General features: G+C 42.0%; 1 protein-coding gene across 4 annotated transcripts; it reads left to right on the top strand.

The window, feature by feature from the left end:
* The first annotated feature begins 32,613 nt into the window (after positions 1-32,613).
* On the top strand, positions 32,614-70,357 carry HTR2A (5-hydroxytryptamine (serotonin) receptor 2A, G protein-coupled). Of its 4 annotated transcripts, none has more exons than XM_014966252.1 (4): positions 32,614-32,799; positions 32,881-34,278; positions 39,170-39,370; positions 65,338-70,357. In XM_014966252.1, exons 2-4 carry the CDS (start codon positions 33,864-33,866, stop codon positions 66,135-66,137), a joined length of 1,416 nt encoding a protein of 471 aa, XP_014821738.1. In that variant the 5' UTR covers positions 32,614-32,799; positions 32,881-33,863; the 3' UTR covers positions 66,138-70,357. The 4 variants fall into 4 exon arrangements, with proteins under 4 accessions (XP_014821738.1, XP_014821739.1, XP_014821737.1 ...); XM_014966253.1 differs by having other exon boundaries at positions 32,614-33,141; positions 33,624-34,278; XM_014966251.1 differs by having other exon boundaries at positions 32,614-33,141; positions 33,606-34,278.
* The last annotated feature ends 1,732 nt before the right edge of the window (positions 70,358-72,089 follow it).

Genomic DNA, 72,089 nt, shown 5'->3' with positions numbered 1-72,089 from the left:
AAAAATAGTTTCTTTTAAAAATTCATCCATCACATTTCTGGCTTATAATTCCCTGCATTTGTTACTAGGTATGTCTTTTAAAAACATCTTCACCAGCTTCACTGCTTATAATATTCAAATATTTGCAGGCAGTAAAGTTTTCAGTTAGTCAGCACATACATACACCAGTTGAAAACACTTAGCACCCCTAATATTTCCTCCCAAGTATCAGGCATTTTGACAGTGATGTTGCAGGGTCTCAGACACTGCTGAGTCCTAATGAACAATCAATCTGAGCTGTATAATTTGGCTTCAGAGCATACAAAAATCTGAATTCTTCTACAGCTGAGTATCACTGCAACCTGCTACAACTGTTAAAAATGTAAAGGCAGATAGAAGATCATTGCAGGCAATTGTAAGATAGTTAGTGAGCAGTTATTTTGAACGTTTTTTTTTTTTCCCTTTCCTTCCTTGTTTGAGTGAAAGGAAGATTGTGTCAATCATCAATGAAACCTGGCCAGAACAACATGGAGTCATGTAACTATTGATTAAATACTGGTTTCAGAATAGAATTCAGCATCATAAAATGTAGCTTTTTAATGAAAATAATCATAGAGCCTCCAAAATGGAAATCTGTGTTTTTCTAATACTGCTCTGAAATGCATACTTGAAATTAAAAAATCATGGATGAGACTTCATGTTTGAGAACCTTTAGAACATTGTATAGCATTTATATATATAACCTCCCTTTACTTGTAGCTCAGGTAGATTGCACACAAGTGAGAAACAAGTGAGGTCAATGAATGCTTATATAAAGTTCAACAGTTGCCCTACATAGATTCTAGTGTATTTTATTGCAAAGATTTCGTATGTAGTGTGTGTAAGGTAGAGCTCTGGACTTGGGAATAAGCCCTCTTACTTGTAGAAGCTAGAGGTCCTTGGCGGATGTCTTATCAGAAATCTCTGAATATTTCCATTCAACTTCTTCAGCTTATGAGGAGAGAACTCCCACCCCATTGGGCTCTGTACACTGAGTATCAGCCTGTCTTTGGCTGATGAGGGGCCTGGAAATAGAAAAAGGGTTAGGTTCCCTTCACTTCAACCTCAAAGCAAAGCATTTCAGTGAGAACTGGAATGGAAGATGTCACGAAGAAGAAAAAAGTTGGAAATGGCATCAGAATCTTGCTTGCAAATCAAGAAACCCAACAAAGAGTTGGGAAGAGCCAAGGGAAATGTTGCACTACAGGGACTTTGTACATCTGGGGTAGAACTATCTTATCATGAAGGTGGCTCTCATTCCCCCAAGCCACACTCCTGTCTGAGGGGAGGGTTGTGGACAGGATCTCAGACACCAGTTTACATCTACAGGGCACACTTAAAACCAAAGGATGTAACATTTCCTTACAAATTGTCTACAAAAATTATTCCACCCACCGTGGCAATGCAAAAGTAAAGAACTGCGGCTGGGATTATACTAAACAAGGAACATTTTCATATCTGAAGAGGACTTTATCCAAAATGTGTATCAGAACCAGAGCTAACTACTGGCTGTATCACAAAAAGTGTTTATTAGCCCAACACTTTGTGGGCTGAAGTGACTGATTATATCTAAGTGGGAATCTGCTTATTATTGATTTTGAAGTAGTTGATACATCTTCATGTGGCTGTTGATATAGCAAAGATCATGACAATAGCATCTTATCAACAAATCCAGACACAGTCCTTAATATGAAACAGAGGAATGAGTATTCCTGGAACGAGTACAGAAATGACTTTTCATGGTTCAGTAGAAAAAGCAATAATTCCCATAAGACTTACAGTACTTTACAGAGACACATATTCTCGATTGCTTGTAAGCATGTAAATGATAATAAGTCCTAACATGAGACAAAAAAACCTCTTTGAAATGTTTCTTCCTAAGAAAAGGAAATGGCCAGTACTCTAACATATATTACACACAATTTTTAAATGCAGACCACTCTGACAGAAATGAATAGTGTTATTCCAAGATTTCCAATAGCGGAAAGTTTTACCTTCTTAAGATGGCAGTTTATGCCTCTTTCACCTGGCAAATGATCTGACCACTAGGTATGTACACCTGCCCTCTTCTTGAAAGAAAGTCGGTCTGTGGGTTTGTGTCCAAAGAAACACCTGCTGGGCAGAGCAAGACAAGTGACCTGGATGTAGTTCAGCTGGGGAGTGTCATGATGCAGTGCCAGTATACTCCAAGAGGGTAGTTCTAGATGCAGATTCCACATCTTGAGAGCTGGTGAACTGAGCACAGAAGAGTTTCCCCTGCCTCAAAATGATCTGAAAATACTTATGCTGAAGTTCACAAGGTACTAAAAAAAATGAGGACAACATGAAAATCTTGTACGGGAAGAAGTAAATGGCATAGAACTGCTGTTGCTGTGGCTAGGACTTCAATTCATTGCCTCAATGCAACCATTTGTTGTTGCTTAAAATAGTCTGGTATATCCAAGGTATACATATAAGATTAGTTGATAGGACACTAGATCTGCAGCTGGAGATAAACCAAAATATCTTAGGGCATCCTTACTGGCAGTTGACCTATTTGAGGGCTGTTTCTTCAAGTCCCTGGTTGCTAAAGTCAATGGAGACTACAGGGAAATTCAGCTGACCAAACATAGGTGTCTGTTAGGGGGAGATGACTAGCTTTTCAGATCATATCAACTGCAATGATGGAACACAAAGGTAGCTTAGGACCAGCACATGTTAGACACCAAAATGTACGTACCTATGTTCTTGAACTGTGTGCCACACCAGGAGGTCCAGCCAAGAATTTCATTGCTAGTACAGCTGCTGTCATATTTGTTGGGCTCTGACAGATCTTGTGCTTGAGAAACCATGAGTTTTGCACCTCTTGACCACCTACCACTCACTCATGATCACACACAGCTTTAGCTGTACCTAGACTAGCTCTCCCAATTTTGAGGGGGTTATTTCAGTGAGCTAGTTTCTTTCTGGTTCTTAGATATCCATTTCATAAAGCTGTCTATCCTACTCTTTTTCATTATTACCATCAGTAACTCGTTCACTAAGATGCCAGTTTCTCAATTAGAAATATTGTCTCTAGAGTCAACAATTTTTTAAAGAAAACCTACATATTTATTTCTCTCTCAAACACATCTTCGTTAGCTTTTCATTGCATATGGGGAAAAGAGGAGCTTTTATGTTGACAGATTCCATACAAGGTACTGACAGTTAATGGAGTGTGAAATGCGCAGGCATAAAAGCAAGCTAATGTTAATTGAAAATGGCTCCTAAACATGTGTGCTTATTTTGCTAGCACATGGTTGGGAAAAATGTGCATTCATTTTAACTAGCTGTGCACAAAATCACCTGTTTCTGTACAACAATCTTTTAATCATTGTTTACAGCAATTGAGCTTTACATTTGTGTAATGGCCACACAGCTGCAGCAAGAAGAAGAGAAGGGAGCAACTTCTGTTGTAGGAAATGGAGTAAAAACAAAAAATAGGAGAATTTTCATTCTCTCCTCTCTCCCTCCCTTTCTTCCTCTCACGCATGTTAGCACACTCCTTGTATATAAATGTAAACATACATATATGTATTTCTTAGCAATAAAAATAAATAAAATAAAGGACCTGACCTTGGACTTCAAATTTTAGTTCCCCTGAAGGCGTTACCAAACGTCTTTCATCTAACAGCAGTGCTCCAGTGCTGACTGCTCAGGACAGAGTCCAGTGCTGTGTGTTTGGCCCTGGGAGCATTTCCAAAGTGAGGTTTTTCCAAAGGGAGGTTTTTCTCCCTGCCACTCTGCAAATGCCCCTGGATTCTAGCAAAAGTGGCAAGAAAAGCAGGCAGTACTCTGTAATCATCTTTTATGAGAGGCTTAACTTGATAACAGCTTCACGGCAGCAGGGTTTCCATCACACTTTGCCTTTTCTGGTACTTTCTGGTACTACTCTTTTTATTTGGGCTTTAGCTTGTGAGACCCCTGACAGCCACCACCATCATCATTCAAGTCCTTGACAGAGCAAGTTCCCCAAGAAGAATTCAAGTGTATGCATGGAGGAAAGTCATTGACAACTGAGATCTCAAAGCTCTCTTACTTCACATAAGCAATAAGGAATTTACTATTTGCAGTTGGGGGTTTTTTTCCCCACAGAAAAAGTAGAAGGAAAATGAGAAATTAATTGCTGAAAGCTGACAGTAAACATAACTTGGTACCTAGAAAGGCAGAGAGCAGATCTGTGACCACTTCAAATTAAGGCCAAATTCTGTTTAACACACGTTTTCTTGTGCAGCCATGTTTTGGAAAAAAAATACTGCCCAGGACTTGAGATATATGTTGTTTTTTTCTGCGCATGCTTACTCACATTCATTTGAACTTAAACAGTTGTTTCCTTTAAAAGATCCTAGGTAGTTATACCCCTTAATGATAGGTAAGACAAAGAGGACAACAGTCAGTCAAGAGGATAATAGGGTGGGCCAACAGCCTGCATCTGGTGTGAGAAATCTAGTTATTACCCAGCATCAACAGATATGTTACTGTTCTTCACCTCACCCTCAAAAGGAAAACAAAGAGAAGAGTACCTGCCACATCATGATTTACCATTCCCTAAACAAGACAGAAGAAGAGGAAAAATGTAATGTAAAAGTTGGTGGAGGAAAAGCAGCTGCTGAGGTAAACAGTACCAATCTTAGGGGGAGAACTGGAAAAATTATAAAATTATAAAAGTGGTCAGAATAAAGAAGCTGTGACACCTGGAACAAAGCACTGAATGCATGCACAGCCTGTGGCTTGGTACCCATCTATCTCTTGGCACCCTATGTACCCCAAGTACCCCCTGCTCCCTGGACAACAGCATGGTCAGGTGATTCTAAAAAGGACTACATATCACTGCTTACTTTCGTACAGTTTTGTTTGTTCCCAGGAAATTGGCCCATTAGACTTGTACCATCTTGACCTGTGCTGCCAGCTTGCTGTCTGGGTTTATCCCTTCAGCTACAGTGGTGGCAGTGAAGCAGGGGGATGAGGAGAAGAATTGTTTAGGTGATGGCAGGGTTTCTTTCTAAAAGGAAAAGTTGTAGGTGAGAAAATAGTAATAGTAGGACAGTGTTCAGTCAGTGGAGTGTAGTTTTAAGTGCAAATTAAAGCTCAAAGTGTAACTCTGAAAGTGGGCTTGATCCTAGGCTTGACGCCAATTAAATAGAAATGCAGCCTGAAAGTCTCCGCAGAAGAAACAACAGTTCCACAGCTCTGTCACAGAAGTCTGTTTCCTTCACTGGAAGATGCTTTTCTCATTTAAAAAAGCCACATTGTCTTGTTCTCTTCTCAAAATAACTCAAATTTTTCTTCCTTTGGTCATGACTGTTCAGTTCCTTGTCATGGCAGGAAACTGAGTTAAACTGATGAGTTGCAGTTGTAATTTTCTGGAGTCAGTTTGAGGTTCATGCAAGATCATCAGGGAGAAATACAGAGAGTTTCATATGGGAGACGGGGTATAAGCATTAACTCTATGTGATATCCCCTCTTTCCCACACCTATCCCAAAATAGCGCGGAAACAAGCTGAGAACACTGCCAGAACCTACTGCTATTGAACTGATGACTTTGATTTCTCAAGTAATTTACAGATGATTGAAATGCTGGTAACAGCTCCAAAATCCAGTCTCCAAAATAATCTCTGACACTTTTGACCATATGTGTCTGAAATACAACTTTTCTTCTTCTATGAGAAGTATGATTAGGAGGCTTGGTGAGACTTATATTTTTAAAATTGACTCCAGAATTATTTCCCTCTGCTACTTTGCAGCCTTTAGAGTTTCCTGTGGCATGAATCCCCATTCCCAGCCTAGGGACTTTATTATAGCTTTGCCTTTTGAGATCCTGGCTGGATGTTACACCAGGATATGTAGCCATGTAGACTAGGGAGCAGCCTGTAATCAGACCAGTTGTTGGTAACTCTGGGCTGTATCTCTGCTAGCTGTCACTGTCTCTGCTAACAAAGGAACAACATTACAGAAAGAGAAAAAACCAATTTCTGGAGTTTATAGTAGATAAGAAGCCGAATGTGAGTCAAGAACATGCTACTGCAAGAAATTTTAATGCAATTGTGGGATGTACAAACAGAGGTTTGGTGGCAAAGAATGTAATTTTTCTACCCTGCACAGCACCTTTGAGAACCTGTGTGGAGTACAAAAATATAAAAATAATGGGGAAATCCCAGAAGAGAATAACACTGTTTCTGAGAGCTTTAGAAAACAGACTGACGAGAAAAAGTTGTCAAGGATTTTGTTTCTTCCATCTAATAACAGAATAAAGAGACTTGAAGAAGGACAGAACCTTTCATTAATGAAAATACTACTAAAGGAGAAACAGAGGTCAAACGTTTTCCATATCCACCAGATGTCTTTCAATATAACCAGAGTTTTCATAAAGAGAACTGCAGTCAATGAGTTCACTTTGCACCAGGTGCGGAACAGAAAGTTCTTTGTCACAAGAGATAAATAATCCAAAAGAAAATGCCATAAGAAAAAAAGCCTTCTAAACGTAGTAATATGTGGAAACATGGATTTTAGAAATATTTCACACTTTAAGCATGGCTGAAAGCCATGCCAAGGGTATACACTTATCCTTCCACAGAGAGCTAAAAGGAATTCTTCAAGACTCTTTCAGGATTAATAATTTCTGTAATTCATAAACTCATAAATATGCAAAAATAAATCCTATACAATCTACTTTCAGAGTCTCCAACCAAGCTGCCCCAACATGGAAACATCATGCCAATGCAAAATAACCTTACTGTCATCACCAGAGGCTCCTAGGGAGATTTCATTCTTCAAATATCTCTTGGTATTAGCTACCAAGTAGAGAGCTGTCCTAGTGGTGAAGTCCTCCTCTTCAGGGTTCCTCTCCTTTTACTGGTAATGCTTCCTGCTAGTCTAGTACAGATTGTATATAATCACTCTTCTCTCTCCATTTCTGTTTATAGCAATTTGCTGTCTTCATGGAATTCAAGCACCTTTTGTTTTATTTTATGGGGTATGTAACACAAATATACGATCATGATAAGCCCTATGTGAAGCTGACTTACAATGGAACAGCTGTCTTGGATTTAGTGGGATGGCTCAAAGAGCTCTCGAGAGCACTTGCTCTAAAATCACCAGAGCCGGTTTGCATTCCTCTGACAGAGTCCCCAGTGAAGGTGCAGCAAGCACATGCCTGCTTACGATGTGATATGATCCAGGTGTTAAGAGGAAAGCAGGATGGACATCTGAATGGCGAGGTGCTGTTTCAGCAGCTGAGAGTTTAGTGAATAGAAATGCTTTTTAAGCAGGAGGTGTTGATTGCTGCTTCAGTCCCAGCCTAGATTTTTAACAAAAGGCAGGCCACAAAATTGTGTTACGTGCACTGTATTTCATCTGCCTTAGCCTTCTGGCTGAAAATAAGAAGAAATGGAAGAATATTGTGTAATGTACTGCTAATGATTTATCCTGTCAAACCGTGGTACCCAAGCTGAGCCGAGATCTATAGTCATCATCTTGAAACCCCTTATCACCTATAGTGTTCGCATACAAATTATATTCCCTCCATAGTCTCATAAATCCTAATTAGCTTTAACTCTGATGCCTTAGAGTCTCTGATTAAGGAGATCATAGTATCTCACTTTGCTGCAGGATACCTCAAGAAGTAAAGTACAGCATTTGAAAGATAGTCTGATACAAAGTTAATAACATACGAGCATCACGTTCAGACCTGATATCTTTAATTAATAAAATGCCAGTTGTTCCATTTGGAAATTTATAAGAAAGAATAGGACAGATAAAAGGACAACACTTACAAGAGGAGACTGGCAATTTAACAATGCAGTTATTGTGACTGACTCTAAGAAATATTAATATCGCAGATGTATTTTATACTGGTGTCATTTACTGGAGAACAATTTGGGAGCTTGCATCTGAATTACACCCTTACTGGTTTGTAACTGGAAGAGTGCTGAAGGGCTTATTGCATTGCTGGTATGAAATGTTGCCTGTAACCTAGGGAGCCTGTTTTCCCTTGCGTTATTGTTTAGTCTTCCTGTATCTAATGCTTCCTTAAAGGACACAAAAGCCAGTTGCTTCTCACACTCTGCAATTCTTTCCTTTAAAGATAATGGTCCTCTTCCCTTCTGTTCTAGGCTTGTCCTTTATACCCCCAGCCTTTACAGCATGGCTATCAATTTGCTTTTTATTTCCTGCCCACAAACCCACACTCCTCGATCCTTTTTTCACATATAGAGACTTACTATGTTCCTCAGATACGCTTTTTGAGTGCTACCTTGAAAATTTACAGCATGGCTATCAATTTGCTTTTTATTTCTTGCCCACAAACCCACACTCCTCGTTCCTTTTTTTCACATATAGAGACTTACTCTGTTCCTCAGATACATTTTTTGAGTGCTACCTTGGAAATTCGATTTGAGCTCCCCCGAGTTAACCTCAGTTTCACTTTGCTCGCTAACTGTATATTCCCAAATAGTTTTTGCAGTACTACAGTGCTCTGTCTATCTCCTTACCTCAAAGAGAGACCTATCTGGTGTCAGCAAGAGTAGCCTCCATCTCCGCTATCATATCTCAAAGCTAGATTTCTTGCCACATCTGCCTGCACTGAGGCAAACACTTCAGAATGATTCTGCCTTCTTGCAGACATGTAGAGTGCCGTATACACAAATAAGGATGGGTAACAAGCAAAGCTGGCTTTAAAAGTATTCTTCCTAAAGGAAATGTTGACCAAAAATTTAAGAGCAAATATAGTTGCCTCGTTAAAAGCAAAACCTGTAATGTTTGTATTCCTTGCCATCACCTTCCTTACCTGTTTTCCTTCCCTCCCTCTCTCTTTCCTTCTACTGGAAAGAAGTAGGGAAAAGAATGAATAGGAAGAATGGGAGAATTCCCCAAATTTTCCTCCTTCTAAAGAATCTCATTCTCTGTTTTATTCTTCTCCCTTTTTCTCTCTTGCACAAGCACACTTTTTAAATAGAAAGCAAGAAAGCAAAAGAAACTCTGAAAACTCCTGAAGCATTTCCTTTTCTTTTTAATCTTTCTCTCCCTTCCCACTACGAAGGGGAATAAACAACCAAGATGCACATATGAAATTAAGGGTTTTTCCACATCCTTCCCAAAGTAAAGCAGTTTATTCATTTCTAATCATGGATGTCTGCAAGGTGTGGCGGTGTGCTCTCCCTGGTTTGCCCCCCCCCCCCTCTCAGCTCCTGCCCGGCCTTGGCCACCACGGCCATCACAACAGCAGCTGTGATAACTTGCACCCGGTCTCTGGGGGATGGCTGGCAGCATAGTCAAAATACTGTCTGGAGTGGGGACCTAGAAATTTTGTTGCCATGAAAATATGACTCTAGGTCAATTATCTTACTGTATAAATAGTGGACAGCCCAAGAGCCCCTTTGAGCTCTCCTGTATGGCAGCGGGCTGCACGCCAGGATCTCCCCTTTGGTGAGGATGCTCACTGAAGGTTCTACTCCTCGAGGTTGAGAGATTTCTTGCCGCAACAAATTTCCGGTTCTACTCCTTGAGGTTGAGGGAATCCTTGCCGCAACAGAGTTTCGGTAAGTGACTAATAGCATGCTAAGCTTTGAAATTTTATCTAAGTAATGTAAAGGATTAATTGTGCATATATAATCCTTTAGACATAAACCGTTGACCAAGTCTGGGACTAGGATTGGATCCAGCCACACCTAGACTCCTCTCTGAGAAGGAGTTTAGAAAGCAAGGGGATCCTTTCTGAACCTCGTGACTCAACGGGAGGGTCTCCCTGACAGTTTGTCTGACCCTGTCCTCTGTGCAGTAAATAATAGAGTGTACCCTGACATCGAATCTTGTAAACACTATCGCATTTACCACTGGTTTTATCACACTACTGGTTTTGTTAAATCACTGTTTCACCTTAATAAATATTTCTCTGCTTCACTCTAACTAGTGAAGTTAATCACTCCGTCCGCGACACAAGGTGACAAGATAAAATTATTTTCTTTTAGGTCTCAGTGAGCAACATGAGATCTCAGGTTATACTTGAAGTTTTCCTTTGACTTTGCTGCTGGTTAAAGAGCCTTCCACTGCCAAAGGTGACAGAAAGACAGCAGCTGTGGGCAGTTTAATTACAGCTGAGTTTGCAGTAATGTCTTCTGCAGAAATCCCCCTGCCTTACATATTCATGCAGCTTTTACCCTCTGCCTGTCTCTTTTCTCAAATTCAATTTGCCCTCAGCTCTTTGCAGCACGACACATCTCTCCGAGGAGTTCGCCTCCGTATTTCAGAGGGATATTTGGCTTCCCTACATGCAGAGAAATTGCATCTGCTCTGCTAAATCAGAAGGTACTAACATCTTTGTGTGAGACTGGATTTTCTGTGCCTTCAGTGGATGCGCTATGGAAGCTTCCGATGGAAGCTTCACCATGGAAGAGGGAGGGTCAACAAAGAGTCCATCTTCAGGAGAGCAGGGCAAAAATTTAACCCCACTGATCTCAGGATGGTTGGCTAACACAGACACCTGCTTGTGGCCACATCATAAAGCAGGGAATGACCTGTCAAGAGGGCCACACACAGTCCCTGCCATCCTTTTCCCTGTGAAACCTGCATCTCTGCTGGCCACTCAGAATGCAGACAAGCGTATGATGAAGACAGGGAGCTCAAAACCCTAAAATGAACAAAATGAAATGAGCAAACCCAAAATGGAGTCTGGCTACTTAAGTTCCCCGTTAAAAGCAGCATCTTTGGCATTTGGTGGTGCAGTTGTTGGGCACAACACGTAGTGGGGTGGATGACAGAGGGAGGTTGGCGCTGCCAGGCTGACGGCAAAAGTACAGTTTGAGGTCATGTCTTCACTTTTCCCCCAGGCTTCTCGCAGGAAGACATCTGCCATCTCCCTGCCAAAACACGGGCATATGTTCTGTTAGCCAGTGTCAGCAAACTGCGTGGTGAGGGCTCCATTTCTCCTTACACAGGCAGAGGACTTTGTTGCAGTAAATGACTACAGTGCTAAATCTAAAAAGTGTCATGAATGGGTTCAACCCTTCTGAAGAATTAGATCTTAGTTTCTATTTGTCTTCTTGCTTGGGGAAAAAAAATATAAAACTGATATTATTTCTTTAGCTGTGATAGATAACAAAATCTAGAAAGTTTGTAAGCTGAGAGGTTTTCCTTTCTCATAACATTGCACCAAATCTTCTCAAACTAAAAATTTTACAGTGAAAATGTAAGGTACCTGTTTCTGCTTACCATGTAATAAAGAATAATAATTCCTCCCAGGAGAAGACAACAGCACTCCAAGAACTTTTGCTGCCCTAGATATAACAGGATTTCAGCTATCTATCCCCTGGTACCAGAGATATATGCAGAAATATATTCTTTCCTATATTCAGAAATCTTTGCTGGCAGGGAAAGAAAAGAGCAAACACCTACACCTCCCATGAGCTGCTGTTAGCACTTGCTGCGATGAGCTAATAAGAAGCGATTTGGTCCCACAGCTTCTATGCACCAGTCAAGTTCTCTGTGGTTTCCAAGAGCTGGTGGGACTGCACGTCTGCAGGGTCAGCTTTTGTTTCACTTTTATTTTCAACTCTATTAGTTTCTTAAATATTTTTCCAACAACCTGCCTTAGAATGCAGCAGGATTGTCTTCTTCCCAGTAAATATTGTTTGGTTCCAGATGCTAGGATACAAGATTACAGCCAGGATTTGGGGTCTAAGGATTAGCAGGTCAGATGGGAACACCCACCCACTGAGCTGGACACTACTGTTGCATTTCTTGGGAGCAGAGAAACATTAGCAGCAGGGAGAATTGAGGTCCTCTTGGACCTGGTGGCCGTCAATCTGAGAACTGGCTGCAATTAACAGCCAGCTCTTCCAAACTGCCTCTAGCACAGCTTTGATTCTCACCTGGACCTGTGACCTGGTGATGCAGTGAGTGGCTTTTCTTTACGGATCAGAACTGATCAACTGTCTTACAGAAGCAGGTACAGAAGGTGGCATAGTCATCTTTCAGCTGGGCTCTAAAGTAAAGACTTCAGTCATAGAAACAGGTCTTTCAAAACATCATTCTACATGTCCTGGTGTTGACCAATGTCTGTATACTGCATCTCTAGTAGTTTTCTTTTGTCTGCATGAATTCCTAAATTAAGTTTCTCATGGAATGTGCATTGGGGTCTTATATTTTTAGGGTAATATCTCTTAAGAGAGAAGACTACCTCAATTCCACAGAAAAGGGAAGAAATCCTTTACAAAGGTAAGGTAAAAACTCCCTAGAGCAAGTAATTCCAAAATTAACCACTCAGAAATATTTTTCATATATATACGAATCATGCACAAATATGCTATATATAATAGATATATAGTACTATACATAGGATGTAGTAACAATATATTAAAGTACTAATTTGATATGTAACTAGGAAATGTCAAATTAAATTTGAAATACTTCATAAAACTCAATGTTCGAAGAGATTTGACTTACTTATGAATTAAATTCTAGTCCAGTCTTTTTGTTAGACTTCATTATCTTTTCTTTTTCTCTTTAAGAAAAATGTACATAGTGATTAGGTAAGGAAGCATTTCTTTTGTTGCCACTCCAATTTCCCAGCTTTACAAAAGCCCACTGCTCTCACATACTATTCCCAGTCATATTCTATATATCAATGTAGGTTATTTTTAAAACTTATATGCAAGAAGGCTTTTTTTGGGAGAAAAATTAAAAACTAAATCCAAGCCAGCCCAGCCCCCCCTCTATTCTTTGATTTCACCAGTAAAACATCAGTACCTTTGTTATAACCTTTGCTCTGACTCTACTTCAGAGACTATCCATTACAGTCCAACTGTTAGAAGTTAATATTGCAGAAAGTATGGAAGGATTAGATACACAATAAGTGTGCTCTTAACTTCAAGGGGCATTGCAATTGCCTAGCATTATGTAAAGAGTGAATCAGCGTAAAGTAGGTAAGAATTATTTTTGTTTTCACCAACACTTGAAGCTCTAAATTGTGTTGAGTGCAGCTAATTATAGTATAGTTCTTTGAACAGGGAACAACATATCGGTGCACAGGAGTGCCTCTATTAATTATCAGCTCTTGACAGAGGTTTAAAAAGTCTGCTTATAAAATGTTCCCTAGTTTCTAATAGAAGAATATTAAAACTGTAAGAGAGTGTCTCTTTTATCCCAGTGTGAGATTCTTATCGTACCTTCCTGTTGGTAGCCTTCACAGGACACCTGGGAGGAGGGATAACCATCAGCAAATCCAGAACTCTTCATCATCTCTGAAGAGAAACAATTTACCTCAGTGAAGAGATATCTAGGATGTCTTGGTAAGAAGAGATAACTTGGGTGTCACCAATTTCATGAGACTGTGCATGGGGAAAGGGGTATCTTCTGTGAGAGAAGAAAATGTGATACCCAACCTAACTTGATGACCACATCAAGCTTGGAACACTTCCAATGAACTTTGCCCAAAGTGAAGTCAGAAATATTGGTAGAATAATTGGTGGAATTGCAGATTTTCACTGAGGTTTTGTAGAGAGTGCTATGCCCTGGCTTTGCTGGCAGGGGCTGTACAGTGGCCTCTGTGAAGAAAGGCCGGGGTTGCCCTGAGCCAGACGCAACCGGCTCACCACAGGGTATGGCTGAGCCCTTCAGGCAAGATGGTGGCACCTCTGGGAAAAAGTATTTAAGAAAGGCAAAAAATGCCAGACAGAGAGAGGTGGCAATTAAAAAAAAAAATTAAAAAAAAAGTGAGAAACAGCAGTGTGAACACTAAGGTCAGAAGAAAGTGGTCAACACACTGGAGTGAAAGGATGCCATCCAGAGGGACCTGGACAGGCTGGAGAGGTGGGCTGGTGCAGGCATCATGAAGTTCAACCAAGCCAACAGAAAGTCTGCTGGAAAGAGACTGTCTCCTCTCAGAAATGTGCAAGGTGATTATCAATGTACATCTGCTCAGAAGCAGTTAAACCCTGTAGGTGATGGCAAAGGTAATCATACAAGTACTTGCAAGTACAAAGCACTACATGGAAATAGTCAAATTTACCTTTTAATCTGAGCTGAGCGCTCAACTCCCCGCTTACCTCAAAGGCAGAAACTCTGTTTCAGTTCACCCTTTATCCAGTAAAAGTCATTTTGCTTTTCTGTTAAATGCAGCAAACTATTTAAGCTTCAACTTTAGTGGGAGGGCAATTTAATTAATTCACAGAGTTATTCTTTTAATTGGATTTGAGTGAATCAACTTCTGAAACTCAAGAAAGGGGGGTTATTGGCTGGGCTTCACAGATGCTATTCCTGCTTGCATTTCAGCTAGCACCAGAAACAAGTTGTTTCTCTCTGAAGATGTCAGTCTGAGACAGTGGCATCCACTGCATTTTTATTATTTTAGTAACATAAAAATGCAAGAAAATTGAATGTCAAAATCAAACTCTCCCATTCATCACACATTTTTAAATGATGGAAAAGTTTATTAGGCTTATACCAATTTGATAATCAACTGTCAAGAAAAAACATCAATGGAAGGGGAAAAGATTCACATTTTGGTGAGGATTTATTCTTCTCAGCTTCATAATGCAACTGTGCCACTTGATCCACAGGCTGGTAGATAAGATGGAAGTGACGTCCACAGAAGTGGTGTCACTTCCTTTGGCTGTGCTAAATAAAGGAAATTTAGTAAAACAGGAAAGAACAGCTAGACTAGTCTACACTAAAATAACAGGAGGCCTCTCCTGTGTTCTGGCAGGACAAGCTAGTTGAAGAGACATTATAAATTATAAAACTCTACGTTTTATAATTTATAAATTATATAAGTTACAACCTTTTAACCCCAAACCACCATGTCTTGAGACGGAATCAGCACTCTGTCAACAAGATATGTCAAGGGAAGGATTTTTCTTTCTCTTTTTTAGTTGCAGTGAATTCTTGGGTCACTAGGAAGCAGATAGAATAGAATCATAGAATGGTTTGGGTTGGAAGGGACCTTACAGATCATCTTGTCCCAAGCCCCCTGCCATAGCTATCATGATCTCAGCTCCAAACAGCAAGAGTTTCTACATGATGCCTTAATACAAAAAAAAAAAAACCTCCTGTTTCCTCTCCCTTTTCCTTCCCGATGCATGGGCAAACAGGAGTAGGCAGTGTGTATTGTTAGTGTTTGTGTTTATGTCCCATGTATAAGCCTCAGCTGAGTCTGAGCATGTGGTCCCCTGATGGCACCAGAGATGGTTTAAAAGCAGAATAGGATACGGATTTTGCCTCCAGAAGCTTCTAAATCCAATGAGACAAGAAATACTGGGAAAGGAAACAGCACACAAAGAGTTGAAATGATGTGGCCCAGGCTACCCTCTGCCAGAGCTGGGAACTGCCATCAACTGTCACATGCCTGAAATCCTGTCTTTGACACTGTGTGTCCCTTAAAACCATGCAAATTGGTTCTGCACCTTCTTCTATAGGATCAGCAGTAAACAGTGTCAGAGAAAGTCCCTCACTAGGGGGACACTCAGTGCTATCAAAGAGATTATGTATCTGAGCTAATTTAAACAACAACAACAACAAAAAGTCCCTCTAACAGCAATATATACAAAATTGGAGTTCAGGTAAGGCAATGAATTCACGTTCTATGGCTGCACTTGTAAACACTAAGGTAGATGTTGACATTTCATTTTCTCACATTTATATTCCTAAGAGGAATCATACATTCAGTTTACACAGATTTATTGCCTTAATTGCTTAGGAGCATTCAGTATAATATTTAAAAGGTCAAAAAAATGTTTTTAATACCCATTGTGAGGTCCTAAGCCCCTGTGGATTACAATTATAAAGCCTTCCCTCTAAAACAAAAAGCAGTCTAGATGTGAATGTGAATAAATGAAATGGCTTCAGAGGTGGGAAAAAGGAAAAAGAAAAAAGAGGTAGAGGCTGTTTTAAGCCACATGCACAAAAGCACATTTATGTGGTAGTGGGTGGAAATATGTGTGTGCTGTTGCACCTGAAGTCCTCAGCTGTGATCTTCTCATTGCCTGTTCCTTGAATAAAGACTCTGGAGAGAAGGAGCTCTTGGTTCTGCTTGTACAGAAGTCTGATAAGATCATCCACCTCCAAGCACTGGGACTCATAAAGTGTTTTACATTCACACTTTGTAGTAATGGGAAAATTAGGGGGTTTATTAAACAAAATCTTTCTGTGGAAAGTTCTGCTGTCTTTCAAACACTTTCAGATTCTGAGGAAAAAACTTTCTTTCTCTTAATCAAATACATATTCCTTTTTTCCAGCAAGATTTCAATATTTTTCTAAAGATGTTTTCTTTTTGAAACAGGTCTAGTAGGTATCTTATGTCATCAACTAATTATGAAATTGATTATCATTTAAGGTCAAGATACGACCTGCTGTAATTCAGGTTGTTTCTGCTGAAGTCCAAGGAGTTATGGCCAGTCAGCAAATTTTCCAAGAGACTGCAAAGTCTGTACCACTGCACCCCATCATCCCCTCTCTATCCATGCCACAAAGTGAACCTGCAATGATTAATGCATTGAGTCTTATACATCTCCTTCCCTCTTCAGATCAGGGCTGCATGCTCCAGTGATAAAGCCATTATATACTGGATGAGGGCATGGTCATCAGTATATTCCTTTTTTCAGTCCTAAATTCCTTTGCATGTTTGCCATGTGCAAAGCCCTGAACAGCTTGTGAGCTGCCCACTGTGCCTAAGTAGGAAATTGTTTCAATCAAACAATTTCCCACTCTGTGATGATGACACGTGCTGTAACCTCAGTGAGTAACTCCTACTGCTAATTTAGCTTAAGATGAACGAGTAACATCACAGAGTCATCTGGCAACAGCAGTGTTAGGATGCCAACCAGGGCTGTTGCTGTGAGATGGTTAGTTTAATCTTCTAAACCAGAGGGTGATATTTTAGCTGGAAACGCTGCAGAGTGTGAAGAACTTAATCTGAAAAGAAGGATATGGAATTGTACAAAACGCATCTTATTCAGGCATGTAGATTGCCAAACCAGTATGAAATTACACTGACCATGCTGTACTTTTTATAAATCATACCTTAATACTGTAATTGGTACATTTCTTTTGAATTCAGCATTTCATCTGATTCTTATGGAAGAAAAAATGGCAGAAATAGGAATTTTCGGTGCATCCTCAGACCAATATTGCTGTGAACAAGTTTCACTGTGACTGTACAAGAAAAGTTTACAGCAAGATCTAGGGTTTTGTTGCCATCTTCTAGACTGTCACAGTTAGAGCTGGATGCTAGAAATGAGGAAAAAAAACCTCTCCAGACATTGAGTTTAATTTAATGTAAAACATTTGCTGACATCTGTGTATTTTCTAAAATCCTCAGTCGCAAAGTTCCCTGTGGTGGATTTCTCCAGAAAGGCAAGAAGCTAAGATGGTGAAAGAAAAATTGTCTCTTGGCTTCAACCTGTTTCTGTTCCCCCGTTTTCCTTGCTTAGGATTTGCAACTTCCATATCTTCTGTGTTGAATTCTACAAATGCTTCCTGTCTCTATCATCCCTTCTTGTATGCCTCCACTAATAATCGACTAAATTGAATCTTTCCCGTTAAGACCCTGCACTCATTTGTTGCTCTTTTGGAGTCCTGAAATGTTGTGTTTTCATTATAAAGTAACACCAAAGTAGTATATGTCTGGAGAGGGATACCCCTTCTTCACTCTACACCACTTACCAGGTAGGAAGGAAACCAAACACAGAACCCCCACGTATTTCAAGCAAATCAGGGCGAAAAAAATCTACCAGCCCTTAAATCTGTGTATGACTCCCACCCTGATTTCATTTTAAGGAAGAAGAGGTTTTGGAGGACTTGCCTTTTACACAGTCCTGTCCTGTCTAGGCCTTTCATTCCTAACCACTTTATGCTGGATTTGCTTAGTGAAAAATGCCTTACTGTGCTTTTGCATCAAATATCCAGCACGGATAACCTAGTCAACACCACTTCTCTGACAGTAAGTCCTCCTCAGATTGCGTCCACTCAACCTGTCCTCTCTCAGGCCATGTTTGGTGTTTTCTCAGTGCCGTTTCTTAATGCCTTGTGTCCTCCTCGATGCTTCTTCAACAGCAGCACCTCATCCTTATATGGCATCCAGGGTGGGCTGCTGCTTGGTTAATACCACTATGGGGAAAGGACGACGTGGTACCTCTCTTTTGAAAAATGCTGCAGCCAAAACAGGTCAAAGCTGAAGGTCTTGCCTCTTCCTAGCCTGGCTTTTATCTGCTGATCTGCCATCCTTCAGATCAGGCTGTGCTAGAATGAAGAGACTAGGAATTTTATATCCTTAAGCAGACACGAGTTAAAGTGATTACCTCCCAAATAAAACTCTAGGCAGAAAAGTGTTCTCTGTTAATATCAGAACCCTTTAGCTATAACAGTTGCCACTGCAGACAGAAAATTTATTCCTTATCTTAAGTGGAAAAAAGAGAGTTTTTTTCAAACCAAAAGAGGATTTTTAAAATTTTATTTAGGACAAAGCTTGAACTATTAAGCTATTCCAGTGTGGTTTGTAAACTATATTTTAACAGATCAAACATAATATTCTGTAAAGAAATTTGGGAAGCAGAGATTTGGGACTCCTTGCAATTTCAGATCAGTTTTCAGAAGCAATTTCTCAAGACCCTTCTGTGGCAGGGAGTACATGCAGTCAGAAAACCAGCAGGGTGAGTGAATGAATGCAGTCAAAAGTTAGAGTGGACAAGTGCACAGACTTCTGCAAGAAAAACACATTCAGTAACTTATAAAACACATTGATAGGGCTGAGATTGGCAGGTGCATCAAATGTAGATAAGAACATGCCGCTGGCCAGGCACCCCTTCTGCAAAATCTGCCCTGTTAGCCTGCCCAAGCATAGGTTCATTTTTTTTCCCACAAGACAAGAAAAATTCAACATTTCTTGAGGAGCTTGGGTATAAAAAAGCTGTCAGAATAACATTCAGGGGCAGTCCTGCTTTGTTTTGCTCATTTATTTGTATGTGTAGGGCAGGGTAAGCACCTACAAATACTTTCCTGCCTGGAACAGGAAAGGGGGTATTTGCTGGTTCACAGCAAGAGATCACAGACCCTCAACTTTGACTGTTGAGTTGCTTCACATGGAGGAACTGCCCAACCCCTTGCTCCTGTGCCCAAGCAGGCGTGCAGTTAAGCCATATGAAAATGTCCATCCACGTATCCTGGAACCTCCAGCTGGACTGTGAACACAAAGCACTTTGCAAAATGAAATCGCTTGCACTGTCCGAAACCCTGTCCAAACACATGCAGCTGGAGCAAGGGATGGTCACACCCCTATGACTAATGAATGCAGGCCATTCAGTAATCAAAAAAGGAACTTCCTAACTCAAACTCACTTACTGTTTGGGAAAATCTATCATTATCCTTTGGGAAATTATATTCACTTTTTGCCCTGGATGCTTATGGGTGCGGCAGTTCCAAAGACTTAAAATAGGAAGGGTCAAGCTTGCTTAACACTTAAATACTTGTTTGCTGGAGACTGTTTCCAGCAGGAAAATGTGGATTGCATGTCTAAAGAAGAAAAAAGCAGAAATGTGGCTAAAATGCTACGAATAAGATGGCACCTGAAGAAATGTGTAAAAATTGCTCAGAAAAAAACTAAACCAAAACAATCGTCATTTTTACATACTGTTCTGTTCCAGCAGGCTTCTTGCAAACGCCAGTAGGTTGTTTGGTGCTGTCACCCCCTGGGAAATCCCTGTAACTCTTAAGCATCATGGAGATACAACTAAAACCAACTGATACTCAGGGCTTCCTTGTGCTAATTGCAACTGTGAACATTTTTCAGAATACCTGTCGGCTGGGAGGAACAGGCAGGATCCATGAAGATGAGGTTGTTTTCACAACTTTATGCAAATATTGTTGCTCCTACCACCTTAGATGTGCAACCCTGGGTTTCTCCTCTGGAGGGATGTTTCTGTAATAGCAGAATATTCCCCTTCTAGTGAGATAAATTAAAAGAGGAATCCTTGAATAGAGATTCCCCTTGGAGTTTTGGATCCTCTTGCTTCCCTGAGGGAATTTTTGTCATTAAAGCTTTTACCTCTGCCCATCTTCCTTCTTACAGTGCCCTGCTATGTCAAGCATATGTTGGTGGAAGAATTTTCTGTTTTAATGCCTGTTCACTCTGCTCCACCTTACCATCATTCTATATTGAGACCTACTCTCAGTTCAGAAAATTTTCCCAGAGCATTAGGTCTTTTTTGAGGTTACAAATCCAGCTTTCCCATATTCTTTGCTGCACCATGAAGCCTGCTTTTCTCACGCTACACATCCAGCAGGCGATAAATTTAGCTGACAGTGGTACTACACCACTTCCCTCTCCCCCACTATCCCTCTCTCCCATCAGCTGCCACTGCCATATCTCTTCCTCCTGCCACCTCCTGTCTACTTGTCCTCCCCGGTTCAGCCTCACAGTGTAATCTTCTCTATAACCTCTGCAGCCATCCTGCTCAGAAGTGCCTTTTTCCCACTGATGCTCACCAGTCCTCCAAAGAATTTTATCCTCTTTGCCTGTCACCAGCCTCCCCCCATGCCTGACTATTCCCAAACCCTTTTAGCACTGACAGGGTTAATGATGGAATGAAACAGCAAAAGCTCCTAATTCACTTCCTTTTTTTTTTTTTTTTTTCTTTTTTCATCCCTTTCTGGCCCCCTTTCCTCCCTGCAGCACCTCTAAGTGAGGCCCTTTCAGGATGCAGAGTTCAGGAAAGGATCTTTGAGAACTGTAAAAGCATGAAGCCTGCCCTGTAATCTCACGTTATCTTCACCATTGGTTTGTGTTAGCAGAAGGACCAAGCAGCACACCAGGCTCACAAGACTCGTCAAGCTAAAACCACAAGCATATGTTGGGAAAATTCAAGCCAAATGTGAAAGGTGCTCTACAAATTAACCAGATCTAAATCACCCCTCCTATTTTCTTTTCTTTTTTTTTTTTTTTTTTCCTTTTTCTCCTCCCTGTTTTCAAGGGGAAAAGCTGCACACACAATTTCAAGGACTGAATGTGGCTGAAATTGCACTGGAGGGGACAATCTGTTCCAGCCCAGGAGGCGGAGGGAAGAGAGCCCAAGCAAAAGCAAATTGTCCATCTCCAATTGTGAAATGGAAGAACAAGAGGATTAATTATCTTCCACTTTGGATGCATGGGTTTGGCAAACCTGTCCTGACTGCCCTATTACCATCAAAGATGAAAAGTTAAGATGTATGCACAGTGAAAAATTGTAAAAGCAGAGCAGCAAAAAGGATGTGGGGGCTGCAGGAAGAAAGGTTTAAAAGGCTAAATATGCATAGAATTTGGTTTAAACACATCTGCAGAAGAATAGGGACACAGCAATTTTCTTATCAATATTTGAAGTGTCTGAACACCAAGGGGAGTTACCTCCTTCAGCAGAAGGGATACAATTAGGAAGGGTGGATGAAATCACAAGGTGAATTTAAACTTCTCATTGCGGAGGGGAAAAACCAACAAGTCTTTACATAGGAAGATAACTCTAGCAAGTGGGCTGTCCATTGCTTGGGGTGTGGAGAACTGGACTGATTCAATAGAAGCACACTGCTTGCAGCAGTCCTGCACTGCCAGGGACATGCAACAGATGACCTAATGGGTTTTTCCATCTGTTGACTCCACATCCTGGATTACATGACCACAAACTCAAGATTTGTACGTGTTATTAAAACAGTTTAAGATTGCTCCTCTGCACTGTGTTCCACAGGCTGGCATCACTTTGCTTCCCTCTGTTGCCAGCACAAGTGCTGCTTCAATTATTAATGAAGGAGTGCTTTTTCAAAAGCTTTTCCTATCCCAGTATGGTAAATCTGTCTTGGAGTTGTATTACTGTGTAATTAAGTTTAACGCATTTGAGTTGGAGGCACAAATAAGGTGGATGCTGTAGTAGCAGTGTAATGATGGGATTTTTCTCAGGCTGATGATACACCCCGGAGCATTTCTGATTTTCAAATTTTCAATCTAATGGCTCATTCCTGTTCTTCACCGGGGAGCATGTGCAAGACAGAGACACGGGGTACATGCACCGAGCTCTTTATCTAGTAAAAGTCAGCAGCTACACAGTGTATGTGAACCCAGAGCAGCAGCTCATCCCAGAAGCTGTGGGGGGGATGAAGAAAGCAAGACTTCAGGCAGTAATTTACTAGTTGATTTGGACATTACAGAACTAACTGCTCTCACTTGCCAGCACACACGGATGCCAGGGACGTTATGGGAACTAGGAAGAACATATCTAAGCATCTAAACATCAGCAGCAGGATGGGGAAATGGGGAGCCCCATCCCAGACAATTCCAAGCAGGAGGGATGCACCATCTTCCAGCTTCACATTTGCTTTTTGTGGAGCTCAGGCCCTCCTGGCATGGCCTTCCTAAAGCACCAGACTTCTAGTTTCTGTGACTCTCAATAATAATTAATTTTCCATAGTCTGGACAGTGAGGTGGGTAGCACTCATTTGTTCCTTTTGCAGAACCACCTACAAGTCCCAGTAAGTCTTGTGTCCCCATGCCAGAGAGCACTTTGCAGAGTCCAGCCTGTAAAATAGCCCTGGATCACCTCGTTTTGGTACTTAGAGTCACTGAGATAGTTCATGTATTTTGATGCTGGAACTTCTGCCCCACACTCTCCAGCTTACATTTTCTGGGAGCCTGATTCTCCATTCCATTTACATCAGAGAGAACACTCTTAGTTTCAGAGAATTTACTGTTAGGAAGAAGAACTTCTTAGTTTTACAGAGTCTTCCTTTATTTGTCTTGGATCATGTTAGTTTCTTTGCTCACCTACCACCAGCACAGGACAATTCAAGCCGGATGCACCAGTTCAGCAGCCTGATATTTAAGCACATATTTACAGGAAAAAGGCATTGACTGAGCAGCCCTTGACTCAGGACTCGTGCTCTGCCAGGCTGGCAGGGCCCAGGGGTTTCAGCCATTAGAAAACAATACAAGGCTCATCCTGTCAGGCCGTTGGGTGGATGCCCAATTTGCTTTCAGAGGCAAACTTCTGGCTTGACTCTTGCATTTTAATGCCACGCGTTACATTAAACACTACACAAGGAACATCAAAGCAGCGATTCGGTGCACTGCTTGCAGCTCTCCTGTGTGATATTTTGATTCCACCTAGCATGTGAGGGCTATGCCTTGTAGCCTTGAAATTTTCCAGCACCACTGAACAGTTTGATTTCTGTTCCTCTCCCGGTGTGTTTTCTGGGGACAAGGTATAGGGCACGAGTGGCAGAAATGACCTTGTATCAGAAATGTGTCTCCGATGTCAACGTGCTGTAGGCACTTCTGTCCTTTGCACTTCCAAACTACACACAACTCCTGACTGCAATAAACAATACACTACTGGTAAATCAGTTGTGTTCATAATAAATCTTCCCACCAGGCAACCAGGAAAGGAGGTGCACTTTTCCTACTGCCTTTTGTCCTGTGGATTGTGCAATCCAAAAGCTGCCTATAAATAAAACCAGACACATATAAACATGCAGCCTCTGAACTCTGCGAAGCAGTCCATGGTGGGACTTAACAATAGCACCAGGAACCTGCTTCTGCAAACAAAAGATCACAAATCCCTATTCTGAAGTTGTGCCCCATTATAACCTATGCAATCAATTATGTCTTCTTGCCTACACAAAGCTTCTACTGAAAGTTCACGTCTGCTCCAAGCCTTCCTTTACAAAGGAAGGTTCTCTGAGCTTTTTGCTCAGGCTGTCCCTGGATTTCCAGTGTCAGAGGTATAAGAATTCAGTCTCAGACAGGAAAGGATACCGGCACAGCACCTTGGGAAATGGCAGTTAGTAGACCCCTATGGATCAGATTCTGCCCCACTGCAGAACCTGGCTCAGATAAGTTTTTTCCCTCCCACACCTGGAAACACGCTGGGGTGAAACCAGGAGATTTTTCCATTTGCATTGATTTACCAGCAGTTTGAAAGATGCTGTACTCCCCTGCCAAGCTCCCCGTTTCTTATTCCACAGACATGGGTCTAAGTTTGTTGGAGAAGTTTTTCTCTCTACAGCATGCCTGACAAACACAAGGAGATAAAGTAGTCTAAGAAATACTGAGGGATAAAAAGGTCATTAAAATAAGGACTTGACAGCGTATGAAAGCCAAGAAAGGCTTAAAAATTTAAAGAGAGCCCTCCAGGACCCTAAGACTCTTTTGGACAGAGATATAATCGAGGGGTTTTTTGCTTTGTGAGTTTTTGCGTTTGAAGTAACAAACTTCAATCCATGGATGTGGGAAAGGGTCATTCTGGGGCTTACAAAGGAATCTATCTGGCCACAGGCAATGGAAGGGAGTTTTTGTCAAAGACTCATCTGACTCTGCATACCTGATACCTGACTGTTGCAAATCTGCAAACTATAACTGATAGATAGATAGATAGATAGATAGATAGATAGATAGAGATAGATATTCCTTCCCTCCCCTTTCTTCCCTTCACCCATCAAACACCCATCCTCCTATACAGCCCTCACTTTCTGTTCTGCAAGTCCTGTCACTTTGCAGCATCCCCTGCACCAGGTAGTTCTCCTCCTGGTCACCCTGAACAGTCCAGTTAGTCACTGGACTGCTGGGGTTATCACCAGCCTGCATCTGCCACCACATCCCAGGGAGTGCTGTCAGCTCAGAAGGCTCTCCTGGGTGCCTCTCATCCTTCCCTTGGGCAGCCCAAAGATGCTCCTGCATCCTCCCTGCCCTTGCTGCAGCAGCACCAGCAATCTTCATGAAGTCTTTCCTCTCACAAGGACACGCATGGGCTAGCTACTGAGGCTACATAATATGTTAGCAGCCATCCTCATGAGCGAGATGTATGCTGTGGAAAGTACTCTGATCTGCCCTAGTCCTAGTGCTATGCCTAGACACATAAATCTTCATTGCATGTCATGCCAGCATGTCTCTCAGGACTTTCTCAGGGATGGCAAGAACAGATCAGCAGCTAACTGGGATTTATTTGTGTGAAAAGGGGTGACCTATGCATTCATTCAGTGACTTTGCGTGGCCTGTATTGTATTAATAGACATTACAAAAACTTGTGATTGGAAGAAAGGCAATAACTGTTACCATTCAACACTTTAATACTCTTAATGGTAATGACTGTTCCTTCATCCCTGCCTCTCATCAACTGCTTTCAAGGAAGCATCATTAAGAAGGCATATTCCAGTACAAAAGCGACATCAGGCTCAGTTAATTTAAAGGAGATATTGCAATAAAGCTATTTTAACATTGAGATCAGAGGTGCGCTCAGGGATTCCCGTGCCTGCCTCCGTACAGCTCTGATGCTCAGCTGTAGCCCATTTTGTAAGACACCAAAGTGTAAGACACGGAGATGCCCAGTGAGTGTGGATTTTCCTAAAAGACTGTAACATAAGAAGTCAATCATCTTTTATTGGACTCCACAATACAGTGGCATTCAGCCGTATGTTAGAGTGTGGGAGGGTATAAATTACACTACATAAAGTGATCAGGTTCTCCATTTTAACTCAGACTTACAGTACTTGCATCCCTGTGGAAATTGAAAGAAAACATGATATTTGGATTCTTGGTGGATTCAAAAATGAGTTGGAAGAAAATCAAAGCCAAAATGTTTACAGAGATATCAAACACCGCTGGAAAAATATTTTCGCTTTCAGTAGTATTCCACTTGTTTCCTTAAGTGATTTGGTGCTTTAAATAAATAGTTTTGATTGCTTAAAGTGTTCTAAAGAAAAATATTTGGATTCCAGTGATATTCAGGAACTAGAGCATGCATAAAGCAGTGTCTAGTAAGCTAGGTAAATAATAACCACTTCTTTTACAAATCAAGTTGTAAGTTTTTATGATCTCCCCAGGACATTCACAACAGAACTTTACAGGTTCTGTAGAGAGTACCTGTTCACAAACCGAGTCTGAAAATAGAAGGTGGGAACTAGTTGCACCACTAAGCCAAAAGGATGCTACATTTCCTCTGGAACACCTTAAATTATAGTAAGATTATTCTGCAGGAAATACAGCATTTAAAACATTGGAAGTAAGCAGCAAAGTCTCAGCACAGTCAGGAGAGCTGAGTTAACTAGTTCAGACAGTGCTGCATCTAGATGTAAAAAACTATTTACATACCTGGTGTTAACACAGTTCTTTTAATACATTTTGCAGATCTGTCCTGGGTCTCACTGTTTTAAGAAAGAGATCCTATGAAGATAGATACAATTTGTAGCTTGATATGTGAATTGCCATCTTACGTGAAATGGTTAGAGGGTGGGATCCAGCACAGCAGCCCAGTGAACAATGCCCCTAAATTTACTGACACAGAATCAGTGGAAGCTTTTCCGTTGACTTTCGATGGAAGAGACTTCAATCACCTTTCCATTAAGGCAACTGGTTTTTTATACACCTACAATTTGGGTAGATATCTATCTTAAACAGGCAGACTGGATCCCAGCCTATAATGCTAATTAATACTGCTGAGAACCCACAGTCACACTATCATGACTAATATTCAAGGACTCAGTCAGTCAGTGTCTCTCTAAGTTTGCACCTTCTTCCCAGTCCACATTGCCCAAACAACTTTGATTTAATGCTGGGCTGTGTTTGCAAAAAGACAACAACTTTACCTAATTTCACACAAAATTAGACCTACTGGGGACTGTCCTTTAGAGAACTCTTGCATGCACTTATTGAAGCTGCTGTAATCAGTCACATACAATTAAAAAAAGTGTGATAGCAAAAGTCTTAGTTTTGCCAAGAAGGAATAACTGCTTATTTCTAGAAATATAGCACTCATTCAATAACAGACATTCATATGCTAATTCATGTGCTGCATACTGTTTTTCACTTTGATGGTTATAAATTACATACTGTAACTTAACAAGTTGGAAAATGTGCTATCCCAGGAATAAGAGAGGGAAAACATAACAGCAGTCACCTGCCAGCTTTAATAGAGAGCTGTAACAAATAGCAGCTATATTATTTTTTTTTAAGATCATTGCTTCAGGGCTGCAGCTGTTTGGTTCTACCCCATTTGAAGAGCAAGAAAGGTGTATACATATAATATATATATATGATATTTGCAATCTTAACTCCTGCTAGCCTGGCAGGTCCTCACTGATTTCACAGGTCTCTGCAACTGTCTGCTGTAAGCTGATGAACCCATGGAGCTTTTGGAGAGATGGAAAGTACTAACATATTTGGGTTACTCCCCAAACTATGGAAAGTACTAACATATTTGGGTTACTCCCTGCCACTGTGTAATGCTGCTTAAACCAGCAGAGGTGACCCACCTCTTCGGATTCAATATTGATTTTTTTTTTAGTTTTAAATGCTTCTCCATCCATCAATGTCCAAGTAGTAACGCAGCAAGGTCCTCATGGATTCAGTTTACTTTTTCTTTTCTGCTTATGTGCTGAGAGAGAAACAAGAAAAAAAAGGCGCCCAGAGAAATGCCAACAAATCAGTGCCTGGAACACAAAGAATTGAAACAGCTTTTGTTTTTATTGTGTAGTATTATACCGACCTTGAGAGGGAAAAAAAGTCTAATTTGAGTACTGCAGGATCTAAAATTACAAGTAAGCATCAGCAGTGAATAAAGGAAAAAAATAAAAACTTTGTCATCTTTTACAAAGGAATGGAAGTTAATGGAGGAGGGGAAAGGAAGGAAGGATGAAGTGCACCCACCTTCTTCTGCAGTGTCTAGCATCTGATAAAAGGATAAAAAAAGCTTTTAACAGGCATGTAAGACTCCTCACAGATGACATGGGCTTGGAAGAAAGCTCCCACAAGGCCACCTCTGCAATATGGTGCATGGATTTGATCACCCCATTAAAAAGCCAGTAATTCACTGGATAACAGCTGAGGTGATACAGGCTTTGGATGATGACCAGTGTTAATTGTGGGCAGCAAGAGAAGACAGTGCATCTTTAAGCAGTAGACTGAAGCAAATCAAGTGGAAAATCCTCACTACTGCTTGGCAGTTTAAATTGAGGAAAAAATTAGTGGTAGAGATTGTGGCATTAATGCTGAAATACAGAACTTTATGTCATGGGACTTGCACTGATGTGTGTCTGGATGAAATAAAATTTTACCTACAGAGGAACTGCCCAATTTGTAACTCAGATGATCAGAACACAGCATAATATTGTCTCAGAATAAGCCAACCTGACAGCTTCTTCCTAACAAACAGAGCTGAAATGAAAATATCTCAAGACAAATGTGTTTTAGTAAATCAAATGTCTGCAGAGACCTCTGGTGATATAAAAGCTATCGTCAGATATATAAATAGTTAATTTACAGCTGAGAGAAAGACATGAAGAAGAATGTGTCTCTTCAGGTTTCACTAAAATAAAGCACAGATTTTTAGAGATGTTTCCTTAAATAAGGCTGCAGAGTTCCTCCTTAAAGCATCACAGGCGATTCATTGCTTCAGCACAAAAGCTTAATGGACACTTCTCAGCAGTGTGGCCTCTAGTGGGAAATTAAGTTTCCACAGAATCAACTTTTTATGCAACAAAAAATTAGTTTTGCCCAAAGCATTCAAGTTTCCTTTGGGAAAATCAAAACAAAATATTTCCTTTACTACATTGACTTGACCCAAATCAAATGTTTCAGTTTATTTTTCAACTGAGCAAGAATATTTTATTTCAACTCAGTTCAACCTGAAACTGCCTCTGGGCTTGCTGTTATGGTGGATTTAAATAGCCCAGGAGAATAAGGGAATAAGACGATTTGCATCTCAGCCAGTTAGCTGGCTCGCAAGAAAACATTTTTAATTCAACAATATTAAAATGTTATGTTTAGATCAACAAGCCTGAAGCAAAATGCTTGGATACATCCAAACTGGAGTTTTTCAGCACTTTTGCTCCCATAATAAATTTTGGTATCAGAATAGAAATGGTTAAATCATCAAAATTGTACATGAGAAAAAAAAAAATCCAACTCTAATTTCCAGACAGCTAATCATTATATCAGTTTTATGCCACAGCAATTCCTTTCAGCTCCACTGCAATCACACTGGAATCACATCAACCTAAAAGTGGTTGCAGGTGCAATGACACTGATCTCAGTGCACAGGTTTAGGGAGATAAAAGATGTGCCTTAAGTTGCTCCAGGTTCTCTCTTACATTTGCCTCCTTATTGGGACTCTAAGTATGCGAAGGAATTTGCAGATCCTGAAAGAGTAAGATGTGGTTAGAAAGGAGGACAACTTACAAATCACCAGGAATACTGCACATCTTTCCAAAACTCATAGATGAATGAGACAATTAGGCTTTTAAAAGGGACAAACCACAGCTTCAGCTGGGATTGAACAGAGATGAAACTAGCATTTGTATGTGGGATAGACATGAGAGCTTAGGGAGTTTCAGTTATTTTTATATATATATGAGATATATATTTTCTTGTTACAGATTGTTTGGTATATATCACACTTAGAAATTATAGTTAAACTGAGTTATTCCATCTTGCCCTTCAGTCTCAACTTCTAATATTTAGTTCTCATTCAAAAGCAGTCCAGACCAAACCAATACAGACAGACAGTTTCACAACAGAGACCCCCCACAACAACTCACCAATTACTCACCACAGGTTTTCAGTCACCAGGGTCCGTGGGTCTAAGAAGGAGACAGGGTGCTGGTGCCACAACACTCAGCTTGCTCAGGATCCTCGCCTGTAGACAACAAGGGTGAGGGATGCTGCTCCTGCGTGGCTTTCAGGAAGGTCATGTCAACCTGTTCTCACTTCACTGCAACAGCATGGGTCAAAAAAGGTCAGGAGATCCAGAATGAGCTCAACTGCAGAGGGTGCGTGGAAAAGAGAGCAACACCGTGTAGCTATTTGTTCTGGTTTGTAATAACTAGGCTCTGATTCATGTCTCAAGGCGCCACAGTATTAACTGCTCCAACAGCCACTGATAAATGTGAACAGAGATACCAAATAGTAGTCAGTCCTGACCACAACACAAATTATTCACATCCCACTTGCCTCACTTTTTAGATGTCAGAGTGAACGATTAACCTCTGCAGTTTATACATTTACTGATTACACAATCCACTCAAAACATCAAGGACGACAATGGCTAACTCGGACACTGGGAATTTTTATACCTGAAATAATCCTGAGAACACTAAGTTTGTGTTATGTAAACCAGGCTTTTTACTTCTTTTTCAGATGAAATTGTTGAAAAGCAGCATTTCTAGGAAGTGGCTATGTGCACCACGCCAAGCATAAAAACCCTGCCCAAGAGGACATTTTAATGTCCTACAACATTTCCAAGCAGAGCTAGGGAACAGAGGAGAAGCTGTCATGAATCTGATACGGTGGTGCCTTCCAGAAATTAAAAAGTAGTATGCAGACTGTTCCAGTGCTAGCTGTGTTTCTACAAAATGCTTAATGTCTGATGCAGACCACATTATCACCATTTTTACGCTAAGATTTCACTTAATTTACATAGACTGGGATGGTCTGCAACTGTGTCTGGTTTCAGCGCAGACACACGGCCTGGGATTGCTGGTCACAGTATGTGACCCTCTGCTGCTATGGGAGTGCAAGCTTGTTTCTTTTAAAATGGGACTCAGTTTTCCAGAGTTACTCACCTTTAGGAAAAGCACTGGTCAAAGTTGCCTTTAGACATGACAAAACAGCTAGGAATTGTACCTCGCTGTTCTTTGAAGGAAGACCACATGCTCAGGTCTTCAAGGAGACAAGAGCATCTGCGGAAGCCCTGGTACCCTCCTTTCACTGGGTGCAGCCCGGGAAGGTTGGATACTTTTTAGTTGCTTGATCCCTGTAATGATGCTGTATGGAAGGGAAGCCACTTTCAGGTTCTTGGAGGGAGATGGGAGGGCTGGTTGTTGCAGCTAAAAAAACATCCAGAGATAAATAATACAATATACTTGTGCTCAGTAGCACATTCAACATACTGTGCTAGAAGACATCATAAGATCATAGATTTGTTTCTGTCATACCAGGCTATACAGTTTCTGACTCATCCACATTTCATGTGCAAACCTAAAAATGACACCTCATATACCTGTGTTTTAGTTTCACGTAAGTAAAATAGTTTTCTGGGGACACAGTAGTGCTCAGAAGGCACTCGGACCTTGTGGTGATGCACCTACAGCTACACCAAAGGAAATGGTGCAGTTCCTATCTGAAGAGCTGTACCTGCAAAGGTCTTAGACCAGGCAACATTCAGCCTGTTTGCACTTACTTTTATGTTCCTGATGTCCAGAGTAGAGCTGCAGTTAATGAGCTTAATGACTTAAATGAGTCATTGGAGCAGACGAAGGGTGAAGTATCTGAATGAGAGTCACCCATTGTAAAGAAGGGGAGATGAAGCTACTCTGTAAGGAACAGGAAGATCCTTTAGGCATCTACTTCAAGATTCATAAGGCTTTTACACACAGCCCAGTTCTTACCATATTCTTTCAGGGAAGTAGAAGACCAGGTCCTAAACCTCCATTCCATCCTTGGAGTGGGAGAAAGGTGCACAGCTCTACCTCATGAAACTGGGCTTTGCTGACAACACCAGCCTGTGATCCACAGTTTGGATATTTACCTGCAAAAAAGGACCTCCCACCCATGACAGTTAAATGAAAGAGTCGTTAGAGTCCAGAGAGAGCCATCTAAGAAAATAACAGGACACCCGGGTTCCTGCTATTAAGGAAGGATTATATCTAGCCCTAGCCAAGGGGTCTTATTTTTTCTTGCCCTGTTTTGCACAGCACCTGTGTTCAACAGAAGTGGAGGCCAAGATCTGCAGCAGGTCTGCATTCTCACGTCGAGGGCATCTTCATGCAGATGGCTACCAGCCTGGAGCACAGATGCCAAATTCACTTGGTGAACACAGTAACCCACGCAGTTACTGTGTTAAAGGAGGGAGGGAAAGGGCCTCTTCTGGCTCCTGGATGGGACTGGCAGGGCTGAAACACTTCTTGCTAAACTCAGCCTTTTTTAACCAGCTTGTGTTGCCTGACGGTCTTCTGGCCTCACTCGTGGGATTGGGAAATGTAAGTGCTGGGATGTCTCATTTCTGACTCCCAAGTGGGCATCTACTGCCTGGCTGCTCCGTCCTGCCGTGACGGCTGTTGGTCTGGGCTCAGCTGGGAGAAAAACCAGCCCCCAAGGAACTTTATTGCGAAAGGCTTTCTGTAACAGTGACTCACAGGTTCAGACGGGCTGCGGTGGGTGCTCTGAGACTCACTTTGATAAGGTTCTACTGAACTGCCTTGTTTGGGATGCTTCCTTGGGACTGGCTGCTGGGGTTAAGAGTTACACCCACCTCCTGACGAATAAGCGTGACACCAGAGTGACTCCAATTTTTTAATAAATATCTGTTGCCAATTTGATTAACATGTCAGCACAGACCTGGAGTTAAAACTGAAGGGGACTGAATATTACTCCTTCCTTTTAAGGCTTGCATAATTTCCCCTCTACATGGAAAAAGCTTTGCACTTATATTTTTCACTAGTATCTACCATCGCGAGCATTAGATTTTCTCTCTTTTAAACCTGCATCCTGTAAAACACTGTAATTGCATGCAGCTGTGTTTGCTAGCCATCCTCTGCAAATGCAAAGCGTGCACTGAAAAAAGCACCCAAGCAGAGGACCCGCGAAATACACACTGCAAAAGCTGCCAGTTTACCAAAAGGACCCTCTTCGGTCTGCCTTCCTCTGCTGTTGCTACCTTGCAGTTTATGACATCCAGATAGTGGGAGGTCTGACAAACCGAACAAGGCAGCAAGCAAGAAATTCCATTCCTGTTGAAATCAGTAATTCCTCTGTGCAGGCTGCTTTTCTCTGTGAGTGTGTGTGTGTGTGAGTGCTCTTTCTTTTCTGTCACTTCGAGGAGGGCTCTGATATTATTATTATTTTAAATATAGCTTGCCCTGGGGCGGGGAAATGCACAAGGAAAGAGTCGGCAAGCAGCCTATCTCTCAGAAGAAAAGAGCAAGCCTCGCAGCACGGGAACTGGCTTCACTCAAGTGTGCAGTTTAGAAGTCAAAAAACTATTCCAAACCCCACCATTTTGGAGGAGGCAGAAGAAAAAGGACGCAAAACTGGCTAAACACAGTGAAGAATATGGTAAATCAGGGTACAAAGTGCACCTAATGGCAGTTTGAGAGCGGGCTCTGAAGTACAATGTAAGTCTTCCTTAAATTGTATTTTTTTTATCATAGTATCTAGTTGTTTAATTTCCATTCTGAAGCCAGGCTGGGCCAAAAGGTACAATTAGCTATAAAAATAAGTGTGGAGCAGAATGTGTAATCTCTGATATGAGGCTGAAAATGATACTGAAATACAACAGAAGTCAGAGACTATCAGCCATATTATGGAAGAAGAACTATAAATAAGACCATATCTAATTATTTCAAGAGAAAGATGCTGGATGGAATCTTTAATCAACTTTCTTAATAGGGAAGCGAGAGCTCTGCTGTTTTGTATGGCAAGCTATTTTAATACTGCTGTGTTTAAAATTGTGTGATCACAGTTACCAATAGCAATAAGATGTAGCTCCAGAGGGGAGTCCTAGTGGTTGCAAAAGTTTTTTTATTTCTCCAACATTTTTGCTGTCTCAAGCTTCAAGTCCACATTCTCTATCCTACAGCTTGGTTTTGCTTTTCAGCTGGATTTTCAATGTGTGCCAACACTGGACTTCCTATGGAACTGAAAACAAAACATTACAGCTTTTGGAGTAATTCTGGTATGTTTTTCTACATCACGCTAGTGGCAAAAATACAGTCGACACAACATTGCGCTCCTTCAACTTCTGGCATGGACAGCTGAGGAATATAAAGCCTGATGGTGACAAAGGGTGATAATTTCCTATTTTTCACTGTTTATCTCACCTTTTTGGGACTTAGCAATGGATATTCTTTGTGATGAGGAGAGCTCTGTGAACCCAACTGCAAACTCCTTAATGCAAATAAATCATGAGAGAAGACTCTACAGAAATGTTTATGGAGCTGGAGAGATTAATATATCACATCTCTTTAACTTGACCGTGGACTCTGAAAACCTAACCAACCTTTCATGTGAAAGTAGCGTGAATCCACCGTGCTACTCTTCTCTGATTCAGCTTTCACAGAAAAACTGGCCAGCTTTGCTGACAGTGATAGTGATTGTTTTAACCATTGCTGGAAATATTCTTGTCATCATGGCTGTGTCACTGGAGAAAAAACTACAGAATGCCACTAACTATTTTCTAATGTCACTTGCAATAGCTGATATGCTGCTGGGTTTCCTTGTCATGCCTGTGTCAATGTTAACCATACTGTACGGTGAGTATTAGCTGTGTAACCTACTGCATGTACTGAGAGGCTTTAAACATTGCATGCACATGTTGTTATTACTATTTCATTCTCTTAGCACAAAAAAACTGTAATCACTCCATACGAGCTGAAATATATGTAATGGGTTAATGGATGTAAGAATAGCTGAAGTACTTCAATCTTTTCCTACTTTATATTTCTAGTTACAGGCATTTTAAACACAGTCCAGAACACTAGTTTATTACTGAGTTTCTGGATGAGTTGTCTCAAAGTGTGTATGAAGATGCTTTGTTCTCTCTATTCTTTCAGTTTTTTCCCCTAGCTCATAATTTTCAACATTCCTAATGAGAATGTAGGGTCCTGCCAGTTACTTTGCTCTGCAAATATGCACAGAAACAGTAATGACTGCCTTTAGATTCAAAGTAGGCAACCCCTTCAATTTTTTTAAATGAAGAAATACAAATGTAAATAATTTTCTTAACACTAATACCCTGCTTAGACATCTACTTTCCAGCAAATGCTGCAATAAATATTGTGAGAGTTAAAAAATGGATGGGAATTAATCCTGCCCAATCTTTAGTAACATTTACAAATGCAAATCTATGATTTCTTAAAAGAAGTTATTTGAGAATTAAATGAATAATGACTCACAGTTCATACCCTTGTAGGTGATTAGTAGCAGATCTTCCTTCTCGTTTCCACCAAAATCACTCGCAGCACAGCTCACATAGAAAAAAAGCAGTAGCCTATGTGTTCGGTACCAATATTGACAGGCTGTTATAACCCCTAAACTTCAAGGAATGAGTTTTCCAGTGCCACGACTGAATTGCTACAGTTCAATGAGAAGCCAGACAACATCGAGAGGAAAGCGAGGTTGTTTACAAAGATTTCTACTGCTTCACTATTTTGGGACTAAATGTCCAAGCACGAGCCTGTGCCTTAAGAGAGATTTATTCCAGAAAACTGGAAATGCATTTCCCAGTTGCAGTATTTCTATACAGATTGCCTTCAGTAGCATTTGCAAACTGCATGTGGCATCAGTGATGGTGTAACATTGTGATTTATTGTATTAGTGGTGCAATTACCTTTGGTGGAGAGACAGCGCAAAGCAGAGCCGCGGGAGCAGAACTCGTCCGACGCGTGAGATTAGCAAAACCCTTTTAAATCCTGCGTGATTCCCTCAGACATGCAACAGGGACTCCTGCTGGCCAGGCTCCGCTGCCGAGGGAAGAGGTGCCTGAAATCCACCGCTCGGAAGCGATTTGGAGGTCGGAACGTGGGATTTCCTGCATTCAGCGAAGCCGAAACCCTCATCGCTGGGAAAAGGCTGCATCGCCCTCTTTTGTGATGGCTGGCGTGGAGGAGCAGCAGGGCACCAAAAGACACTGGGGAGGGACTGTGCAGGCTCTGTCTCCTCTTTCCCTGCTTTTTCCCTTGCAAGGTCAAGAAGGAGGGTAACTTGGGGTGAAAAATCATCTGGGAGAGCCGTCTTGGCACGGTGCACTGTCAACTTCCAGGACAACCAGTGATGATGCAGAAGGGAACCTCTCCTTATGCAGGAGAATTTGCTTGGCCTCAGCCACCCAGAGAAAGGTCAGCACGCAGCCAGCATCAGCCATGTCACCTATGTTGACAGTCCTGAGCCCAAACCAGGGGCCTTTGCATCCACCTCACTCTGCCAAGATAACCTCCAAAGCTGTGGAACATGGATGTTCCCCCACCCACTCCTCAGTCCCTTGAAGGGGCAAATTTTGACTGTTTTGCTCAAAAGAGAGATGATTTCCTTCTCGAGAGCTTTATAGCTACCATGGCCAATTCCTGTTTGAGTGCCCTGGTCACCTGTCTGCCCAGCTTGCGCCCTTTGGGGCAGGCAGGCTTCTCCATCCACCCAACAGCATGAACCTCAGCTGGAAAAAGACACCCACCAAGGTGGATGTGTCCACAGAACAGAAAATTCACAGAGTTGAACAATAGCACTGGTTCCCACCCAAACACGCATCAGGTGCCAGATGCCTGTTGCTCCTGCCTCAGAGACTTGCCCCAGGCCAGCATGGAGAAGCTGTCAGGAGTATTTCCAGATGCTGTGTAACTCCCTGATGCACTGGAAGGACCAGGTATTTCAGAGGACCTCTGACCAGTCTAGTGCTGACCTTAGACATGGCCCCAGCTGATGTGCTTCTGACAAAGTAGGATGTCACACAGGGTCCCCTCAGCAACTGCCTGTGCCTATGGACTACCGTCTCCCCTCTCCTCTCCTCTCCTCTCCTCTCCTCTCCTCTCCTTCTTTCTTTACAGTGTTTCCTTAGCCTTTCCCCATATCTCTTGTGACCAACAAGCAGCAGCCTAGCCATCCTGGCCAGCTTCACCTGTTTGCTTCCTCACCTCAAAAACCCCTTGAGAAAGCATTTCTGATCTCCTGGATACTACTAACTGGCTACCTCAGGAAGAAAATCTTATCTCACCTACCTGTCCTCCCTCTCAGCCTCTCAACCTGAAAATGCACAGATGAACAAGCATCACTTGCCTGTCCCTTGGGTGGGAATCCCTGATATGGGCTCCTGGACCTCATGAGCTCTCATGGACCACATAAAATCCTGGACCTTGCAGGTCTTTCCCTGCCTACCCAGTCTTTAAATTGCAGCCATGTTTTGTGGTTTTGTTTTGTTTCGTTTTATTTTATTTCCCCTTGGATATGGGAAGGGGTGAATTGGACAGTGACCAGAGCACAGGACAAGGCAAAGCTATCCTGTGCCATCTGCCACATAAAATGTCCCAAGACCTGACTGGAGGATGCTATCTACACCCTTCCTAACTCTTATTGCATCTACAGTTGGCTCCTCTCATGTACTTTCCCTTTTCTTGACCCTGTAGTCTCCAAGGTAACTAATCTGAGGGATAAACGTTAAAGTCATCCAGGTTTAAAGCAAGGACAAGAGGTCAGAAGGATGTGACAAATGTGCTCCCAAAGGCCACTAACACAAGAGAACAGATGCATGTTGTCAAGTGTAAAAATACTTTATTGCTTTTCCTTGACTAAACTCTCCTGGTCCAACAGGGAGATGCTGCTGGGAAGACATGCCCCTGAAAGCCAACCCACACCTAACACACTCCAGAGACTGGATTCCCCATTGGAAAACCAGAAAACAAGATAAAACATATCCATAAATGCTGCATGACTTGTCAGGGTCAGCTCATATTACAGCAGAGCAAGAGCATCAAGAAATAGGTCTCCCCTGTGCTTACCGAGACTTACCAAGTTTAATTAGGCATAGACCTAGCTCCTCTTCCCCTCCCTCTCTTCCTGCTGTTGCAAATCCTGTTGTACTGTACCTCCAAAGGAGACAGGCAGCCCCCGAAACACTACCGTGTTCTCAAAATACCAGCTTTGGCATTGCCCCATGTCTCACTCTCATGGGCAGCTCAGGTAATATGCTCTAAATTAAATCTTCACAAGATAAAGGCATGTCTAACTGCAAAACTTGCTCCAAGGAGAGTTATTAGTGGTTCCCTGCAGGACTAGAAGGGCCTTTGAGTGGGGGTCCTGCAGAGCTCTGCTTAACCTGGGTCTGCTCAGTGCTGCTCCTAACAACTTGGACCACGTACGGGGTGTGAGCTTACAAAGCTTTCCAAAAGCATCAAGCTGGGAGAGGTTACAGGCACTCAGAGGGACAGGATCAGAATCATCAACAACCATCTGGATTCCTGGAGAGAAAGTCTGAAATGAACAAATAACATTCAGTGAGGATAAACGCAGAGATATTCACTTAGGAAAAGGACAGGAAACCAATTACTGCTGGGGAAATTTCTCCAGACTTAAGGAATGCTGGATGAGATCTGGCTCTCAAAATGGATCATAATCTAAGCATGTATCACTAGAATGATATTTTTATAGAAAAGGCACTCATCATTCCAGGTTGTGTAAGGACATTCCCAGCCAGACACATGAAGCAATCTTGTATTTCATTTAGCAGTCAGGAGGCCTTTGCAAGAGTACTGAGTCCTGTTTTGGTCACTGAATGATAAGCGACATGTGGATAAATTAAATAGATTCCAGGGCAGAGAAACAAGAAACACAAAAGTTTTTAAAGCATTATCTGTAAGCAAAAGATAAAGGAATTGGCTTTGCTTAGTCTGGAAGAGAAAAACTAAAAACTAGGCAAGACATGATAGCCATCTTCCAATAGCTTCCAGAAAGGACAGCAATCAATTATACTTCATGGCTAGTGGAAAGAACAAGGAAAAAGGGAAGGCTTAATTTGCAGCAAATAAGATGTAGGTTGGATATTGGTAAAGACTAATGCATTTGCTTTGGATTGCTCTCTCTGGAGGAGCCCATCAATATCCATTGATACAGGGAATATCCTCATTCAAGTTAGTGGTAGGTGCCTAAAGACAGGTGAGCAAAATATCACAGGTATGCAACAAAATACATATCTTTCTTCAGCTGTCGCTTAATTTAAAGTTTTTATTTCAGAATTTAGGCAGCTTTGCCTATCAGCAGGTGTTAATAATGCAGTAATTATCTGGATAAAAAGTCCTAAAAGAAAATTGAGAACTTGCAGGTTTACAAATGACAAAATTGCTTCTCTTTCCATAGATTTGCTGCCAGAAATGGTTAATTCTAACATCAAATATTAGCATTATGCAAATAGAATTAAAAAGAAAAAGAAAATGCTGCTTGTAGCCTGGGAAAGAAGCAGAATTAATGCCAAAAGCTACAGAGTTAGAAGGTCGCAAGCAAATAAAATAGGTTTCTTAAAACAGTGTCAGGCAGCTTCTATTGAAGGCATCACTTACTACCAGCTTCTACTGGAAGGATACATGCACTGAGACATATGTGTGACAGCAAAGGATATGAGTATGTCACCTTGTTACCTGATACCAACTTTCTCTTGTGCAGGATACACGTGGCCTCTGCCTACAAAGCTCTGTGCTATTTGGATCTACTTGGATGTGCTTTTCTCCACTGCCTCCATCATGCACCTCTGTGCCATCTCCCTGGATCGCTACATTGCCATTCGAAACCCCATCCATCACAGCCGGTTTAACTCAAGAACTAAGGCTTTTGCAAAAATAATTGCTGTTTGGACCATATCAGTTGGTAAGTGAGGCAATATTTCAGCATGTAATTGCAGATTTCTAGCCTTTGAGAGGATTTGACGTATATACTGCAGTCTAAAACTGTATTCTCTGCCTGCAATATTTTGCTTGCCACAGTTTAAGAAGTGCTGTAATGTAGTAATTATGCAATGGAAATCAACAATGACAACGGGAAATGGAGGAGAACTGAGCACCACTGAAAGAATATAAATCAGTGATGGGACTACTGGATTCAAGTTTGTTGTAAAGATGTGTTTATTTCCCATATTGATTATCCATCATTGCCATAACATTTGAAAAGAAAAAATTATCTCAACTGAAAAAAAGATCTCCCTGTTTTGTGGAAGTCAGTTGTTCCCAGCTTCTTATTAGGGTAATTTGCTTACAGATGTTTCTTATGGACAGATCTTTTCTGCCTTTTATGGTGCACAGGGTAGAGTTTTTATGCTTCCTATTTATGAGGCATGAGTTATTCTGTGTACACTGTAAATGAGAGAAGTTCCTCCACAGGACAGTCCAGAGTTATAGCCTAAAATAGGTGCCCTGAATGACTCCCTAGATGAATCTCTCTTTGCACTGGCAAAGCCTGAAGGATTGAAACTAGGCATGGGAGCGTTGTTCTTCTATTCTTCTGGTGGCAGAACCCTCGGTCCAGAGCAGTCTCACAGCATGGGATCTGGGAGGAGTTTGGTGTCTGATACCGTCAGGAATTTTCTCTCACACCTGGGGCGGTGGTTTTTAAATGCATTGAAAGCCCAGGTTCCCTTTCAGCTCATCCGGTTTTGTAGACACCCCCCCGAGCATTGGCAGCTCACTTACTCAGAAGCAGGAAAATTTCTCTCTTTTGCCCTGGAAGAGCTGAGTGTTGCCAGCAATCAAAGGTAATTAGCCGCTTCCCTGGCTAACACAAAATATTGCAAGTGGTAACTGTAATTTGTTACTGTTCTTCCGAGGGGAAGGAGACAATGCTTAACACTGCGGCCTGCCCGCCACTCTGAATCGTCTCCCATCTCCCTTTTGATCCTGGCCCAGAGCCTGAGAAAAAGCAGTCTAGGATATTTATAGCCTAAAATAGCTGCACCTTCTGCTGCACAGCAAGAAATAGTGGGAGCCCTCTTTCAACAGGAGGACAGTTCTCCATCCTCCAAGACGTGGTGAGGTTCAACAGTTTCACTTGTTTCTGTGGTGCATTCAGCTGTAGATGTCTAGCACAGGCCAGGTGAACTCCACCCTAAAAATACCTAGCTCTCAACTATAAAGGAAGCCTGGAGCAACTCAGATGTAGAGGCCTAGGTTTAGATTAGATTAATCATACCTTGTATCTCTACAGTCACTTTTTTAATTAATCCAGTAGAAAACATATTACTTTGTCCAGTTTTTCCAGTCTTGGACACTGGATTGCAAGCAATTTCAGTGCATTCTCCATATAACATAAAAAAGTCAAACATTCCTTAAATTTGTACATTCTATGTATGTCTGTATTTGTGTGTGGTACTTACGCTTAGCGTGTGTGAATTTACTGTCCTTTTCAAACACAAATTAATTCACAGAATGTTCATTCCAGGGGCAAACCAGTGGTCCACGCTGCTCAGCATCTTTCCTCAGACAGAGGCTCGCTGCCAGAGTATCTGAATTAGCTCACTATTAAAATGAATGCAGTTATTATTTAAGCCCCGTTAGTCAGAACATGATTTATGTCCTGTAGCAGGAGGGCTTAGTTCTTCGATGCCGAATTTCTAAAGTTGGGACTATTCTTTGGAGTAATTGATAACAACTTACCCATTGTAAAAACACCTTTTCTGCTCTCTCGAGAATTTTCTTTTGACAGTGATCAGATGAGCCACAGATGTTATTTGTTATTACTGTGGCAAGTGGTAACAACGTGGTCCCTATTTATATAACTCACAAAAACACGACTCCTTATTTTATTGGAAAGCACTCAAGCGTGGCATAGAGTGAAGAGGACAGAATCTCACTTTGCTGCAGCTGGATAAGGACACATGTGAGGGAAGAGTGGACGTCAGGGAAACAGGCGGGCTGATAGGGTAAACTCCATCTCATTCACACACCACCTCTCATCAAAACAGTGGGTAGCGTGAAAAGATATAAATGAATGCAGGCAAGCACACCAAGGCACCCAGGGATGAAGTGGTGCTGAGTTAGTTTGCTGGTCCCGTGGAATTAAGGGGCATGGGGAGATGAGCTAAAGGAAGATGGGTGGGTTCCTAGCCTGGCAATGGAGTCATGAATGAGCTCTGGTGAATCACAGAATCACAGAATCTTCTAGGTTGGAAGGGACCTTAAAGATCATCTTGTCCAACCGTCAACCTAATTTTGACAAAAATAGACACCCACACAACAAACAAAAAGCATCACCATCACTAAACCATACCTCCCAGCACTACATCAACCCGTCTTTTGAACACCTCCAGGGATGGTGCCTCGACCACCTCCCTGGGCAGCCCATTCCAATGTCTGATAACCCTTTCAGGGAAAAAATTTTTCCTAATATCCAGCCTGAACCTCCCCTGGCGCAACTTGAGGCCATTTCCTCTTGTCCTATCGCCTGTGACTTGAGAAAAGAGACCGACCCCCATCTCTCTACCCCCTCCTTGCAGGTAGTTGTAGGGAGCAATAAGGTCAAATGTCGTGTGCTTCAGAGGACAGACAGGGAAGCAAACACACAGCAAGCTACAAAGAAGCTGCTGAGTTAGTCCCTGCCAGGCTGGACTGAGAGTGCACCATCGGATATTGCTATGCTATACAGAATAAAGAAAAATGCCAGTATTATAAGGAACCTTGATAGATGCCACATCAGCCATTCCACTTTCTGTCAGTCGGTCATTGTCCTCCTGAACTGCCATGATCCAACTCAGAATAGATAGGAAATGGTTTCTGAAGAATGAGGTGTTTTCTACATCATTTACTAATAGAAATGGTTCCTGAACAAAGAAGGGCCTTACGTGTCATTTACCAGTCTTCAGGCTTTCAGTGCTACTTAGAGTGGCAGGGCTTTAAATTATTTGACTCTTTGTATTTTCACATAGCTATAGCTGGCATGGGCAGAGCTGGTGTCAGGCACACCACCAGGCTCTCTGCAGCACTTGGTGTGGCTGTCATCTCACTGACAAGTTCAGAAGGGGGATTTTCTTAAGGTTTTGTCCCCCAGCCTCCAGTTAAATATCCTTTGGCTTCCCCTTGCTCCTGCAGTTTGGAGTTGAGCTGGTGCCCTGTGAATTTTCATGATATATGAGATGGAGGGTAAAAAGCAAGAGAAAGAAATGAAAGATGCCATGTTCCCCTGTGTAGAGGCTCATTTTTCCTGGGGAAGAGGGGAGAACCTGCTGATCAGAGACCCTCAGTATCTCCCCTACTGTCAAAATCCTTAGTCTTGCATAACTCTTGCATAGCTCCTTTCAATGGTTGCTATAAGAGGCTGAGTCCCGATCTACCTAGGCTCCATTTGCGTAGCAGCATCCCATGCCTAGATCATCTCTGTACCCTTCTCTGAATCTTTGAAACAGAGGTGGCCAGACCAAAATATTCATGATGTGGACAGACTGTGAATTCATGTGCTGTGGTAATGTTTTCTGCCTTGTTCTTGGTTCCTTTATATGAGTTCAGTTCCTTTAATAAGCCCTGTCTTTCTTTTAGTCTTTAGGACCATCCCTGCACACTGAGCTCAGTGACTCCAAAATCATGGCATCAGGGAATGGTTTGGGCTGGAAGGGACCTTTAAAGACCATCTAGTCCAACCCTCCTGCCACGGGCAGGGATGCATTCCACTAGATCAGGTTGGAAGACCATCTAGTCCAACCCTCCTGCCACGGAGGGGATGCATTCCACTAGATAAGGTTGGTCAAAGCCCTATCCAACCTGACCTTGAACGCTTCCAGGGATGGTGCATCCACAGCTTCCCTGGGTAACCTGTTCCAGCCACCCTCATTTGTAAAAAAACCTTCCTCCTTATCTACCTAAATCTACTCTCTTTTCATTGAAAACCATTGCCCCTTGTCCTATCATTACAGGACTTGATAAAAAGTCTCCCTCCATCTTTCTTATAAGCCCCCTTTATGCATTGAAAGGGCACAATAAGGTCTCCCTGGAGCCTTCTCCAGGCTGAACAACCCAACTCTCTCAGCCTGTCCTCATAGGAAAAGTGTTCCAGTCCTCTGACTATTTTTGTGGCGCTCCTCTCTTTCCTGAGTAATGACAAAGGGTTTTGCATATATAGCTAGGGTTCCTCTCCCCACCACCCTTGACTAGTGTACAACTCCGCTTCTTAGCACTGAATTCTCTCTGCTACTTTGCTGCCTATTAGCTGAGATTTATGAGTACCTTCTGCAATTCTCTACAGCCAAGACCTATGTATCCCCAACACACTTACCAGTGTCCACACAGACAGGTCACGGATGGGCTGAAAACCACTGATGAACATAGAGGACTGTTGGATGCTGTCTTCTACCATCCTCGCGGTGGAAAGAAACCATTTAATCAACCCATCCTTGTTCTAGAAGAGGACCTTTCTACTTCTGCCATTAGCATTTAATTTCTCTAACAGCATTTGACAAAACAGCATGTCTGATAACCCTTTCAGGGAAAAAATTTTTCCTAATATCCAGCCTGAACCTCCCCTGGCGCAACTTGAGGCCATTTCCTCTTGTCCTATCGCCTGTGACTTGAGAAAAGAGACCGACCCCCATCTCTCTACACCCTCCTTTCAGGTAGTTGTAGGGAGCAATAAGGTCAAATGTCGTGTGCTTCAGAGGACAGACAGGGAAGCAAACACACAGCAAGCTACAAAGAAGCTGCTGAGTTAGTCCCTGCCAGGCTGGACTGAGAGTGCACCATCGGATATTGCTATGCTATACAGAATAAAGAAAAATGCCAGTATTATAAGGAACCTTGATAGATGCCACATCAGCCATTCCACTTTCTGTCAGTCGGTCATTGTCCTCCTGAACTGCCATGATCCAACTCAGAATAGATAGGAAATGGTTTCTGAAGAATGAGGTGTTTTCTACATCATTTACTAATAGAAATGGTTCCTGAACAAAGAAGGGCCTTACGTGTCATTTACCAGTCTTCAGGCTTTCAGTGCTACTTAGAGTGGCAGGGCTTTAAATTATTTGACTCTTTGTATTTTCACATAGCTATAGCTGGCATGGGCAGAGCTGGTGTCAGGCACACCACCAGGCTCTCTGCAGCACTTGGTGTGGCTGTCATCTCACTGACAAGTTCAGAAGGGGGATTTTCTTAAGGTTTTGTCCCCCAGCCTCCAGTTAAATATCCTTTGGCTTCCCCTTGCTCCTGCAGTTTGGAGTTGAGCTGGTGCCCTGTGAATTTTCATGATATATGAGATGGAGGGTAAAAAGCAAGAGAAAGAAATGAAAGATGCCATGTTCCCCTGTGTAGAGGCTCATTTTTCCTGGGGAAGAGGGGAGAACCTGCTGATCAGAGACCCTCAGTATCTCCCCTACTGTCAAAATCCTTAGTCTTGCATAACTCTTGCATAGCTCCTTTCAATGGTTGCTATAAGAGGCTGAGTCCCGATCTACCTAGGCTCCATTTGCGTAGCAGCATCCCATGCCTAGATCATCTCTGTACCCTTCTCTGAATCTTTGAAACAGAGGTGGCCAGACCAAAATATTCATGATGTGGACAGACTGTGAATTCATGTGCTGTGGTAATGTTTTCTGCCTTGTTCTTGGTTCCTTTATATGAGTTCAGTTCCTTTAATAAGCCCTGTCTTTCTTTTAGTCTTTAGGACCATCCCTGCACACTGAGCTCAGTGACTCCAAAATCATGGCATCAGGGAATGGTTTGGGCTGGAAGGGACCTTTAAAGACCATCTAGTCCAACCCTCCTGCCACGGGCAGGGATGCATTCCACTAGATCAGGTTGGTCAAAGCCCTATCTAACCTGACCTTGAACGCTTCCAGGGAAGGTGCATCCACAGCTTCCCTGAGTAACCTGTTCCAGCCACCCTCATTTGTAAAAAAACCTTCCTCCTTATCTACCTAAATCTACTCTCTTTTCATTGAAAACCATTGCCCCTTGTCCTATCATTACAGGACTTCATAAAAAGTCTCCCTCCATCTTTCTTATAAGCCCCCTTTATGCATTGAAAGGGCACAATAAGGTCTCCCTGGAGCCTTCTCCAGGCTGAACAACCCAACTCTCTCAGCCTGTCCTCATAGGAAAAGTGTTCCAGTCCTCTGACTATTTTTGTGGCGCTCCTCTCTTTCCTGAGTAATGACAAAGGGTTTTGCATATATAGCTAGGGTTCCTCTCCCCACCACCCTTGACTAGTGTACAACTCCGCTTCTTAGCACTGAATTCTCTCTGCTACTTTGCTGCCTATTAGCTGAGATTTATGAGTACCTTCTGCAATTCTCTACAGCCAAGACCTATGTATCCCCAACACACTTACCAGTGTCCACACAGACAGGTCATGGATGGGCTGAAAACCACTGATGAACATACAGGACTGTTGGATGCTGTCTTCTACTATCCTCGTGGTGGAAACAAACTATTTAATCAACCCATCCTTTTTCCACAAGAGGACCTCTCTACTTCTGCCATTAGCATTTAATTTTTCTAACAGCATTTGACAAAACAGCATTGTCAGAGTTTTCTGGAAATCCAGGAACATAATGTCACCCTTATCCATGTGCTTACTGACTCCTGCAAAGACTTCTAGCTGATTTGTGGGGCACGCAGAAGTTCTCCTAGTGCTTTCCAATCAACCCATGTCCCTTCCATTATTACTTCTCATTTACCCAAGTAATAACACTTTCATTCACTAAAATGGTAATATTCCTATTTTATTCACTAAATTCACACATTAATTCAGTGAATTTGATCCAAAGGCCAGTCAATCAGTAGTCTTCCTTCTGTTGGCTTCAGTAATATCATAAGTACTTAAAAAACAGCATAAAAAAAAGGACAGATAATTTTATTTACTTGACTTCTGAAATCTTGATTTTCTTAGATAAAAGAAAAAATTGTACTAACATTAGTTTTTGTATTTAGTGGAAGAAGAGCATTTAGCCAGCAGCCTTTCTTTCACTAGACCATGTAATGCCACAGGCAATTGGTTTAAAATGGATTCTAATTACTGTAACAGATTCTAATCGTGTCTTTAATTCTTAAATCATCCAGTACCCAGAGTGGCTAGATAATTAGATTATTTTTAGCTGTTGAAGGCAAAAACCCATTAAACCCTGAAAATTATTCCATTTGTTTTAAAGCAGAGAGGTCATTACTGAGAACAGGTGTAAAAAGTCCAAGCATTTTCCCTTCCCAGAAAAAGAGAGGTCATTACTGAGAACAGGTGTAAAAGCCCAAGCATTTTCCCTTCCTAGAAATATTAGAGTTGAATTTTGAATAGTGTTTAACTGGAATCTGTAGAATTTTAAATAGAGCCTATGCTGAAAAATACAGGTAAAGCACCTTTGAGTCCTATGTGGGCCTAAGAAACATATTGCTCTGCAAGAGGTGATCATTATCTCCTTTAAAAATCCTTGAAAGGGACACATAAAAGAATTACAGTCATGAATGTTAAGCCTTATATATATCATTCCTCAGTCCTTATTTCTTTCTATTCCTCCGTTAATGGTCTAAGTAATGTGAAGTTTGATGGAGCCCAAATCCTCTTAGCTGAGTTTTCTCTTATCATTTCTCAGTCAGACTACACATCTGTTCACTGCCTTCAGGCAGTTTCTGCTCTCTCCAGTCACTAACAGCTTAGATTTATTCAGTACTTGTCATGCAGAAAAAAAGTCCAAAGTGGAGCTGAATGAAGCTGGTGAAATATCTCCCATAGCATAACTCTCTTAAAATTTTGCCATTGCTTTTGAGGCTTCAAAAACACAGAAATGCTGTAGCATGTGAAGCAACATTCTCCAAAATGCAGGGTGCAAAAAGTTACCTCCAGGTGTATATAACTCTCTTAAAATTTTGCCATTGCTTTTGAGGCTTCAAAAACACAGAAATGCTGTAGCATGTGAAGCAACGTTCTCCAAAATGCAGGGTGCAAAAAATTTACCTCCAGGTGTACGAAACAAGCCCAGTGCAACCGAGCCCTCTCATAAGTGGTCAGTGGGAAGCTTTATGCTGAAATAAAGGCTTCCACCTCCTTCCCAGGCAGCCTGCAATTCCTGCGTGTGACTTCTTGATGTCCTACAGAGCATGAAGGATCAGGGAAGCGGCTGGGATTGGGAAAGTACAACTGTCAGTGTCTCTGGATTGTGGTTTGTTGACAGCTTCGGCCTCCTTCAGCTCACCCCTCCTTCTGCCAAGGACAGCTTTCATTTGAAAGTCCCTTCACTGTTTTCAAAAGGCACAAATAGCCAAGGGGCCGCGGGTTGGGAATCCCTGTTCCAGATCCGCCGCATCCTTCATTTCTTCCAGATGACATACTTACAATTTGCCAGTTCACTCAAATCTAATTTAGGGATGGCTTGGCACAGGAAAAGACCACTTGTTATAACACGGAATACACTGCCAAAATACACAAAATTGAAAATAATTACACACAGCATTGTACTCTGACAATATAGAGTTAAAGTTGAGCACCTAAATTTGGAAGTGCTGGAGCTAAACTTGAAATATCTGCTACACTACTCTCTTTACCATGTAGTAATGCACGTCAATTCCATTCTTCTTTTGAAAACTTGGCTTTGCATTCTTAGCAGTATTTATAATCATTTGCTTAGTTAACATTCCTCTTTTTTTTAATCATACTCATTAAATCATCTCCCAGAGAGTGAACATATTGTTTGGTCTTCCAGATGGAGGATCTCAAGGGCAAACATTGTAGGTTTTGTGTTTGGATAATGCTCTGGGACCCTTTCCATTTGTGGACATAGATGCCACCATAAAAATAAAATGCCATAAAGATGTTGTCAAAAATTGTGACACAACTTATAGAGAAATTTGCATAAACTATAATGAAGGGCCATGGCACAAAATTTCATTAAAAAACTACTAAGAGTTTCATCATCATCTCAAAGAAAGAGGAACTTCATTGTATTATTTTATAGAGACACAATGTATGAGGCTTACTAGTCAGTAAAAATTATGCCAGTAGAAAGTTCATTGCCATACTGACTCCACCAGCAGTGACAAAAAATTATGCCAGTAGAAAGTTCATTGCCATACTAACGACTCCACCAGCAGTGACACTTAATGAGTTTATGAGCACTTTATGTATAGGTTTTTGGAGGGAAGTTAACACTCAGTGCTGTGATGCACATTTCTGAGTAACGTAGCACGTGTATTCTGGTTATGAGACAGTACTTAAGCTGGTTCTGAGAAAGAGACATAAATATCATACTTACTTTCCTCATTGATGTAAATTATTCCTCTATTTCTTATGTAACAGAATCCTTTGCTTGATTTGTTCTTCCCAGAAGAGTGAACACATCTCATCCACCAGCTGACCACACAAATCTCCCTCTCATAACTGTGAAGGTTAAAAAAGCTTGCATTTTGAACTTCCATATTAATTTTTTTTTATTATCTGACAAGAAGGTGTTACTAACCTTATAGTTTTCTTTTTGAAAATAATGCTCAAAGGAATGGTAACTATTGAACCGCTTTCTAAATTCTCCAAATTTGGACATACAGAGATAAAGAAACAATATAAAAATTCATAGGGCCACATTTTCAAACCAGAGGCATTGAGCAACCTAGGATATATCTTGATGGGGAAGAACACATTATACCAGTACATATGCATTGTCAAATGAAGAATAATTATTATGTATACATTTACCATTTAATTAGTGTAATTACCTGGTTATCAGGAAGGGATGAAGGTTTTTGGCTATGAAAAAGGCACACACCCATTTTGGGAGCACTTCTTTGCAAGAAATATTCTGCTTTACGAGTGAAAAAAGGAATGAGAACGTCACAACATTAATGTTCGGCTTTTCTTTCTGCTTTGCTTTTATTTTTACGGGCAAGTTTTAAAAGATAGAGCTGTATTTTTAATAGTGGAGCGATGTGGAAAAAACCTGGTTAGTCAAGGTACTGATGACAGAATTTGTTCATTGTCCTTTTTTTTTTTTAAACTTGTCTTTGCTTTGAAGACTGTAAGGACCGTGTTCTTCTCCCTTGAAGCTACTGGCAAAAAAGCATTAAGTTCAATTGGACCAGGCTGGTCCTATTATCAGGTTTCTTTGAAGGAATAAGTCACTGTTCGGGGTTGGCAATATGACCTATAATCAGCCAGTCTCTCTTCGTAGGGTACGTCAGAGTAAATGGAATGTTTTAAGAAAAAAGGCAGTAACAGTACAGTGCCTATTATAAGTTATTCCTCCTACACTGAAAAGTGATATTTTTTTTAGCCAGTCCTGTACCCAGCACAGCGTGGGATATATACAAGAATCCAGATTGGATTCCCCATCCAGAGGGGAAAGGATGAGCTTGGGTCCTACCAGAGGACACCTTTTCTGCACAAAATGCTGTGTGAAGTCTTGCAAAATGCAGACCGGACACGTTCACAGGCCTGCTCTGATCTTCTTCCAGTAGGTCTCTACAACAGTACATGCTCAAAAGGGGATCCTATACTGGCCAAGAAATTACTTGAGCATCTCTAATCAGAGGAACCAGGATTTCTGCATAGCAGAAGCCCCGTGCAATATAAATGAGCAGAAAAGAAGAGCACAAGGAATCATGTTGGCATTTATAAACTCTGTCATCTGTCCAATGTAATTGCATTTAATAGCCTTCTAAATTAAAAATAGTGTTTTTAAAGTAGCAGTGCATTGCATAAAAGAAAATGTCAAGAACAAAGAAATTTTCCTTCATTTTAAAATTATACCGAGCAATTTCACAGGTTCTTTTATGTATTTTAAAGAATTAAATTTTATTTAAGCCAGATTTTGCATTTTACAACGTTAAGAAAGATAAACGTACCACAGAATTCTGTTCTAAAATCAAAGCTTTATGTTTTCCCCAATTAGTGGGAACATTGCAAACTATTGCACACTCAGGCTGCAATTAACTTTCCCCATGCATTTCCTGGCCTGTGCCATTGGCATCGTTTCTAAGCAGAAGCCCAGCTAATAAAAGTCAGGGGTTTTGTCAGAGCTGAGACAACATATTCCTAATTACCTACAACAAATTTAGAAATACCTTTTCAGCTGATTTTTCCTATGATGTCCTCCAGAGTCATTGATGGAAAACAGCCTGTCAAACTCCTATGACGTCCTGAAAGCAGGCTGAGGCATCGCGATAAAGGCTCTCTTTTCTGGCTGATCAAAATCAGAGCTGTGTATTTCACAGTATTCAACCCTGCATTTATGTTGCAAGTAAATCACACCCACTGGGAAGACTTATTTCTTTTTGGCAGAATATAAGCTTCATTATGATTTTGTATTTGATCTGAGTTTTGAAATGCCAAATTGACTGTTCTTGCTAGGATGATAGGCTGAGCTGAACTGTGAGCATCCCAAGATAAATGCTGTGTGGTTTTAGTTCTCAGGTGCACTGAGTGAGGGGCACAACTTTCTCCTTACTAGCATAAACATGCCTAAAAGTTTTAGGTTGAGTGTTCCCAGGGTAAAACCAGCCCTGCCTTGCATACCACTGCAGGACATGAGGAGGGCCCTCCAACATTCAGACGAGCCATTTCTGGTTGCAAGGGCAGTTCATGTATTTATTTTTCATTTTCAAGGTGGTTTGTGACATTTAGCAGAAAGATAAACCTAGGGATTATGCTATAGCACCTACACAGGCACACCTGTAGATGGGAACTACGGGCAGATATGATCTATCACTTTCTCATCTCTTCTTCAACCCTGCCATCTTCTAAATGTGACCAGGGCACTGACTGATTTAATAAAAGAGCAGTTCCATTGGGGTGAAGGGCATTATCTCCTGGGTGGGCAGTGAAGCATAAACCACAGGATCATGAATTAGGACATTCAGACCAGTGCAAGTCTCTAAGCTGCTTCTCATCCTGCTTTTCTTTCCAAATTATCTATCACAACAGGACATCTACCCCAATAACTGTCCAGCCATTGGTGCAGTCTCTTTGTATAATTAGTAAGAAGCTGACCATTTGCTTCATCAGCAGCCTCTGCAAGCAACCACAAAAGGAGGCAGGGAGAGACAAGAAAAATATCTGGATTAAAGTGCGACGTGGTCTGAGGTCTAGAAAATACAGGATAATTACCGTTTTGGTTTCCTGTGCCCCTCAGACTCAGTGCAAAATTGTGGCTAAATAATAATAATAATAATTAAACAACTTATCAGATGGTTACATTCAATCTTCCTTTAAACTGCACAGTGAGGTCAAACAGCACTGCCAGACAAATCTCAAACTGATACCAACAGAAATCTCTATTCAGTTCAGTGGAGGATTAAGGCAGAGTTAAGTAAATTATCAGCATTCAACAAATCATACCAAGTAATAATTAAAAGCCCAGAAGTGAAAAGCTGAGATAGTCACTTAGACTGCTCCAGGAGCCATCACATTAGTTGCTTATGAGAGTGGAATATCTAAGATCTTTCCATCATTTCTAGTTTATTGCTATATAATTTCTTTTAAGAATTACCGTGTACGTAGCAAGCTGAGGAGCATCCAGGAGCTTCATAGCTAAAAAGGCAGGCTGAGAATCTGTGACCTGGGAAGACCCTGTTACAAACAGATGGTATTTCTTTATTTCTCAAGGCACAACTATCCCCAAATCTATTCTCCTAAGGGCCTGAACAGTGAACATTGTGAAGCTCTCTGACATGGAACACAAAAAGGTGCTGTGCTAAACAGGAGGGATATCACAAGTGTCCAGAGCCGATCCCATTTAGAGGCTCTTCTTCCTTTTCAAATTAACACATTTACCTAAGCCAGTGGCAACCACAAATTTGTAGCTTCTTTTTGAGTAGAAATTAAACCATTGCTACAGGGAACTTAAAAACACCAACACAATTTAAAGAACATTAACTGAGTACACAGAGAGGAAGAGGGGTGTTTGGCCTGCTCTGCTGCATTTTGCTGAGCCACAGATGCAGCAGGTTTGTCCATCCAGGAGCCTTAAACAAGAATGAGTAGCACCTCATCCCTCCGTGCAGAGCCAGGCTGGAGACCTGTGGCAAGATCTTGCCATTTTTCAAACTAAATATTCAGCTCGTTATCATAAGGTCAGTCACTTCTAATTACTTCTAATCGCCATGGATGAAGTGGCTACACAGCCGTCATCAGCCTACATCCCCTGGAGGAGAGCATTAAGCCCCTCTCCCTCCTGACTCCCAGCTGACAGCAGGGTTGTAGCCGCCGTCTGGCCGCCTTGGACCTGGGCTCTGCTCAGCCAGCATCCCCCAGGCTTCCCCTGCCTCCTGTCCACACTTAGCCAGACACCCCCTGACTCTCTGCTCTTCCCAGACTCCGGGATAGGAATAAATCTCAATCTCACCAAAGATCAGACCGCAAATACATTGGTACTGTAAAGAGCAATGCAATTAAATTACAGGGTGAGGGGTCTTAAAAGCCTTTTATGGTGACTTTAGAAACCTGCCCCCACCCCTAGCTTTTTGCAGCTGTGGTCTGATTTCCTCTGGGCACTGCACATGCAACAGAATGTCCTCTCTCCCTCCTGGCAGACCTTCCTTGGTGGGAGGCAGGGACTGAAATGCAGGCAGATGCACAGAGCAAACTGGAGTCCATGTGGAAGGGCTGGCACATGGAGCTCTGTCCCCTGTCAACCTCACTTGAGATACAACCCCACCGTTCCATCTGGGAGTGCTGGGATAAAGAGCAGGGTGATGTGCAGACAGAGGAATCCTTCCAGGAGACTTCACCAGAGCCATATGAAAATATAATTGCTATTGACAAACTCCAGGGCTAGAAAACTGGCAGAAATCTCCACTGCTACCCTATACCCTTTCTGCCCTACACACATGAGGTCTGGCAAGACATCTCCTTTGAGATAACAGACACAGCAGCAGTGACACATTGCCAGGCTACAGGCTAAAGGTTCCACAGACCTTGTTGGCCTTCAGGGGACTTCCAATGTTTGTAATGACCTACACATGCTGTTATCAAAACAAGACTGATATAAGTACTGATGACTTCAGATCATGAAAACACAGCTTGTAACTCAGCTATTTAGAAAAGCCGTCAATCTAAGTTGAGCAGGTATGTGGTCACCTGCAGATGGGTGTGAGAAATTAGTGCTTATTTTCAGCCCTGCTTCTTTTAGATTGACACATTGTGGTATCCATGTGCCTCTGAGCCAAGCAGGTTGTAGAGCACCCATGCCTTTACACCCCTTATCATATTCATACTCTCAGATTTTAAAATGCACCTGAGGTTGCAGGCAGGTCTCCCTGACCTTCTCTTCCTTGGGCATTTCCCCATGAGAACGTAGCAGGAATAGCTGGCCTGAGGGAGGGCTAATGAGAAAGAGAAGCCTCTGGCCAGACACAAATCTAACCTAGCCCAGCTCCCAGCAGAAGAAAGTTATGACATCCATATGGATGGCTGGTACAGAGTGGGGTTTGCCCATCTCCGAGTGCTCCTTCAGCATCACTACTCTGGCACTCTCAACATCATCTGGGAACCATGGGAACGAACAGGAAAAAACCAGAACAATTTCATCTTGGGCGTGACATGGCAATGTAGTGCCAAGACACTGCTGAATTACTCTCATAAATATTTCTTTGTCCCGTTTCTAAGGAAGGGCTAAGTTTTCACATGGAGAACATGGGGATGATGCTTTGTCAGGTAGACAAATTTGCTCTACATGGCACAATGGCATTCTCCTTACTGGAGATCAGGTTGAGTGGGTTCCTCTCAATCAGTAAAGAGGAAATGGATTTTTAGGCTCTCTCTATTATTGTCTTTAAGCCTCCTGGACATCCTGGAGCTAAACAGCTCTGTCCAGCCTGCTGTTGCAAAAGCAAGCGAGATGCCTTCTTGCCTCCCTCTTCTCTGTAGGTGCAGTTATGACTTGCATTTGCACAGTAATCTACACAAGGCAAAGAGATTTACTTTTTGTCTAAAATTTGACACACTTACTGAGTCTAGGGCTGGGGTCTTTTGACATCTTTCTCCAGGCTTAACGTCACTAAAATATTCAGAATCAGACCATCAGGTCTAACCAAGCACAGTAAAAGGGAGATTCATCAAATCCATGGGAGATCTGTGGAAGAATCTGGCATGTGGTACACATTATTTTGCTATTTAGCCGTACTGGGCCAAAATTTATTTACTTGGCAGTTTGGTATTTCTTCCTTATTTAGGAAAGTTCTTTACCTCAGTAGATAGAATTGCCATAGTAAACAAGCAGATGGAATGCAAGTACATGTCATGTAAAAGAAAATTTCTGTATAAATTGATAAAGTCTTTCAATTTCCTGGGGTTTTCACTGATGAAGAATATAGTCTTTCTATTGGCTGGCCGTAAAGGTGAAGGTTTTACCTGTAGGTGTCCTGTACAGAAAGTCACCAATGTGCTAACTCCAAGCAGAAAGGCTTTTACTCTCCAAAGACAGAAGCTCTGGGGAGCTTCAGATAAAATGAGCCAACACGCAGTCAAAGACCAAGGAGGTCATTACCTGGGCATAACTACTGGCACATTAGGAAATAACTAAAAAAATTTTAATATTCAAATGAGATACCAGGACTAGCTTTGGGAAATGTAACTGCCTCCTTCCTTATGAAAGATCAGACTAGGCAGCACAGCTTTATCCAGCAATTTATTACCCTGTGGAGACCTCCCCTCTGCCCATTACAGTCAGCAGAGGGTGAAGGCAAACCTGTGCTGGTGCTAAACTAAGAGGATTTGGTTGCAATAGCAACACTCTCTATTTCAGTTTCTTCAGTTGAATCTACCAGGGTCTCTTCACCGTTGCTCTTTGCTGCATATATGAATAGCATAATATGAAATCCGCAGTCCCTAAATCCTTTTTCAAAATAAATTTATTCAGGACATTTATAAATCTTTCTTTTTTTTTTTTTTTATTTCTAGCTATTTGATAAGTGTAGAGTTCTATATGCCTCTGCTAGTCCCTTTAGTGACTGGGTAATCATATAACACAGAGGGATAACGACTTCTCTTGATTTGAGATAGCAGTGAGAAGCCCATGAGCACCTTGGCACAAGCCTCTGCCCAAACCAAAGAGAGTGCAAAAGCAAAGACTCTATTGGTGGAGAGGCTTCATTGGAAATTGTTATATAAAAGGTGGTGTCTTCCTCAAATACTGAGAGAGATTGGAAAATCCAATCAGGAAACAAGAAGGACCAGACACGAAGGACACAGAACTGCTGCAAACAAGTCCTGCAGCACAGCGAAGAAAGGGGATTTGAGGTGTGTACGGGCAGAAATAGCATTTAAAGCCAAGAGCAAAGAAGGTGCTTCCTGCTGTTGGACTCTTGCTGCCTTTAGGAAATAGGGCTGTACGCACGTTTTCTAAGTGAACAGGATTATACCAAAGCAGTAAGCGACTCCAGCAGCAATTTCTTCTCCCAGCCCATTCTGGAGCCCTGGGTTTCTAACCACTTGGGTCAAAAAAGGGGCACCTGTCCTTCATTTCTTGCTCTGTCCTCTCTAATTTCCTGCTCCTCTAATTCTGTTTCCATTTAATTTATTATCACAGTCCTACAAATTAATTTGGAAAGACGCATCTCTGTTCTTGTAAGAAATAGGTTTCAGGACTGAGGACATAAATGAGAAACATATCAGGAAGACACCGAGACTTTTCTGATTTTGTTTTTCCAAAATGAAATAGATGATTTACAGCATTATATTATTATAAATGATCATTTACAATAATTTTCTCACATAAAAAGACCTGAATATACCTCCTACTAGGCTAGAAAATATGTTTTCTTAGAGATTTTCTGAGCTTCCAAGAACAAAGCCATTTCAAAATTTATAGAATAATCCAAGCATTACCTGGCACCCTCTATGTGATGTTAAATATAAAGTAGTTTTTCTTTCAGTTGTATTAAATAAAATATGTGTGACCAAATAAAGTATTCCAAGGGAAAGCTACAGAAAACCAGCTCTGTGTGTGCTCTCAAATGAAAAACTAGATTTGCCTATAGAGAGTGATAAGGAAAATGCCTGGACCCACTCTGACTCCAGTCCTGTGAGAATGGCCTCTTGGGATGCAGAAAGGAGATGATACTCCACTAGCACTGTCACTCACTTAGCTCCTGAAGAAATCCATCTGAAATCAAATATTAAGTGGGGATTTGTAACAGAAAGCTCCTGACTCACTCCTGGCCCCCACCAGCCCATGTACCTGCCACTAGGGAAGAGGTCCATGCTTGTCTCACATGCGAGGAGAAATTCTAACTCAGGACTCTGGAGACACTACCATGCTGACTAAGAAGGCAGGCGCTTTTTAACATTCTTTTTAACATTAATACTGTTTCCCACAGCATTCTCCTGAAGAAACTGGCTGCTTATGGCTTGGAAGGGCATACTCTTTACTCAGTAGAAAACTGACTGGATGGCCGGGCGAATGGTGAATGGAGTTAAATCCTGCTGGTGGCCAGTCATACGCGATGTTCCCAAGGGCTCAGTTTTGGGGCCGATTCTGTTCAATATCCTTATCAACCATCAGGACACGAGGATTGAGTGCATCCTCACGGTTGAGTCACCATGCCTGGAGGTATTCAAAAGAGGTGGAGACGTGGTGCTTAGGGACATGGTTTAGTAGTAGACTTGACAGTGCTAGGTTAACAGTTGGACTCAATGCTCTTAAAGGTCTTTTTCAACCTAAATGATTCTGTGATTCATGCTAACTAGATACAGCCTCAGATGGTGATTCCCAGTCCACTCAGAGCTTTTCAACATCCCCTCTTCCCAGATGGATATTTCTACTTCTGCACTGCCAACCATCAGCAAACTGCACAACCTTGCTGTTGGCAATGTGGCTGGCACTATTTTATCAGCAACAAAATTATAACATTGAAAGATTTTTCATGACTGGAAACGAGTCAGTTGGGAAATAACATTTTCAGGTGCATGCAGAAATCAGCTAAGTATTTGCAGGTCTGGGAAAACGATGACTCCTCTAATGATGAGTGCCACATGCCAAGCAGAGACATGGAGACAGATTGAGCAGCTCTTCTGCAAATGTTTAAGTGAAAGTGCTTAAGTAGATGTTGCTAAACTCCAGTTCCTGATATAAGGTGCAGACACATTTGCATTCTTGATACTCAGAGGAGGGCATGGTCCACAACCTTCCCCACAAGTAGCTCACTGTGGTTTGTGTTCCTAGAGCAAGCAAGCATCCACACAGGGCATCATGGCAGCCCGGGGAAATAAATATTATTTTGTGTGGTTATTTCAGTCCAAACTATTGAAAATAATGTGATGGCCCTGTTGCACCAAGGGACTTTTTATACAACATGAAACTGCGGGTATGCATTGTATGCATGTGTGTACACATGGATGGCTGTTTGTTATTTGAATGTGTAGATCATAGAATCATAGAATCATATGGGGGTGGAAGGGACCTCTGGAGAATATCTAGTCCAGATGTACCAAAGAAGGATGTTCTCTGAGTACAGAAAGGCAGCAGATACCAGGCATGGGCTTTTCTAAAGAAATTAGACAATATTGCCACATTGAGATGCTTGAAGGAGAGACTGGCCTTCTCCAAGCAGCAATCCTTTCAGAGGCCCTCAGCATCACATGACATCTCTGTGCAGTGGCCCATGATCTGGCCCATAACTGGAGTATGTCTGAATCAATGTGCCTGCTAAACCTTGTGCTGGGGAGCTTTTTCTCCTTTTTCATATGAAGGTGAACAAAGGTGCCAAATTTTGTTGAGAAACAGTAATGCCATTTCTAAAAGGTATATTTCATATCCCTTGGACATTTATGAAGGCACACAGTAACTCTCATCTGTATTCAAATCAACTGAAATGGATATATATGAGGTTAAAGCATGTGACTGACAGTTTCTGCTGGAAGGAGACTTCACGGAAGGAGCCTTGACTTGATCAGTTCACTCCCCCCTCCTTCTCTACCTCCTAAGCAGCCCAAGTGTGCCACTCTGCAGGGCATATTGTAAATTCTGACTTTGATTCATTGACAGTCTAGGCAGCTCAAGGCAGCTGCAAACCCAGTTTACCTGTCCAGTTAAAGTGGTTTTATGGCTGCTGTATATCTCTGAAGATTTGCAAGCCAGCAATGTGTGCCACTAAATCAACATTTGTCTGTTTTACCAGGCTTTTTGAGAGAATAACAAGAAGGATACTATTGCTTTACTTCTTAACCTTTGGTGTTTTCAAGAGCCTTTTGTCATTCTGAAGTTGTGCCCAAATGCTTGAGATTTAATACAGGATTTATTACTCATCTTTATTGTTTGGATTCTGTTTTGTGGTTTATTAAAGTCTATAGAGTTTGAAACAGTCACCTGTGTATAAATCAAGCTATACAAATAAACCACCTTCTACCAGAAGAACATAATATTTAGGGTTTGTCCACAAGGGAAAACATTCTGATATAAGTGGGAATGTCAACTGGAAATGCAGTGGGTAAGGTACCTCCAGCGCTTGAATGGACGCTCCCATTCTGTGCTGAGTGCTTCCTCATATCTCAGAGTAGTTTGATTTGGAAGCAGAGTACAATAAACCATAAAAGAGCACTCAGGGGATATCAAGACTTTTTCCAGACTGGCCCTGAGCTAGTGGGAGCCAGGGATGTAGAATGGGCAGGGTGTGGATAAGCTGTTCTGTTACAGCTCTCCCAGGTTGTTTCCTCCTGAACTACTGTTTGCACATGGTCCGTTTCCCAAAAACCTGCTCATCCTTATCTGGCAGCTCTGCATGATCACATGGTCGCATCCAGAGGGTAGTACTCAACGGCTCAAAGTCCAGATGGAGACCAGTCACAAGTGGTGTTCCTCAAGGGTCCGTGCTGGGACCGGTGCTGTTTAACATTTTTATCAATGATATAGACAGGGAAATTAAAGGCACCATCAGCAAGTTTGCGGATGATACCAAGCTGTGTGGTGTTGTCGATACACCAGAGGGACGGGATGTCATCCAAAGGGACCTGGACAGGCTGGAGAGGTGGGCCCAGGTGAACCTCATGAGGTTCAACAAGAGCAAATGCAAGGTTCTGCACCTGGGCCGGAACAATCCTCGCCACCAATACAAACCAGGGGGTGAGGTGTTGGAAAGCAGCCCTGAGGAAAGGGACTTGGGGGTTCTGGTGGACGAGAAGCTGGACATGAGCAGGCAGTGTGCAGCTGCAGCCCAGAAGGCCAATCGCATCCTGGGCTGCATCAAAAGAAGCGTTGCCAGCAGGTCCAGAGAGGTGATTCTGCCACTTTACTCTGCTCTGGTGAGACCTCACCTGGAGTATTGTGTGCAGGTCTGGAGCCCTCAATATAAGAAGGATATAGACCTGATGGAGAGGGTCCAGAGGAGGGCCACAAGGATGATCAGGGGGATGGAGCACCTCTGCTACAAGGACAGGCTGAAGGAGCTGGGGTTGTTCAGCCTGGAGAAGAGGAGGCTCCGGGGAGACCTAATAGCAGCCTTCCAGTACCTGAAGGGAGCCTACAGGAAGGCTGGGGAGAACCTGTTTAGAAAGGCCTGTAGTGACAGGACGAGGGGAAATGGCTTCAAGCTGGAGGGGAACAGATTTAGATTGGAGATTAGAAGGGGGTTCTTTACTGTGAGGGTAGTGGAGCACTGGAACAGGTTGCCCAGGGAGGTGGTTGAGGCCCCATCCCTGGAGATATTCAAGGAGAGGCTTGACGAGGCCCTGGGCAACCTGGTCTAGTTGGGGGTGTCCCTGCTGACTGCGGGGAGGTCGGACTAGATGACCCTTGGAGGTCCCTTCCGGCCTGGGAAATTCTATGATTCTATGATTCTATGATCCTTTCTTGTGAAGCTGATTTTCTTCTCTTGATGTTTGAACACACAGGCACGGCCTGCACCGCCTTAAACATGCAGAGCCACCAAGACCAGGGAGCTGGAAAACCAGTGTATTTGGTTTGTGTGGAAAGGTTGTGGTAGTGAGAGGGCTACAGGGGTGTCTCCTGTGAGGAGCTGTTAGAAGCTTTCCCTATGTCCAACGAAGCCAATGCCAGTTCCGAGACAGACCCACCACTGGCCAAGGCTGAGCCCACCAGTGATGGTGGTAGCATCTCTGGGATAACATATTTAAGAAGGGGGAAAAAAACTGTGCAGGAGTAACTGCAGCTGGAGACAGGATTGAGACTATGTGAGAGCAGCAACTCTTCAGACACCAAGGTCAGTGAAGAAGGAGGAGGAGGAGGTGCTCCAGGCACCAGAGCAGAGACTCCCCCACAGCCCACGATGATGACCCTGGCAAGGCAGGCTGTCCTGCTGCACCCCATGGAAGTTAACGGTGAAGCAGATATCCACCCGCAGCCTGTGGAGGACCCCACACCAGAGCAGTTGGATGCCCAAAGGAGGCTGTGACCCTGTGGGAAGCCTACACTGGGGCAGGCTCCTGGCAGGAGCTGTGGCCCTGTGGAGAGAGGAGCACATGCTGGAGCAGGTTTGCTGGCAGGACTTGTGTTCCCATGGGGTACCCGTGCTGGAGCAGTCTGTTCCTGAAGGACTGCATCCTGTGGAAGGACCCATGCTGGAGCAGTTCATTAAGAACTGAAGCCTATGGGAAGGACCCACATTGGAGAAGGTTGTGGAGGACTGTCTCTCATGGGAGAGACCCCAGGCTGGAGCAGGGGAAGAGTGTGAGGAGTCTTCCCTCTGAGGAGGAAGGAGAAGCAGAGACAATGAATGGTGAACTGACCATGACCCTCATTCCGTATCCCCCTGTGCTGCTTGGGGAGAGGAGATAGAGAAAGAAGGTAGAGAAGGTAGTGAAGTTAAGCCAGGGAAGAAGGGAGGGGTGGGGGAAAGATGTTTTTTAAATTTGGTTTTATTTTCTCATTATCCTATTCTGATTTGATTGGTAATAAATTAAATTAATTTCCCCAGGTCGAGTCTGTTTTGCCTGTGACAGTAATTGCTGACTGATCTCTCCGTGTCCTTATCTCAACCCATGAGGCTTTTGTTGTATTTTCTCTCCCCTGTCCAGTTGAGGAGAGGAGTGACAGAATGGCTTTGCTGGGCACCTGGTGTCCGACCACGGTCAAGCCACCACAACCAGCAAGAAATTATACATTTGAATCATCAAGGAGAAATAGATTGGTCAGCTTCAATCTTTAAAGAATTAATTCGGTCAGCTTTGATCTTTAAAGAATTAATTCAGTCAGCTGCAATAATACTAATACAGCTTAGACCAGGGCTTTTTGTTATCTGTCTACAGGACAAGATTGATCTTGGCCAAACCTGAGTGACATGTGGGTGACATTGTTCCAAAAAAAGCCCATTAGAATAGTGGATGTGGCTTGCACATGGAAGCTCCGTTATTTCCAGTTTAGACATGACTGCCTTTGAATTTGGTCCCTGTGTCCTCACTGGAATTTGCTATCCTCATGTTACAGAAGCCAGAAGCTATCTGTTAAAGAGGGAGAAACTCTGTTCCTTTGGGGAGGGAAGCAACAAGTTTAGTCCCTGTAGAGATATGAAAAGAGAGAATTGGGCTGGAAGTTAATTTATTCCATGCAGGAATGTCAGAATATCATTTGTGGGATCCCCTGCATCAGCCAAACTGGGGTCTACACAAAATCAGGTTACAGCTGTCAATGTTCTCTGCTACCAAACTGTGGTACCTCTGGTTTTTTCAAACTGTATACAGGCCAGTTACCGGTGGCTGTAGGGGAAAGATGTCTTGAATGGTCATTCAGAAAAACTTACGTGACTAGCAACAGCTGCTAGAGCTCTGCTGTGAACACTCCTTGGTAAAGGAATGAAATGTGGAAACTCCAGCTACAAGCTGAAGCTCATTTCCATTTTTCAGAGCCAGAAATCTGGATTTAGATGCCAGTCTCTAGAAGCTGTTAACAACAAAATAAAGCAGGGGGGGAATTGCTGCCTTTGTATTTCAGGTGAAGAGTTGCAACTGACTTTGGCCTTTTACTTGAAAAAGCTTGCAATTATGCTAAAATTTTCCTCTTTCTTGTGCTGCTGCCTCTCCTCCCATTCCTCCTGATGCAGCTGAGCCATAAGGTCTGTAGTAATGAAAGGCATCTTTTTACTCTGTCAGCGGCATTGTTTATTTTATCTCTGCAGCTCACACTAGGTCTTTGAATGAAACGTAAAAACCAGCCCTGCTGTTATCAGTACAGGGCAGAAACCGGAGGGGAAACTTGTGGTATTGCTCTGACTGGTGCTGTGTCTTCATGCAGCTGAAGCGTAGTGCTGGGAGGCACTGTGTGCCTTCAGTTTCCTTTCAACTCATCCCAAAAAGAAAAGGAACTTCAAAGCATTTCCCTGTAGGTGTTCAGCACCCGAGATTATTCAGCCATGGATGGACAATGTGCCTCCTGCAGGTCACCTCTCCTTCTGTGCCATCAGTTGGACTGACTCGGACCTTCTTAGGCATCAGGTTTCCTGGAGTGACTGGAGGCTTCCATCAGCTGGACCCAGGAGCTGCCACACGCTGCATGAGTTTGCACTTCACCCGCTGGCTTCTCATAGCCCAAGTTCAAGCATTTAGGGCTTTGTGCAGCAGAAACAGAAAGGGCAATACCGCAGGCTCTCCACCAGCTTCTGCCCCCGGCAGATAAGAACAGCACTTTTGTAAATTGCCCCAAGGCACTGCCATGACTCAGTTCAAAGCTGTGCAGATAAAATAAGCTGCAGTGTTGACAGAAAAATAAAAAGCAGTGGTGTCAGAAAAATAAAGAGCTTTGTAGAAGCTCCATGCACATCAAAAGAAGAGATGAGCTTAATATTATGATTGCTGTTGTCATTATTACTGTTTTGTATTGTGTCTGGACTCCAGAGACTCTCTCTAGGACTGGAGCTGTTATGCTGGGAACTGAAATCGTGTGAAATGAAGAGACAATGGGGTCTGTGCTTTTAAAGGGCTCCCAGTCTAAGCGCCAGAATGGGAAGAAGGAAAAGGAAGGGAGGTAGAGGGAGGTACCATTGCAATGCTGATGTTGAGAAAATAAGTTTCAGGACTCAACTGTGAACCAGTAAGGACATTCTTGGGCACACAGGGGACAAGTTAGTGCACAGCATCATCCTCACATCATAAGAAATTCTTCTCTAATTAATTTTTTCTTCCTCAGAAGCCAAATACAGCATCTGGGATTTCTGTTCAAAGATGCAAAGGGGACTGAAGCTCCCAGATTATGCTAACTTTCCACAGGAGTCAGACTCCTAGCTGCTTTTATCCGAACAGGGCTGCATTATCGCTCCCTGCTTCACAACACCGCTTTTGCTGTCTTCACAGCACATCATCCCTTTCGCTGTCTGAACGTTGCCTCTCTTGGAGAGACAGCATGCATTTAGGGGGAGGGGAGGAGACAAATACTGAAAAAAACCCCAAACCAACCAACAACCAAAGAAACAGCAGCTGTTTGATTTTGTCCAGACAGTAGCAGCATTTGCAGAAGTCCCTGAGGAATTGGCTGAGTGGGCTTGAATCAGACAAAGCAGTCATAGAAACATAGAATTGTCTAGGCTGGAAGGGACCTTTAAGATATCTGGGCCAACCATCAACCTAACTCTGATAAAAAAAAAAAAAAAACAAAACAAAACCAAAACTAACAGAAAACAAACAAAAAAACCCCCCACATTACTAAACCATGTTGCTAAGCATTATATTTACCCATCTTTTTAATACCTCCAGGGATGGTGCCTCAACCACCTCCCTGGGCAATCCATTCCAATGCTTAATAACCCTTTCAGTGTAAAAATTTTTCCTAATATCCGATCTGAACCTCCCCTTGCACAACTTGAGGCCATTTCCTCTTGTCGAAGGAGAATGGACTTCCTCACCTGGCCTCGCTGTTCATGACAGAGCAAGGACGCAGCACATGCTCCAAAGGAAGACAAAATTTTTACATCTACCATTGCCTTCGGGGCTGTGGATTCAGAGGGCACCTGTAGCAGTTGGCAATACCTTTGCAGTCCCCCAGGGTGAACCACATCTCAGGCTGCCTCATAACAGTGTCTCTCAGTGCTTAATTTGTCCCCATCATTCCTCTGGTGGTTGCCATAGAACGTTTTTTTAGCATTTAGACTGTCAACTGTATGGAGATTACAGGGAGAAAAGAAAAAGACCCAATGAAAGATTAGTCTGAGATCTATGGCAAAAAATTTTCTTTTGTCCTCAAAACAGTATTTCACAGGCTAGTCAGAAACCAGTACCCAGAGCACTTTTAATCCTCTTATGAAAATTGGCCCAAGACCACTCTTAAGCCACCCCAGAAAAGAAAGACGTGGTATCATCTTGATTGTAGTTGATAAAAGCCTTTGTCAAGGTGGCAGGAACCAAGAAGCAGGTCTGGAGATCATTACAGGGGGGACCAAGATCCAAAAAAATAAGGAGTTATATTTTTGTTGCTACCAGGTTTCATGAGACAGTTGGATGGAGGCAAATATGTAGCCGAGGTTTCTTTGAAGGAGAGAGGAAATTCAAATTAGAGCAACTGCAAAACCCTGTGTAACACCAATGCTGCTCTTCCTCTGCCCTTCTTTGCCAGGATCCTGTAAAGGTGGTGGCAGCACAACTGCCAAAGTCTGGAATACCACAGTTTAGCTCCTGAAATTCAAAATCTGTAACACCAATGTTTCACACAGCATATTTTCTTAGTGTAGCCCCAGTAAAATATCAGAAGAACAGGACTAGCATCATGCTGTGGCTGAAACATGAGACACAGTATTTTTTCTTCCTCTGTGTAAATTCAGTTTGCTTTGGGATGTCTATCAACTGTGGCTCTATCTCTTAGTGTTCATTTGTGTAACTGTAACTATTTATTCTTTGAGAAATAACCTCTACATAACTAAAAGTGAGTTTTGTTTCGTTTTTTTTTCTTGGAGATTGGAAATGGTGTTTTTTATTATTGTGTTTAACCTCTTCTTTCTCTAATCCACTTTCAGGTATCTCCATGCCTGTACCTGTCTTTGGACTACAAGATGACCGCAAGGTGTTTAAGAAAGAGAGCTGCTTACTTGCAGATGACAACTTTGTCCTCATAGGTTCTTTTGTGGCATTCTTCATCCCTCTAACCATCATGGTGGTCACCTACTTTTTAACTATCAGGTCGCTACAGAAGGAAGCTACGCTATGCGTGAATGATATTGGCCCAAAGACCAAGTTTGCTTCATTTAGCTTCCTCCCTCAGAGTTCCCTGTCCTCAGAGAAACTCTTTCAGCGCTCTTTGAACAGGGATATGGGGACTACTGGGAGGAGAACCATGCAATCCATCAGCAACGAGCAGAAGGCTTCCAAGGTTCTTGGCATTGTCTTCTTTCTGTTTGTTGTGATGTGGTGCCCGTTTTTCATCACCAATGTGATGGCTGTAATTTGCAAGGAGTCATGCAATGAAGAAGTCATTGGAGGACTACTTAACGTATTTGTTTGGATTGGCTACCTTTCTTCGGCTGTCAACCCACTCGTATATACGTTGTTCAACAAAACCTACCGCTCGGCTTTCTCTCGTTACATCCAGTGTCGCTACAAGGAAGAGAAGAAACCCTTCCAGCTGATCTTAGTGAACACTATCCCAGCACTTGCATATAATTCCAGCCAGCTCCAGCTAGCACAAATGAAGAGTTTGAAAAAAGAGGCAAAAATAATGGCTAAGGATTATTCGATGGTCACGATAGGAATACATCATTTGGATGGTACCTCCAAGGGAAGTATCAGCCCGGTGAACGAAAAGGTTAGTGGTGTGTGATGGTCAGCAGCTGCCATGACAACCACCGTGCGTATGCTGAAAATTTCACCTGGCTGTGAGAAGCTCTGATAGCTTAGGAAAATCAGCCCTGTTCAAGAGACCCTCCAATAACATCGCATAATCCTCATATTATCCTGTGGATGAAAAAGCAGGGTTGAAATGATATCAAATGTGCAATTTTTTTTCATACAGTACTTTGGCTGTTTTAAGCACAGGCTTTATTAAACTTATTTTTTTAATATTCTAAAAGATATATTTCTTAAAGGAAAAAAAAAATGCAATTTCTGGTATTATAACACGGGCTGTGAAGAAATCTACGCATTTCTTTTCTTTTTGCAAATGAAAGCTAAGCTGTCCTTTGATGTCCTCGCAGAGTAGGCTCCAGCTAGTTTGTCTTGCTACAATGGAATTTTGTTATCATTAACTGAATGAGCACTTTACGGAATTTTAAATAAAATTATGGTTAATTTGCTAATATATATTTAAAATAAATTTTGAAGTATTAAAGAAAAATCTATTTAAACCTGTATAGATTAATTATATGGACATTTTGGTAACTGTTTTTATGGCTATTTTTTCCTTCTGAGTGACGGTTCTGAAATGTTACTGGGCTTTTCTGCCATTTGTTCTATAGTTCAAATTAGCAGTCTTCAAACATAAATTATACTTGAATGATCCTTTGTTTCTACCACCATTCATAATCTTTATTTCATGTCTTGTACTTTATTTCCACTCAAAAAGTTTCATCTGTTCAGCTTAAAACGTGAAAGTAATATTTTCAAAAGTAATTGTTGGGCTTGATTCCCTGCTCCTTCCCACTGGTGTTGACAGGAAAGTGAAGAGAGAAGAGTGGAAAATCGGGCATAACTTTGCTAAATAATTTCGGGAACGATGCCACATCCATGCCTCTATTTGATTCCAACAGAGTCTGATTTAAGTTACGCCAGTGGAAGTTTTGCATGAGTAAAGCCTTCAGTAAAAGGTTGCAGCAGATCCTCTCTCACCATTCCACTTTGATTAAAAAGACCATTATGAAAATGTCCTTCTGGTTTTGTTTTAGGGCTGGTAGAGCCAGAATTATTAGAAAACTATTACTTGTTCATAATTGTTTTCCCTGGTTTCACCGTTTTGCTGTTATGGTAGATTGCTCAGGAATGGTAGGTAGCTTGCACTATTAGGACTCAGCCTTAATGAAATATGTATGGGCAAACGGGACCCACTTGAAAAATAACAGGACTTATAAGCGGCACTGTATTTCACCTGCATAGCTCCAAGGGCAGAATACATTACATTAAGAACATCAAATATATTGCTTGACAGAAACGCCTAGTCATGAAACCCTTTCCTTTCGGGCATTATAGACAATTTCACTGAAGCCGGTGCGACTCTGCTGGAGAGCAGAAATATAAACGTTGCATCCACCGGCAAAACCTAAATCCAAGCATTTGATTTGTTCCATGAATTTTGCAGCCATAATCATCAGAAGCAGGATATATTCAAGTTTCACTTCCCGTCTGCTCTGAAAAAAATACTGCCCACCCAGAAGCCAACCTCCAATGCCTTCATCAGTCCTTCTCTTGAAGTTGTTCAGTTTTCACAGACCAATTAAATTTCCACTAAGGCAAAGAAAGAGAGAGAGACAGAGAGAATCTGATTCTAGCCTGCCAGCTGGGGGTCTTTGGAAGAGGAAGACTTTTAGCTTAAAATACAGATCTATGGTAGAAGAAGATTTAAAACTTGGCTGGGTATTTGGCTGATTTCCAAGAAACTGCTTGTATTGTCCTCTTGCCAGTCTGATAACTAAATCTGCCAGTTTTTATGAGCCATTTCCTCCAACGTGGGCTAGGTCAGAGCCACCGTGCACAGGTCACACAGGAGCTCTGCGTGTGCGTGGTGACATTGACTCACTCCACAGCCCTCAGCCTCCACACCTGCGTCAAAGTGTCGTGATGTAGCCCCTTTGCAGCAACATCATGCACGTCATCCACCGGCTTGTGGCCATTAATGGTTTTCCCCCCAAAACTGGGAGTTTAGGATCACCCGACAAATCAAGTGGTGTGCTCACCGAGGTGGTTTATATGGTCTCTCTGGCTCCGGGTAAATACACTTGGTCACCACAACCAAACTGAACAGCTTCAGCAGAAGGAAAAATGAACTCGCTGCTCCTGCCTCCCTGTGCACACCCTGCTCCCACACTGTGCCCTGTGAGGGGTGCCACACAGAAGGGATTTTAGGTGGTATCTGCTAAACACAGCTGAGTGTGAGGACCACCGCAGTAGCAGGTGGGAGCAGTGACTTCCCACTGCTTCCTGACAAGTTTGATATAGACCCTAAATCAGGGGGTTTGAGCTAAGGAAAGAGGCCAACTCATATTACACAGTCCAGCCAGGCAAGGGATGGAGCACTGATGGAGCACAAGATGTCCAGGGTATTCAGGTACCTCCTGGTGTCCAGATGTCTGCACTCCACAACTGGAGTGATGAGGATTCACCATATCCTTGGCAACGGGCACTCCAGGGGAGAAGCAGGCAGTAATGAAACCAAAAGTATTTCATGAATAGAGGCCTGAAGCTCAGGATCTGCCACCAAACCAGATTGCCTTCATATGATGAATACTGAGACAGGACTGAAGGTGTCTAACCCTGTGTGTGAGGGGAAAGAGAATATGGATGCTTCCACCAGTGGAGGCAATTGCCACGTTTTGTGCAATTTGTGCCCATCTTGATGCAGGTGTCTCTGGCCTTGCAAGAGAAAGAAGCAGAGGAGATGGACAGCTCAGGTCCTGTTGCCCATGTGTACCAGGGAGCAGAACCTGCCTGCAAACTGTCCGATGGACATGGCACCCCGTGCTTCTCCAAAGCTCAGTTCCTCCCAAAACTCCTGAGAGTCCGGCTGCTGGTCTGCGCAGTCTCCTTCATTAGCTTGCACTTGACAAACTGATACTGAGCATTTAATGTTCACTGCTTCTACTCTCCTCTTACCATCTGCATTTCGCCCACGTGGCAGAGCAAATCACCTCCCGCCACTTCTCTTTCATTTCACCTTCTGTTCCTCTTTCACAATGTCAAATTGCTCAGGTTGCAAATACTGACGGGGAATGTTTCACTACAAACAGAGAGGGTTTCAATTACTTGCTTGATGTTTCATTAAAAGATGACTCTGAACAATGATATTTTTTTTCCAGCTTATTAAAATAAAACCTATGTTTTGGACCTAGGAGACTTGACAGCGTCTCTTTAATTGACAGCTGGAGGTAACATAACATTTATTTTTGTTCAGAAGCAGGGATATCTGATGCCTGACATTTCAATTCTGCAAGCACTCAGATAGGTGTTTTTATTGAGTGATCAGCAGCTTTTGCCTAAGAAGCCTCTCAAAGCCAAGAATGCACAGCAGATAAAGACCAATATCTCCAGCTCTTTATGGACACCTTTGACAGTTTAGCGAGGCCTGATTCTGCCACCTTGCACTGAAATGTTAATAGATTTTTGTGTGGTTTGCCTTAGTGAAGATGACAGAGTCAGCGTCTGAATTTGTTTTACCCACCGTGCCAGATCTGCAGGAGGTCGTTCATCAGTAGGTAGCAATTATACTGCTGACAGATGACAAAGCTCAGCCATTTTAAGCCAGAATTTATAGCATTGGGCCTACGCTTGGGATGAACACTACAGTTTAGTATGAACAGTTCAGAGCATCACTTCCACCTTGCAAAAAAAGTGTTTTCGTTATTCATCAGGCTGGAAGGGAAACTTTTGTAATTTTCTAGGCAAAAAAAAAAAAAGGGAAGACATTCACACAGACTCAGTCAGAGGTTAGGGCCTTCCCCTGCCTTACAGGGAAAGCGTGCTGAGTCCGTCTGGCATAGCCACATCCAAAAAACCCACTTTGTCTAAAGAAAATGTTTCCATTTTTCAAGCAGATCAACGTTTTATTACTGTTAAGACTGCATCTGAGAAATGTCCAAAGACATGAAGCTCACCATGTATCTCCTAAGCTGGTGTGCATACTTTATACACTTCAGGGTAAAAAATAAATCCTATGTATCTATCCTATCCAGTCAACCATGCACTGTACTTATGTAATTATTGCCAAGCGCTGAGATGCATTCTATTTTGAATACCTATATGTTTGCTTATGTAAATACATAGAGAAAAAAAGTTTGCTGTATTTTGTAAATGTTCATGTAAAATGGTGTTCCAACGCTTTATTGTTTTGTCAGATCCCACTGCTAGTAAAGCAGATTAAAACATTTAAATGCCATCAGTTGTTTTATAAACTGGAGGTTTGTTTTAAGTTCCTATTTTGGTTTGGTTTAATTTCTCCCACAGTACAATATCTGCTGAAGGCTAAAGTAATTTTAAATATCTCGCTGGCTGAAGAGAAAGAGTACATTGCAGAATTTAACTGTCTCAGTAAACTGGTCCAAAGTGCAATCGTTCTCTTTTTCTAAGGACAGACCTTCTTCTGAAAAGGTATACTCTTTGGATAAGTACATGTGACTTAAAAGATTTCAGTCTCAGGAAGAACGTACTTGCAACAGTAATAAGCCAATTAAATTAATTTCACTAAGAAGTCACACTATAAGATTAAAATTAATAAGCAGCATAAATAAATAGCATTGCCCAGTTGCACAGACATAACTAACCCCCGAGTCACAGAACCACAGTGCCATCTATCGGTACCATTTCCTTTCACAAAGACTTTCTTAATGAGCAACCAAGATGGATTTTGTTACCTTTTTGCTTTCTCCATCTTAAAACCAAAATATATTTATTCCTCCAACTGATCCTAGAACATACATGCTCTTTTTCACAATTGCAGCATGGCTGTAAATAAGAAGTCCCCTCAAAACCTTGCTGTGACCTTAAAGTTTCATCAAGCTTTATAATGTGTAGAGAAAAGCATACAAAGGCATATTTTTCAGAAGTTATCAAACAAAGGGAAACAGGTTGTTTTAACTATGAACCTGTGAGACACCATAGGGTAAAAGGTGCCAGGTAAGACCTAGCAATTGAAAATCCACTCAGTTTTACCTCTGTAGTACTAGACTACTGTAAGTAGGCTCCAGGTCATCATAATTTCTTATGTTCTTTGGAAAACTTCTTGCCAGATTTACTTGTTTTGACATAATTTGCACTGACAATTGAAAGAGAATACATTTGTCTTATCCATCTGGCACTTCAAGCCATAAAAGCAAAGATATTTGGAAAAGAAGATATTTGGTCTTCAGATTTATAGTATAATCTTCTGAGGATACTCCTTGAAAAATGGCAAAAGGGGCTTTGGAAATTTTATGTAACACTGGAAAGTTCTTTGATATATCTGCAGCTTTGACATGTGAGACCTGGCAAATTGGCATAGCAATAGAAAGCCTTCTTGATTGAACCTTATTAAGTTTGATTTAATCTAATCACAGACATAGAACATTGTCTGACCCCGAAAATACTTCTAACAATGATTCTGCAAACCATAACTAATTATTTCCAAAGTTGACTATCTAAAGGCTTAACATTTTTCAGTTAGATTGAAATCTTCATTTTAGGATAAAGAAAAGTTGACAAACTCAATAGTTTTATTCAAATTCAGTGTGTCAGTTTACATGTGTAAAATTAGTCTTTTTCTTAGTGTTTGCAGAACATCAGTTGGGAATGACTGTCTAAATTGCTTGGGTTATATCACCGTGTGACCAGTACAAAGCCATGCAAAATAGGTGATGGTGCTAGTTGTGTTAATATTTTAACTATTGAATTCCTATCAGAGTGGAAAATTAAAAACTAATGCAAACAAAGAATTTTAGGTGGTTGTGGAGAAAAATTAGAGTTTATCATGGTCAGGCGCTGTAATTTTTCAAGTGCTGGACTCATCTGGGTTTTATCTAAAATGCACAAGGTAATATATTTTAAATATGAATACTTTGTCACCCTGGGTGTGAGCAGAGTGTGCAGAGAATCA

This window comes from Calidris pugnax, unplaced genomic scaffold, assembly GCF_001431845.1.
Source record: "Calidris pugnax isolate Ruff unplaced genomic scaffold, ASM143184v1 scaffold20, whole genome shotgun sequence".
Lineage (NCBI taxonomy): Eukaryota > Metazoa > Chordata > Aves > Charadriiformes > Scolopacidae > Calidris > Calidris pugnax.
Note: the sequence above shows the minus strand (reverse complement) of the source record. Positions and strands in the feature narration are given on the sequence as shown.

Excerpts from the sequence above, each read along its gene's own strand:
- HTR2A (XM_014966252.1), top strand. The coding sequence starts at position 33,864 with ATGGATATTCTTTGTGATGAGGAGAGCTCTGTGAACCCAACTGCAAAC. Across the intron at positions 34,279-39,169 it reads AATGTTAACCATACTGTACG|GATACACGTGGCCTCTGCCT; the intron begins GTGAGTATTAGC and ends TCTCTTGTGCAG. Across the intron at positions 39,371-65,337 it reads TGTTTGGACCATATCAGTTG|GTATCTCCATGCCTGTACCT; the intron begins GTAAGTGAGGCA and ends ATCCACTTTCAG.